This window comes from Nicotiana tomentosiformis, chromosome 6 (assembly GCF_000390325.3).
Source record: "Nicotiana tomentosiformis chromosome 6, ASM39032v3, whole genome shotgun sequence".
NCBI classification, from domain to species: domain Eukaryota; kingdom Viridiplantae; phylum Streptophyta; class Magnoliopsida; order Solanales; family Solanaceae; genus Nicotiana; species Nicotiana tomentosiformis.
Genome location: NC_090817.1, coordinates 77463233 through 77535321, shown reverse-complemented (window position 1 = coordinate 77535321; position 72089 = coordinate 77463233). Strand labels below are relative to the sequence as shown.

General features: G+C 38.5%; 2 protein-coding genes and 1 pseudogene across 2 annotated transcripts; 1 reads left to right on the top strand and 2 right to left on the bottom strand.

Annotated features, from left to right (window-relative positions):
- Positions 1-23353: 23353 nt before the first annotated feature.
- On the bottom strand, positions 23354-24886 carry LOC138894250 (uncharacterized). The gene is made up of 3 exons (XM_070178932.1): positions 24623-24886; positions 24414-24514; positions 23354-23864 (listed from the first exon to the last, which is right to left on the bottom strand). The coding sequence occupies exons 1-3, from the start codon at positions 24884-24886 to the stop codon at positions 23354-23356; spliced, it is 876 nt and encodes a 291-aa protein (XP_070035033.1).
- Positions 24887-60132: 35246 nt separating this feature from the next.
- Positions 60133-63480, top strand: LOC104096511 (uncharacterized; annotated as a pseudogene).
- Positions 63481-64289: 809 nt separating this feature from the next.
- LOC104096512 (ubiquitin-conjugating enzyme E2 2) lies at positions 64290-70312 on the bottom strand. Its single transcript, XM_009602895.4, has 6 exons — positions 70017-70312; positions 69261-69394; positions 69117-69142; positions 68559-68648; positions 68375-68463; positions 64290-64657 (listed from the first exon to the last, which is right to left on the bottom strand). The coding sequence occupies exons 1-6, from the start codon at positions 70176-70178 to the stop codon at positions 64529-64531; spliced, it is 630 nt and encodes a 209-aa protein (XP_009601190.2). The 5' UTR covers positions 70179-70312; the 3' UTR covers positions 64290-64528.
- Positions 70313-72089: the final 1777 nt, after the last annotated feature.

The following is a 72089-nucleotide window of genomic DNA, read 5'->3' as shown; positions in this document are numbered from 1 at the left end:
GTAAATTTTATCAGGTTCCGAGGTGCGGGCCCGAGTTGGGCTTTTGGCCAATTTTGGGCTTTTGATTCAAGATTTGATCTTTTTCTATCGGGATTGGTTCCTTTAGCATTGTTTGATGTATTTGAGTTGTTTTTGGTTAGTTTCGAGCCATTCGGAGGTCAGAACGCACTGGATGGCATTTTGGAGCATCGCTTGGCTTGCTTGGTGTTGGGATTAGCTTGTTCGAGGTAAGTAACTCTTCTAATATTAGTGCTGAGGGTATAAAAACCCGAAATACGTGTTATGTGATTGGTATTGAGGTGACGCATATGCTAGATGATGGGCGTGTGGGCATGCACCCTATGAATTGTGACTCTGTTATTTCCATGGCGCTGTATAGTGGCCCTACTTTGTTGATATCCATGTTTTCACCATGTGATAAAGTAGTTAAGCTGTCAATCATGCTAGATATCATGTTTAGGCATTATGCCGATACTGTTTGGACCCATAGTGGTCGTTTCTTGCCGTCATCTCACTGATTTCATTGATATATCGTACTCAGTCACATTCATGCATTCATATCATATCCCAATCTCAGTTATTGTTTATTGATACATCATATCATTGTTGTCGGGCTTGTTTCATGACATTGTGAGCCCGTGAGTGAGACTGGAGAGATTGATGACTGAGTGAGACTGGAGAGATTGATGACTGAGTGAGGCTGAGGGCCTGAGTGAGAGTGACATTTTGGGATCGGGCTGAACACCGCAACATATTATATTGATTATATTATTGGATCGGGTTGCACCCCGCAACAAGACTTCGGACTATATATATATATTATTGGATCGGGTTGCACGCTGCAACAAGCCTTCAGGCTATATATATATTATTGGATCGGGTTGCACGCCGCAACAAGCCTTCGACTATATATATATATATATATATTATTGGATCGGGTTGTACGCCATAACAATATTGGATCGGGCTGTAAGACGCAGCAATATAGCGCATGGGCTGAAGGAGCCCCTCCGGAGTCTGCACAACCCCCAGTGAGCGCAGTCGACTATATATATATATGTGGATCGGGTTGCACACCGCAACAGACCTTATGGTCATATATGGATCGGGCTGCACGCCGCAACGGGTATTGTACAACGCTGAGTGATTGAGTGTACTAAGCATAGTGAGAGAGAATACGAGACAGTGAGATTGAGTACTCTGAGAGTGTGAGTACATAAGTTCATCATCGAGATGCATTGCATTTGACATGCGTACTTGAGATACATGATTGAAGTGCATTTTCTTCTGCTACCCAGTTTTGGAAACATTTATGATTTTACCTGTATCTTGACATGTAGGCATAGAGAAGTACTTTCCTCATGCTATCTGAAAATGAAACATCTTACTATTTGTTGAAAGGAGTTTTGGGAAAAATCACAGTTTTCAAACTTACTCGTACTTTGGCTTTTTCGGTAAAAGATTTTGGATTTTCACTAAGATATTTGAAAAGAAATGCCTATTTTTTTCCGGAACTGTGAACAAACTGAGCCTTTTATTTCTGAGATATTCTTTTGTTACTTGTACTATGCTGTTATGAACTGTTGTGGAATATTGGTGTTGGACCCGACCTTTTTTGTTAGCTCGTCACTACTTTCAACCTAAGGTTAGGTTTGTTACTTATTGAGTACATGGGGTCGGTTGTACTCATACTACACTTCTGCACTTTGTGTGCAGATGTTGGTTACTGATGTTGCTGTATTCGATGGGAGCTGGATTGAAGATGTACATGCATCCCGGTTGTAGCTGCCTCTTGTTCGTGGTAGCTTTAGATCTATAAAATTTGCTTATGTACTTTTCAAACAGACTATGTATTTACTTCATTTTTGCTTTGTAAACTCTATTCTTAGAAGCTTATGATTTGTACTATCAGTTCTTGGGGAATATATAAGATTCAGATATTTCTTTACTTAATCGCTTTTTTAATTGTTATTGGAATTGGTTAGAGTTTAATTGGCTTACCCAGCGGATTGGGTTAGGTGGCATCACAACTAGTGGATTTGGGGTCGTGACACTGTTAGTAGAAACCAGAGTGTCCTAGTCCTTTTCTTAAAGAGTTTGAGCAAGCTGGTATGGTTGAAATTGCTTCCCCAGAACTTTGGTGTTTGGACTATATGGTCTGCTCCCACGTATTTCGGATGTTCAACCATATCCATTGGAATTGGAGGTGGTCGTTATTGTTAAAAAATGAATGTAATCGTAAAGAATGAATGTAGACAGATTGTTTGTACTATACATAGATAAAATAAGTATTGGGATTTGATAGCAGATCTTTAGGATTTTACATTTAATACTTTCCATTTTTAGGATCCTATGTACATGTATATATATGTATCACTTTATGGAATAATATACCAATTTGATTCTTTCATACCTTGTTTATAATGTGATATTAGAGCCACATATATGGCTTCGCCGGAGTTGATTTTGACTCGTTGAGTTGAGATCTATCTCGTCGGAGTTGACCACAACTTTTCGGCAAACACGTAGAGGCATATTTGTGGTCCATTATCTGTCCAATCGTATTCTCCAAGATCGCCATGATATTTCTGATCAATAATGGTTGTCCTCTTATCACAGAACATTATCTTCGTGAAGAATAGTCTCGGACTAGATTGTATTATAACTAATTTTTTATCAGGTTTGAGTTCTTTTACTATTGGTTTATTTTTGGGATTCTGAAGTATTTGTGGTATAATATACATACATTTTAGTTTGCTTATTTTATGAGTTGGTATTTGTTGCCTATTGAGAGAATCTATTTGCTTAAAGATGGGTGATAACAAGTCTGCGGTGGCTGACATTGTTCTTGCTATGTCCAAAATTACAAAATATAAATTAAAGAGTTCTAATTATTCAAAATGGAGTAAGACTATTAGGGTTTATTTGCGTAGTATTGAGAAACATGACTATTTAGTTCAAGACCCCCTATTGATGGAACTAAAACAATATGGATGTGTGATGACCCAATATGTCATCTTTAAATTTAATACTCATTTTTGTGTTCTGAGACCTCGAATAGCACCTTTCAGTATTTCTCAACTTGCGTGCGCAGTCCGTAAATTTTTCCGAAAAGTTTTTATGTGAAAATTTGATTAAAATGTGAAATGGAGCTTCAAAACTTATTTGAGTTGATTTCGGTCAACGTTTTGAGTAAACGGATCCGAATCAGTATTTTGATGGTTCCGGCAGATCCGTATCGTAATTTGAGATTTGGGCGTATGCCCGGAATTAAATTTGAAGGTCCCTAGCTTGAGTTATCGCCATTTATTGAAAATTGGAAGTTTGAAAGCTTAAAGATTCTAAAGTTTGACCGTGAATTTGATTTTATCGATATCGGACTCGTATTGAGATTTTGAGAGTTAGAATATCTCCGTTATGTCATTTATGACTTGTGCGCCAAATTTGAAATCATTCCGGATTCATTTAATACATTTCGGCACGAGTTTTGTAAAGTAAAAAGTTTGAAACTCATTAGTCAGAATCGAGATGTGAATTGTAATTTCGATGATATTTGACCTGATTTGAGACCCCGAGTAAGTTCGTATTATGTTACGGAACTTGTTGGAATATTCGGACGAGGTCCCGAGGTGCTCGGGTGAGTTTCAGACGTGTTTCAGACATGTTTCGTACCATTTTGGTAAAATTTGCAGGTCTGGTTCTGGTGTGTCGCACCTGCGCAATTTTGGCCGCAGGTGCGTGATCGCTTCTGTGGAGGCAGTGTCACTTATGCGACTTTGAGGCCAGGGGAGAAGCTTTGCTTCTGCAAAGCATGGGACGCAGGTGTGATGCCCGCTTCTGCGGTGCCATGATCACATATGCGATCTTTCTCCCTTCTGCGGCTTCCTTCGCGCTTCTGCGCAGTCGCTTATGTGACGTGAAGGTCCGCAGATCCGGTCCTCTGCTTGGCTGCCCTGTTCCGCAAATGCGGAAATGCTAGACAGAATAAATAAAATCGGGTGTTAGCCATTTTTACTCATTTTTGAGTTTTGAGTCTTGGATTTGGGCGATTCCAAAGGGGTTTTTCACTACTTCGACCTAAGTAAGTGTTCTATATCCGAAAGTGATTATATTTTGTAAATCCGTATTTATATTTATCGTTTATTTCGGATTTAGATGGATGAAATTGGAGTTTTTTGCAAAACTTTCTAAAAACGAAAATGTAGGATTTGAAAGACAGTCCGATGTCGGAATTCGATAATTTTAGTATGGTTGAACTCCTATCGGAACATGTGTTCATATTCTGTGATTTTTCGTCGGGTTCCGAAAAGTAGGCCCCACGTTGACTTTTGATTGACGTTTCCGAAAATGACTTAAATTAAGTCTCTTTTGAATTGTGAATAATTTCTAAAGCTCAAATTGAATTGTGGTAAATAATTTGCTAGGTTTGATTGGTTTGAAGAATAATTCGAAAGGAAAAGCCGTGGTCGAGTGATCACATGAAATTGCAAATCAAGGTAAGTGTCGTGGTTAACCTTGACTTGAGGGAATCGAACCCTTGAATTATTTGTTACATGAATTTCATGTGTAACGACGTATAGGCGAGGTGACGAGTGCCTATACGTTGTCAAATTGATTGATTGCCTATTTATATGAAAATCATAAATTATTTTAAATAATGAATTAATATTATATTAAATATTTCTCTCATATTTCTTGTCCAATATTATGTCTTGAATTCATACTATAATTGCTACATGCTTATTTGACTTATGTATCTTAATTGCTACTTGACAGTTAGCATATTAAATATTGAATTGCCTATTTTCTTCCTAATTTCCATAATTAATTGCTACTTGTCATTACTTGTTTCCTAAATAAATCATATTTTTTTTATGCCTTGTTGCCTAATAATTTCTTATTGAATGTGATATTTATTGAAGTATTTTTACATTTAAGAATAGTTAAATTATATTGTTGGAGCGGGTTGCACGCCGCAACAGATTTATTTTAAGTTTATATTGTTGGAGTGGGTTGCACGCCGCAACGGAATTTAATTGAAAGTTTATATTTAGCTGGTTGCACACCGCAACGGAATTAAATTGAAAGATTATATTTTTGTAATGGGTTGCACGCCACAACGGATTTTTTTCTAAGTTTATATTATTGGAGAGGGTTACACGCCGTAATTGTAATTAATTGAAGGTTTTTGACTATTGAATTGACTTCAATTATTGATATGATTTACCGGTCTTACTTTTTTTCCCGTTATTATTATTATTATTATTATTATTATTATTATTATTATTATTATTATTATTATTATTATTATTATTATTATTATTATTATTATTATTATTATTATTATTATTATTATTATTGCGTACAGGTTAATGTAAGCGACTTACCTTAGTCTCGCCACTACTTCGTCGAGGTTAGGCTCGGCACTTATAGAGTACATAGGGTCGGTGGTACTCATACTATACTCTGCACTTCTTATGCAGATACCGGAGTTGGTCCCAGTGGCGTACTATAGATTTGCTCGGATTCAGCTATCATAGGAGACTTGAGGTATAGCTGCACGACGTTCGCAATTCCGAAGTCCCCTTCTACTTTATCTTAGCTTTGTGCTTTCTTCAGACAACTTTATTTTTATTCAGACCCTTGTTTGTATTATTTTAGAAGCTCGGACACTTGTGACTCCAGTTCTGGGATGGTATCTAGACATCGTATTATTTTGGTTTGCACATTTAATTCAAATATTATTCCGGTTGTTGGTTTCTTTACTATTTAATTAAATTAAATTGTGAAAAATAGTTTAAATTATTCTAACGGTGAATTGCCTAGCGAGTGAAATGTTAGGCGCCAACACGATTCCGAAGGTGAAAATTTCGGTCGTGACAGGATGACACATGATGCATGATTATTTTTGCAAATTAAAATTCTACTAATAGTGAAGTTATTAGTTTGACTACTCATTGTGAGTTTGTCAAATAACTAATGGACTGTTTGGAGTTTTTATATTCTGACGAAGGGAATATGTCCAGAATTTATGATGTGTGCAAGAAGTTTTATCTTGTTGAAAAGGGGATAAGAATCTCACTGCTTATTTCATGAATTTTAAGAACACCTTTGAGGAATTAGATATGCTTCTACCATTCAGTACTGGTATTAAGGTGTGTCACACCTTATTTTCCCCGAGGGATGAGGGGATAACGAGTTTTTCCAATTAAAATAACATTATTCGAATGGGATTATTTATTTGATTAGAGTCGTCACTTGGAATATTTGTTATGGTGTCCCAAGTCACCGGTTTATTTTAAAATCCCAAATCAAAAAAATTGACTCTGTTTAAGTCTGTAAAAACCAGCAGATCGGGTAAGTAATTATGTTAACCTGGGAGAAGGTGTAAGGCACTACCGGATTCCGTAGTTTTAGTACGGTCGCTTTAATCATACCTGGCTTAATTAATTATTTAATTACGTATTTTTAAACCTACGTGCATTTTACCTTTTACCGCTTTTAAATTATGGCGTTGTGGATTTATCTTTGAAACGGATCACGTGTGCGTGAATCCATTTTATTTGGGGCGCTAAAATCATGTCACGCATATGTGTACACGATTAATCACGCTTTATTATTCTTAAGGATTGTTTGGCCAAAGTCGCGTGAACGCGTACCTTGATTTATTTTGGGTATCATAATTATGTCACGTGAACATGTACACAATCACGATAGTAAATTAAAAGCGTGCCTAAAGCAAACTATAATATTTTTAAAATAAGAAAGAAAAATTGATCACTTCACTAGATTTGGAGTTGGCATAAGGAGGCAACGTTATAGGATCTATTTGTAAAAAATGGAGTAAGCCTTAGCTAATAAGTGTCGAAGTATCCAAAGTTCCGGCAATTCATAAGGGGCGGCTATAATTACTAGAGAGTAAGGGATTAAAATTACTTTAACTTAATAATATGTTCAAAGCCTTAAAGTGATTCAACTGATTCTGGCCTACTGAAGCTAACATGTCTTTTAAAAAAAGTGACATTTTTATAACATGGACAGGACATGGGGCTAGCTTGTGGCTCTACTGGATGGTCTGGCTCTTTGTTGAGCCCAATCAATAAACATGAGTTTTTCAATATAATTAGCAAATATCAGGAATACCAGAATTCATTACAGACTTTCTTAAACATTAATACATGAATATTCAAGCTAAATTCTACAGTACTAAAAATAACAAAAGGAAATAGTTCAAATTCTCACTCGTACTAATAGACATTTCATGAACCAAACACCTTCTATTTTCTAGGCCTAAATAACATATAAGCTTTGAATCATTAAACCATAAACTCTTCATGCTTTTGACTTCAAATTGAAACCCATGATGCAACCTTCACCCTCATATGTGTAAAGAAACGACGACAATAGACATATTCAATTCGAAACTTCATAGCTAATATTAGTGCCTGACTAACAGTGGTTTTACAACAGGGTGAGTGAGCAATCAGTAGCAACTAGTCCGATTAGTGAGTAATCATAGCTAAACTATTCAGCTCAAACAAACAAATGTAATCAGCTACTCATCGAGAAACAAAGATGAAATAGATTTCACATTCAAACAGCAGGAACATATAAAAGTAGACATGGGCAGGGAATCAATATATGAAGTTTTCATTTCTATACTCTAACAAAAGTTTACAGATGGAACTTTACATACCTATAAGCAAGAAATAGTCAGCAAATGGCCAAATAAAGGCTAAAAACTAAAGATTAAGCTCAACAGACTCAGAGAGCAACAACAAGTAAACAAAAAACCAGCAATGAAATCCTAGAATGAAACTCTACCTCAATTCAAAATTATCTTGAGAAGACCAAAGTTGATGAAGAAAATCAGAACTTCTGAAACCTATGTGAGTGAGTGTATATCTATGAAGAATGCAGAATTCATGTGTGTTTTTCTTCTGAAAAAAAATGCAGAGATTTGTTGAGAGGAGAGTGAGCTAATGAAAATCAGTATTGTAATCTCTGTCCTGGTAAAACTTCAGAGGGGTCTCTTATATAGAATATGAGGGTGTACTCTATGAGAGAATGAGAGAGGGCCTAGGAGAATTCTGTCAGCCTCCTAAAAATTAGGGAAATAACATCTTTTCTTAACAAAAATGGACAGATGTCCAACTTTTCAGATATTCTTCCTATTTTTCAGCTTCTTTTCTAACAAAATTTGGTACCGCTATTTTTTTCAAATATTCTTTCCTTTCTTTTAAATCTCTTTTACTTCTGTATTTACCTCTTTTCAACCCCAAGTTTTATCTAATTTGCACTTTAATCTATTTTACTACCTTCTAACACTTTCTCAGCAGCTCAAACAAATGATTCCCTAATTTTCAACCTCATTTAACCCCCCTTAGACTTTTTTTAATTACAAACAACTAAACACAAAATATTTGACCAGATTGGAAATCAAAACAGAGCAAAAAATGTGCAAAAAATCAAACAATTTAACCAATATACCCTAATTCAAACATGGTGACTAACTAATTCAGGATCGACTAGCCTACAAGCTAACTATTATGCAATTAAAACTGTTAACCTAATCATGCAAAAATAATATGTGAAATATCTACTAAAATGCAAAAATAAGGATTCATTTGAAGTCAACCAAGAACAATTAATATGAAACAAAGAAAAGGTTGAAAGGTTACCGATCGATGCCATATAGACGCAGTGCAGAAGAAAATTGAGGATATACCAAACTCCGACAGGCAGAACAAATTCCGGTGGCCGTGAGATGAACTAATTAACATCAATCGATTTCTCTCATCAAGAGCAATCAATTGATGTAGGTTTCGAGTTCAAACGGGCTGAGATTGAGGAGAAATTAGAAAATGATAGATTTAGGATTTTTCGACCTTCTTAGATGTACAATTCGACCATTTTGATAGGGATTTTGAGGAAATTGAAGGTGAATTAGAGCTGAGGGGGTGCTGGAGATTGTTGGGTGGTGATTTGGAGTTATTTAGAGCTTTGCCGCCACCATAGGGCGATTTTCAATGGCGACAAAAGATTATGGTAAGAGGGAAAGGGTTTGAGAGGCCTGGGAGATGAGTTTGGGGGTATGGGGGGGTCTCTCTCTCAGACAGTTTTAAGGGACAAGGAGCTTAGTTCCGGTCCATTGGATATGTGGGAAATGAACGGTATAGATTGAAAGGGTCCAAAACGGTATCGTTCTAGTTTAATGAGGCTAGACCGTGTGAGACTGGGCTGGTAATGGATTAAAATTGGGCCTGAAAATCACAGCCCCTTTTTTCCGCTGTTTCCTTTCTCCCAAATTTAGCTACCTTACTTGAACTCTTAATTACTCTTATTTTGCATTATTAAACCACTTATCAACTAATTCAAATTGTGAATTAATTTATGCTAATTAATTTAAACATGCAAAGAAAATGACTAATGTAGTATTATTTTTGTGATTTTAGTGTTTTAAAAATGCAACTAAAATGCAATTAGACCTAAAATTGCAAAGAGTAAAATATAAAATATATTCATTATTTTCATGACTTGAAATGCTACTAAATATGCAAAAATGCAAATAAATGCAAAACCAAGTAAAAAAAAAATAAAGAAAATTATTAAAACTATTTTAGAGTATTTTTAGGAGTAATATTTCTATGTGGGGCAAAAATTAGGTGCTCACAGCTGCCCCTCTTTGCTCGAAAATATGAAGAGTTTTCGGAAAAAGATAAAGTGGGCAACTACGAGCAATGTTTGCCCGTTTGACAATCCATGGGAAGCATTTTGAAAATGTTTGACCGAATCTTTCTTCTGAGGTTGCCTACATATCCTTGGCTATAAATGAATTAGGTCAGTGTAGTTCTGGAAGTTTTGGTAGCTGGGACTACGGGGAAGCTGTGATTTCACTGTTGTTGCTGTTGTTACTGCTTGCTGAACTCCTTATTACACCAAAATCAAAATCAAAAGAAACTAACAAGCCTATCAGCTATGAGTTACAAGATTCCTATATATAAGTCTTCTAAAACTTGATATTGAGTCTTGACTGGTTCTTTATGCAGACTCTGATCTGAACCTTGATGCTTGCTAGCTGTAGGTGTTAGTTCATTCTTCTACGGCTTCTTCTAATCAAAAGGGAAATGCAAAGCTCGTGACTTCAGTCATGTCTTGAGCAGTCCACATTCTTTCACCTGCTTCTGTATTCACTTCTTTTCTTTTCTTTTTTTTATTATTTTGGGTTGAGATTTCTTGTTTTGGTCATCTTGAACCTTGTGTCTCAAGGTAAAACCTGCTCAGACACTAAAACAAATGAACGAATGAAATTTTTCTGCCTCAGTTTACACTAAAAAAATTTTGTGAGTTATTTGTAACAAGAAATCTATACTACTTCATTATTGAAAGCAATAAAAGGTCGGGATTTGTGTACCCTAGGAAAACATTATTCTTTGGGAATGGTGTACCCTGATTGTCTAAATGGCACCTCAACTAAGGATTGGTGTACCTTATGTTGGGAAAATGCGATGGGGAATAGTGTACCCTGATACTGGTAAGGAGACTAGGGAGTGGAGACCCTATGTCTAAAATAAAAATAAACTAGGGAGTGGAGACCCTATGTTGGAAAATAGACTAGGGAGTGGAGACCATATGTCTAAAATAAAATCAACTAGGGAGTGGAAACCCTATGTCTAAAAATAAAATAAAAAATCAACTAGGGAGTGGAGACCCTATGTCTAAAATAAAATCAACTAAGGAGTGGAGATCCTATGTTGGAAAAGAGACTAGGGAGTAGAGACCCTATGTCTAAAATATCATCAACTAGGGAGTGGACACCCTATGTTGAAAAAGAGACTAGGGAGTGGAGACCCTATGTCTAAAATATCATCAACTAGAGAGTGGAGCCCCTATGTTAGAAAAGAGATTGGGGAGTGCAGACCCTATGTCTCAATTATCATCAACTAGGGAGTGCAGACCCTATGTTGGAAAAGAGACTAGGGAGTGGACACCCTATATATAAAATAAAATCAATTAGGGAGTAGATACCCTATGTTGGAAAAGAGACTAGGGAGTGGAGATCCTATGTCTGAAATAAAATTAACTTGGGAGTGGAGACCTTATGTTGGAAAAAGAAACTAGGGAGTGGAGACATTATGTCTGAAATAAAATCAACTAAGGAGTTGAGACCATATGTCTAAAATAAAATCAGCTAGGGAATGGAGACCCTATGTTGGAAAAAAAAACTAGAAAGTGGAGACCCTATGTTGGAAAAAAAGAAAAAAAACTAGGGAGTGGAGACCCTATGTTGGAAAAGAGACTAAGGAGTAGAGACCCTATGTTTAAAATAAAATTAACTAGGAAGTGGAAACCCCATGTTGAAAAATAAACTAGGGAGTGGAGACCCTATGTTGAAAAATAAACTAGGGAGTGGAGACCCTATGTCTAAAATAAAATTAACTAGGGAGTGGAGACCCTATGTTAGAAAAACAAAATAGGGAGTGTAGACCCTATGTCTAAAATAAAATTAACTAGGAAGTGGAAACCCTATGTTGGAAAACGCAGCTAGGGAGTGGGAGACCCTATGCTACCATGATTTTGAAAATTATTTCTTTTTCTTTATTTTTTTATTTATTATTTAAATCAACTAGGGAGTGGAGACCCTATGTTGGAAAAACAAAATAGGGAGTATAGACCCTATGTCTAAAATAAAATTAACTAGGAAGTGGAGACCCTATGTTGGAAAACGCAGCTAGGGAGTGGGATACCCTATGCTACAATGATTTTGAAAATTATTTCTTTTTCTTTATTTTTTTTTATATTTTTTTAAGAGAATAAGTAAAATGCGGGAAAGAATTTGGAGAAGACTTTCCTTTTGGAGTTGTTGTTGTTGCAGAGCTATTTTAGTCTCCGCGTGGTTTCTTTTTGGTTGCGCCTGCTTCTTGCAAGGTTGCTTTTGGATTGCACTTGTTTTCTGTTTTTTCAAACAAAGAACAATTGTTAGTTTGAAACGGTGGTTGGTTTTGCGGCCTTGAGTGTTTAAGCCGCTTGAACTTGGCCCATCTTCTTTTGATGATGATTTCAGCCTACCACTAGTTATTTCCTGAATACCACTTGCACTTCTGGCCCCAGAGAGCCTTTGGCTTTTCAAACTTTTACATGACAGTTGGTCGCGTGAGACTTAACCTTTTAAACTATATTTTGCCCTTGTAGGCACTTTCAATTTGATTTCCTCCTTTCGAAAGTTTTGATTTCAAAGCATCAGCCACCATGGCCAGTCGGGGTTGATTTGATGCCCTTGCCAAGGCTGGGTGTCTCTTGAATATTAGCTTGTATCAAATAAAAGCCTTGTAAATCAGACTTGTCATCCCTTCTTCGCCTTAGTTTTGGAACAGAGTTAGACCGAAAGAGATTCAAAGAAAAACAAACAATGGAATGGAAAATGAATTTTGACAAGAGGTATCCCTTTTCGGGGAAAGGAAAGAAGGACTTATCTGGAGTACATGCAGACTTCAATGAACATGACATACCTTTTGGACTGGATTCCTGATCTGTGTAAACCGTCCGACTCTCAACAATTCATTACAATTTTTTCCTCGAAATCGAGAAACCTTGCCCAGGATTGTGTCGATGCCTATGGCTGTGAAGATCCTCTTTTCGATCAGTAGTGCCCTTTGCGGGTTTTCACCAGCTAACCTCTGTCATTTCTCTTCTCACCATCGCCTTATAGTTCCCTTTGTGAGTTTTCACTATCAAGACTCTCATTTTTATTTTCTCTGCTCGCCATCGCCCTATGGTGCAAGTGAGGGTTTTAACCAATAAGACTCTCTTATTTTATTTCTCTCATTTTGGTTGCATCAGATCCAAGTGACTGTATCCTCCAATTATTGAACATTCTTGTTGATTGATCGGAAGAACTTGAAAAGGATTTGGGTAAACAGGATTTAAATTGAATTATAACTTTGGAACCTTTCAGACGAAATCATCGCCGAACCATTGTAACATCTGCCCCAGTTTTAACTTTTGGAGGAATGTAAATTTTTATTTTGGTGTGGCTGAACCCCAGAGAGAGACTGTCTACGTATCCCTTCGGAATCAAGTCGAACATAGTTCAATGAACCTTTTTTTAAAAATAATAACTTTGCAACGATCCGACTTGTCGTTTTAAGAATTTACGCCCCGTTCGGTGACTTAAGGTCTCGATCAGCTTTGAATATGTATTATGACCCACGGGTATAGTCGAGTTTGATTTACTGAAGATTCGGAATTTAATTAAAAGAGCGATTCTTATTTAGAAGCTTAAATGGAAAGAGTTGACCGGAGAGTTGACTTTTGAGAAAATGACCCCGAAATAGAATTTTGAGGATGGCAATAGCTTCGTATGATGATTTCGTACTTAGGCGTATATTCAGATTTGGATTTGGAAGTCCGTAGGACAATTCGACGCATTTTGGCGAAAGTTGAAAAATAGAAGATTTTTGGAAAAATCCTACTGAAGGGTGAATTTTTTATAACGAAGTCGGATTTCGATTCCGGAAATGGGAATAGCTCCCTTACGTCAATTATGACTTGTGTGAAAAATTTGAAGTCATTCCGGATTGATTTGATACGATTCGGCACAAAACATAAAAGTTGAGAGATTTGTAAGTTAAGAAATTTAGGAGTTTGGCCATGGTCAATATCGGGTAAAGACGATCTCTTTTCAGTGTTTTAAGTGCGCAAACAAGTCCGTAGTGTATTTTATGATTGAAATTTATATATGGTTTGTGTCCGGGAGGTTTCGGATGAGTTTCGAGATGAGTTTTGAGCGAGTCCGGACATTTCGGCACTCTAATATTGTTCTGGCATTTTCGGGGATGCGGACCGCGCATTTTTGGGCGCTGAGGCGAAGGAGGGATGCGGACCATGAAAATTGGGGTGCTGCGGTGAAGGAGGGGCGCGGACAGCAGCAGAATTTCGCTGCCGCGCTCAAATTTTCGCAGATCGCGCAATTCTGTCCGCAGCAGCGCTCTAGGAAGTTCTGCAGTCCGTTGGTCTAATTTCGAAAGCCTATATCTTTTAATCTACAAGGAATTTTGAGATGATTCAAAAATAAAAGTTGTAGCTCTTCGTGTCTAGTTTTCGGAAAGTTAAAGAAGGCATCATTTGAATATTGGTAGAGAAAGTTATGGCCAAAATACTAGAGCCTAGCAGTGCAGCCACCAAAACTTTCGCGGCCGCGGTGGGAATTCCGCGGACCGCGATGAAGCATTCGCGGGGGCGGTGGAAATGCGCGGTTAGCATATTGATAATCCGAGAGGTGCACTATATATCCAAGGTTTAGGTTATTATTTTATTTTTGGACTTTGGGAGCTCGGTTGGAGACGATTTTTCGTGGGTTTTTCAAGAAATTCATCGAGGTAAGTGATTTTAACTCGGATTTGGTTAATATACATGAATATATCGCTGATTTCATCATTTAGTTAGTACTTTGAGATGAAAATTTGGGAAAAAATTGTAGAAACTTCATAAACCACAAATTTAAGATTTGAAGGTCCATTTGACATCGGAATTTGATAATTTTAGTATAGTTGAACTCGTATCGGAATGGGTGATCAGATTTCGTGAAAATTATGTCGGGTTTCGAGAGGCGGGCCCCGCGTTGACTTTTGTTGACATTTTATAATAAATTTTGAAGTCGACGTATTATTATCCGGAATTATTTTCGATGAATTTTAATGAAGTTATACAATTAATTTAGATAGATTTGAGCGGTTCGGAGGTCAATTGAAGCAAGAAGGCGATTTTGGAATATCGGCATAACTTCAAAAAGGTAAGTGTCTTGCTTAACCTCGAGTGGGGGAATTACCCCTTAGGCATTGAGTCTTATGTGCCATTTGTGATAGGTGAAAAGCCGTGTACGTGAGGTGACGAGTACGTACTCGGGCTTATACGTGCAAAAATTCATTGAATCAAAGTCTTAGGCATTATTGTGTAGTAAATTGAGAAATTGTGGAAAATTATTAAATTATTTGTTTGCCATGCCTAAATCCTTATTGTTGAATTTGTTTTTATATAATAATTTGATGTGATTGTTACTTGAAATATTTATGAAATTTCGTGAGTATTGTTGGTTTAATATTTGTTGTGAAATTAATTGATTTTGTTATATCTTTGGAATTTGGTTGTGGCCATTGGGCAAATTGTGATATGAATTGATTTTATTATGTTGCCATGTTAATTTTCCGTGTAAATTATTGTGTTGTGTGAGTTGTTATTTTGGGGAGATAAGGGTGGCATTTCACCGTTGATATTATGTGGGTATAAAGGTGGCATTTCACTGTTGTTATATTTGTTGGAATATTGTCTGGGCGGAGCGATAAGGATAGCTATAGGAGCGATAAGGGTGGCAATAGGAGCGATAAGGGTGGCTATTGATATTATCTGGACGGAGCGATAAGGGCGGCTATAGGAGTGATAAGGGTGGCAATAGGAGCGATAAAGGTGGCTATTGTCCGGGACGATATGTGATGTTGTGGAGTTGTGGTGTTGATAATTTTCATGTGAAGTTGTGATTTTCCTTGTGTTTATTTTTATACCTTGTGCAATTTGTCTTGTTGTTGGTAAATTGATAATAATCTGATTTATGATGAAATTGAGAGCATGTGGCCATTGCCAGGCGGATTATAAAATGAAATGTGGGCACGAGGTGTCGTGAATAAATAATGAGGATATTTGGCACATGAATTGTTCGTACAGTTGTGATACGAAATATGGGTACGAGGTGCTGTGATGAAATGATAATGATTATTGGCACGTGAATTGTCCGTGCAGTTGTGATATGAAATGAGGGCACGAGGTGCCGGAGAAATATGATGATTTAATTATGAGCACGAGGTGCCGTAGAAATATAAAAATGGGCTGAGACCCGTATTTACGAAAAATATGAAAATGGGCTGAGGCTCGTATTTTTATGATTATGAAATGAGGTGTCACATTGTGACTTCTTAATTGAAAGAATTATATTCAAAATATTTATTTGGAAGGATTTTTATTCAAAAAGAATTATATGAAAGAATTGTATTTGAAAGATATTTATTTGAGGAAATTATATTTGAAAAGATATATTGAAAGAATTATATTTGAAAAATAATTATTTGAGAAAAACTACATTTGAAAGAGAGTTATTTGGAAGAATTATATGTGAAGAATATTTATTTGAAAAGCTTGAATTAATTGGGCGTACATATGTTTATTAATTGTTGAGTGATATTTATGGTATTCTTGTTGTCTTGCTGCGCATATCACTGGTTGTTTTATCCTGCCCTTATTGCTATTTGTTTCCTAGTATTTTGTATATTATATTGCACAGGTTATTAGACTAGTGAGTGTCTTGACTGTACCTCGTGTCTAGTCCATTGAGGTTAGTCTTGATACTTACTGGGTACCGACCGTGGTGTACTCATACTACACTTCTGCACATTTTGTGCAAAACTAGGTATTGGAGATATCGGACTTGAGCAGAGTTAAAGCGTGATCGTAAGGATTCAAGGTAGAGCTGCTTGGCCGTCCCAGTCCCTTGGAGTCTTTTTATTTCATTGTACTATTAATTTGTAATCAAACAATATTGTATATTCGATCCTCGTGATCATTCCATGTATTCAGTTAGAGTTCATGAATCAGTACTACCTGTCTTGGGAGGTTGTATATTGTAATTATTTCCACAGTTAGTTTCAAAAAACAAATGGCTTCAAAAATTAATTGAAATCGGCTTATCTAGTCTTAGAGACTAGGTGACATCACGATGCCTGTGGTGGGATTTTGGGTCGTGACAAGTTGGTATCAGAGCTCTAGGTTCGTAGGTTTTACGAGTCACAAACGAGTCTAATAGAGTCTTGCGGATCGGTACGGAGACATCTGTACTTATTCTTCGAGAGGCAACAAGACTGTTAGGAAATTTCCATTTCTTTTATTCCTATCGTGCGGAATTTGTTGAATTTTGAATTTTGAATTTGAACCTTTGTATCTCCATTCTCTCACAGATGGTGAGGACACGTGCTACTAGGTTAGCTGAGCAGGCATCCGCACATACTGCTAGGGCTGTAAGAGGCCAGGGCTGAGGTAGAGGTCGAGGAAGGGCACGTGCTGCGACTGGACCACCTGTCAGAGCAACAGTTGAGGAGCCACCAGTAGCTCTAGTTGGGGGAAAGGTACCAAAAGCACCTGTTGTTACTCCCGGACTTTAGGAGACTTTGGCACAGTTCTTGAGTATGTTTGGTACATTAACCCATGCGGGATTGATTTCTATTGAACCAAATAATCCGTAGATTGGGGGAGTAGCTCCGACTCCTACCACAACTCCAGAGTAGCAGGTTCACGTTGGTCATGTTCCGGGTGTAGCACCGGTACAACATGTTATTCCGGTTCGGCCTGAGGTCGGGCTAGAGGCATCAGAAGAGGAACAAAAGAGACTTGAAATGTTTAAGAAATATGATCCATCTACTTTCAGTGGCATAACTACAGAGGATGCCCAAGGATTTCTGGAAAATTGTCACTGTATTCTCCGCACCATAAGTATTGTGGAGGTGAGCGGAGTTGACTTTACTTCATTTCAACTATCAGGCGCAGCGTATCGGTGGTGGCAAATCTATGAAGAAGGTAGACCAGCCGATGCAACACCACCAACTTGGGCTCAATTTTTGGAAATGTTCTTCAAAGAATTTGTTCCCTAGACTTTCCGAGATGCGTGGCGCACAAAGTTTGAACGGTTGCGTCAGGGCACTATGACAGTGTCAGAATATGCTATTAGGTTCAGTGAGTTAGCCCGTCATGCACCTATCTTAGTTCCTACAATCAGAGAACGGGTCCGAAGATTCATTGAGGGGCTCGATAATGATATTAAAATATGCATGGCTCGAGAATTGCAAACTGATACTCCATTTCAACAAGTAGTGGAGATTGCAAGGAAGATTGAGGGTGTTTTAGGCGAGGAAAGAGAGTCTAAGGAGGCCAAAAGGTCTCAAAGATCTGGAGGGTTCAATGGATTTTACTCTTCAGCTAGGACCCATTATAGCGGAGGCTCGAGCAGTCGGTCAACTCAGTCTGCACATCAGATTACTCGGAGTGCTCCAGTTTACAGTGCATCACCGATACGAGATTCTTACAGTGGTTATTCCAGTTATCCGGCACAGAGTCAGTACGAGCATCCGCGACCTCGGAGGGGTTGTTATGAGTGTGGTGATACTAGGCACATCATGAGAGATTGTCTCAGACTTGGGAGGGGTGGATTTCATCAGAGCACTCCAGCTACGAGCTTTATTCTAATTAATACTCCACGTGCACAGTCAGCTAGGGGTGGAGGACATGCGGGTAGTGGGCGCCTAAGAGGTGGAGGCCCGACCCGTTGATATAATCGCTATGTTTTGGCTGAGGCCGATACACCAGATGGTGTCGTTACAGGTACTATCCCGAATTGTTATAAAAGAATATTTTCCCTTAATTTGATTCGGATCTGAATATTGAGGTGAGTCCTCCTATTATGCTCCGCTTATGGGTGAGCTTCATAAATTTGTGACCCACTTATATGTTTATCCCTGTTGGGAGATTTGAAGGTGTGAGCCCGTGTTTGTCAGTTATTTTTGTACATCATTGAGGGCTATAAGTCCAAAAGTAGTTTTTATTATTCATTACAGTGGGTTTAATATGTTTCGTAATAATTGATTCCATTTTTTATGAATTATACGCCCTACCGGTATGAGGGTTCATTATATGTTGTGAAAATTATTTATGAAATATATTGAAAAGAAGAAAGAAAGGAAATTGAAAATTTCATTTGGCACAATGTGCAACATACTTGTGATTCGGAGTTGAGGACGAGATCCTCGCATTTTTACATGGTGTGAAATATTTAAACCGGGCTACAAGCCGCGGTGAAAGTTATGTAAGGACGAGGTCCTTGTGGTGAAATATGTATAAGTTTAAAATTCTCCCTTAGTGAAATTTAATTTGTACAATAATATTAATAGGGAGTCATGCTTGTTAGGCTTATTTGATAATTCTTCTATATTTTATGTTCATAATCAGCCATCTTCGTGCTGTAAACATTGAGTTTTAGCATATGAAACGAGTGCCTAGGTGGCGTTAAATGTGACTCATTTATCCGAGTAAGTAATCATGAGGTCTTCATGCCTCACATTCTGTTGTCAGTATTGTAAAAATTTGAAATGAGGTGGTGGTTAATATGAGATTAATTGATAATGCCAGAATTAATTGTGAACGGCTTTTAAGACCAGAGATGCGGTGATGAGCATACATATGATGTGCTTCATGTCCTGATATCATTGTGTTGTTGATATATACATTGTGGTGTTTTGTTGGGTTGTGGATGTATTGTTAGGAGTTGTTTTGGTGTTACTATGGCAGGTGGTTAGGCCCAATTACAGGGGAGACTCTATCGAAATTTCTAAAAAATTTGGGAGTTAGTAAAAATTTGGGAGTTAGAAACGGGGGATCAAACGTGAGTATATGTGTAAAAGTAAAATCATCAATTTGGTAACCTCCGAATAATTCTTAGAACGTTCGAGGACGAACGTTTGTCTAAGAGGTGGAGAATGTAATGACCTGACTTGTCGTTTTAAGAATTTACGCCCCGTTCGGTGACTTAAGGTCTCGATCAGCTTTGTAATATGTATTATGACCCGCGGGTGTGGTCGAATTTGATTTACTGAAGATTCGGAATTTAATTAAAAGAGCAATTCTTATTTAGAAGCTTAAATGGAAAGAGTTGACCGGAGAGTTGACTTTTGAGCAAACGACAATAGAATTTCGAGGATGGAAATAGCTTCGTATGATGATTTCGGATTTAGGCATATATTCGGATTTCGATTTGGAAGTCCGTAGGACAATTCGACGTATTTTGGCGAAAGTTAAAAAATAGAAGATTTTTGGAAAAATCCTACCGAAGGGTGAATTTTTGATAACGAGGTCGGATTTCGATTCCGGAAATGGGAATAGCTCCCTTACGTCAATTATGACTTGTGTGAAAAATTTGAAGTCATTCCGGATTGATTTGATATGTTTCGGCACAAAACATAGAAGTTGAGAGATTTGTAAGTTAAGAAATTTAGGAGTATGGCCATGGTCAATATCGGGTCAAGACGGCCTCTTTTCAGTGTTTTGAGTGCGCAAACAGGTCCGTAGCGTATTTTGTGATTGAAATGCATATATGGTTTGTGTCCGGGAGGTTCCGGATGAGTTTCGAGATGAGTTTTGAGCGAGTCCGGACATTTTGGCACTCTAATATTGTTCTGGCACTTTCGGGGACGCGGACCGCGCATTTTTGGGAGCTGAGGTGAAGGAGGGACGCGAACCACGAAAATTGTGGCGCTGAGGCGAAGGAGGGGCACGGCCGCGCTCAAATTTTCGCAGACCACGCAATTCTGTCCGCGGCCGCGCTCCACGAAGTTCTGCAGTCCTTTGGTCCGATTTCGGAAGCCTATATCTTTTTATCTACAACGAATTTTGAGATGATGAAGAAATGAAAGTTGTCGTCCTTCGGTCTAGTTTCCAGAAAGATAAAGAAGTCATCATTTGGACATCTGTAGAGAAAGTTATGGCCAAAATACTAAAGCCTGGCAGTGCAGCCACCAAAACTTTCGCGGCCGCGGTGGGAATTCCGCGGACCGCGGTGAGGCGTTCGCGGGGTGGTGGAAATGCGTGGTCAGCGTATTGAGAATCCGAGAGGTGCACTATATATCCAAGGTTTAGGTTATTATTTCATTTTTGGACTTTGGGAGCTCGGTTGGAGACGATTTTTCGTAGGTTTTTCAAGAAATTCATCGGGGTAAGTGATTTTAACTCGGATTTGGTTAATATACATGAAATATATCACTGATTTCATCATTTAGTTAGTACTTTGAGATGAAAATTTAGGGAAAAATTGTAAAAACCTCATAAACCACAAATTTAAGATTTGAAGGTCCATTTGACATCGGAATTTGATAATTTTAGTATAGTTGAACTCGTATCGGAATGGGTGATCAGATTTCGTGAAAATTATGTCGGGTTCCGAGAGGCGGGCCCCGCGTTGACTTTTGTTGTCTTTTTGCAATAAATTTTGAAATCGACGTATTATTACCCGGAATTATTTTCGATGAATTTTAATAAAGTTTTACAATTAATTTGGATAGATTTGAGCGGTCCGGAGGTCAATTGAAGCAAGAAGGCGATTTTGAAATATCGGCATAACTTCAAAAAGGTAAGTGTCTTGCTTAACCTCGAGTGGGGGAATTACCCCTTAGGCATTGAGTCTTATGTGCCATTTGTGAAAGGTGAAAAGCCGTGTACGCGAGGTGACGAGTACGTACTCGGGCTTATACGTGCAAAAATTCATTGAATCAAAGTCTTAGGCATTATTGTGTAGTAAATTGAGAAATTGTGAAAAATTATTAAATTATCTGTTTGTCATGCCTAAATCCTTATTGTTGAATTTGTTTTTATATGATAATTTGATATGATTGTTACTTGAAATATTTATGAAATTTTGTGAGTATTGTTGGTTTAATATTTATTGTGAAATTAATTAATTTTGTTATATCTTTGGAATTTGGTTGTGGCCATTGGGAAAATTGTGATATGAATTGATTTTATTATGTTGCCATGTTAATTTCCCGTGTAAATTGTTGTGTTGTGTGAGTTGTTATTTTGGGGAGATAAGGGTGGCATTTCACCGTTGATATTATGTGGGTATAAAGGTGGCATTTCACTGTTGTTATGTTTGTTGGAATATTGTCTGGGCGGAGCGATAAGGGTAGCTATAGGAGCGATAAGGGTGGCAATAGGAGCGATAAGGGTGGCTATTGATATTATCTGGACGGAGCGATAAGGGCGGCTATAGGAGTGATAAGGGTGGCAATAGGAGCGATAAAGGTGGCTATTATCCGGGACGATATGTGATGATGTGGGGTTGTGGTGTTAATAATTTTCATGTGAAGTTGTGATTTCTCTTGTGTTTATTTTTATACCTTGTGCAATTTGTCTTGTTGTTGGTAAATTGATAATAATCTGATTTATGATGAAATTGAGAGCATGTGGCCATTGCCAGGCGGATTATAAAATGAAATATAGGCACGAGGTGCCGTGAGTAAATAATAAGGATATTTGGCACTTGAATTGTCCGTGCAGTTGTGATATAAAATATGGGCACGAGGTGCTGTGATGAAATAATAATGATAATTGGCATGTGAATTATCCGTGCAGTTGTGATATGAAATGAGGGCACGAGGTGTCGGAAAAATATGATGATTTAATTATGGGCACGAGGTGCCGTGGAAATATGAAAATGGGCTGAGACCCGTGTTTACGAAAAATATGAAAATGGGCTGAGACCCGTATTTTTATGATTAGGAAATGAGGTGTCACATGGTGACTTCTTAATTGAAAGAATTATATTCAAAATATTTATTTGGAAGGATTTTTATTCAAAAAGAATTATATGAAAGAATTGTTTTTGAAAGATATTTATTTGAGAAAATTATATTTGAAAAGATTTATTAAAAGAATTATATTTGAAAAATAATTATTTGAGAAAAACTACATTTGAAAGAGAGTTATTTGGAAGAATTATATGTGAAGGATATTTATTTGAAAAGCTTGAATTAATTGGGCGTACATGTATTTATTAATTGTTGAGTGATATTTATGGTATTCTTGTTGTCTTGCTGCGCATACCACATGTTGTTTTATCTTACCCTTATTGCTATCTGTTTTCTAGTATTTTGTATATTATATTGTACAGGTTATTAGACTAGTGAGTGTCTTGACTGTACCTCGTCTCTACTCCATTGAGTTTAGTCTTGATACTTACTGGACACCGACCGTGGTGTACTCATACTACACTTCTGCACATTTTTGTGCAGAGCCAGGTATTGGAGATATCGGACTTGAGCAGAGTTAAAGCGCGATCGTAAGGATTCAAGGTAGAGCTGCTTGGTCGTCGCAGTCCCTTGGATTCTTTTCATTTCATTGTACTGTTAATTTGTAATCAAACAATATTGTATATTCGGTCCTCGTGATCATTCCATGTATTCAGTTAGAGTTCGTGACTCAGTACTACCAGTCTTGGGAGGTTGTATATTGTAATTATTTCCGCAGTTAGTTTCAAAACAAAATGGCTTCAAAAGGTAATTGAAATCGGCTTACCTAGTCTTAGAGACTAGGTGCCATCACGACGCTTGTGGTGGAATTTTGGGTCGTAACAAACTTCTAGGTTCCAAAGAGGGTAATCAAAGAAAGGGAACCGGCTCAACGGGTTTGCAAAGGGTTGATCGTATTTGGGTAGCGAAAAAGAAAGTATTCGTCATCCCAATCAGAGCATGTTAAAGCAGTGAAAAAGGGGTCAAATGTAATACCTTTTGACCGCATCTGCATTGACAGATGTCTCGGGGTCATTTCTTTTGATGTCTCCCAAATACAGTGCTCCCTTCAGAAACATTCTTCTTATAATGTATGGACCTTTCCAATTTGGAGCAAATTTTCCTTTGGCTTCTTTATGATGCGGGAGAATACGTCTCAGAACGAGTTGCCCCACTTCGAATTTTCTGGGCCACACTTTCTTGTTGCAGGCACGGGCTATTCTTTGTTGGTACAACTGCCAGTGGCAAACTGCAGCCATCCACTTTTCATCAATCATAGTCAATTGCTCCAACCAGGTTTTGACCCATTCATCATCCTCGATCTTGGCTTCAACAATAATCCGAAGAGAGGGAATTTCATCTTCTGCTGGTATAACAGCTTCAGTTCCATAAACCAATAAGCAGGGGGTGGCCCCAACAGATGTGCACATTTTCCTGAGATTCCTGAACCTTGAACCATTTTCCTGAGGATCTTCTTGATGTTCTTGTTCGCCGCTTCAACAACGCCATTAGCTTTGGGCCGATAAGGGGTAGAATTAATGATGCATAATTTTAAATTGTTCGCATACCTCCCTTATCAAGTGGCTATTCAGATTTGCAGCATTGTCTGTAATGATAGTTGTAGGAATACCAAAACGACAAATAATGTTGGAATGCTCGAAGTCCACCACTGCTTTCTTAGTGACGGCTTTGAAAGTGACTGTTTCGACCCACTTAGTGAAATAATCAATGGCTACCAAGATAAATATGTGCCCATTTGAATCTTTCGGCTCGATTGGCCCAATAACATCCATGCCCCAGGCAACGAATGGCCAAGGTGCTGACATAGGGTGTAACTCTGAAGGCGGTGCATGAATTAGGTCACCGTATATCTGGCACTGATGGAATTTTTGGACGAAACTAAAACAATATTTTTCCATAGTCATCCAGAAATAACCTGCCCGAAGGATTTCCTTTGCAAGGACATACCCGTTCATGTGAGGCCCACATACTCCTAAGTGCACTTCATTCATGATCCTTTTAGCTTCTCGAGAATCTACTCACCTCAAGAGATTCAGATCCGGGGTTCTTTTGTATAGGACTTCTCCACTCAAAAAGAAACTACTTGCAAGCCTTCTGATAGTTCTCTTTTGATCTCCATTGGCCTGTTTGGGATATTCTTTTGTTTTCAAATTTTTTTTGATATCATGATACCATGGCTAGACGTTTGTCTCCATTTCAATCGCGTTACAATAACCATGTCTTTCTTAAACCTGGATTTCCAGCAGGTCAATATGAACATTACCCGGGTATAGCAGCATTGAGGCCAAAGTAGCTAGTGCATCAGCTACCTCATTGTGGAATCGAGGAATATACCTGAACTCGACGGACTTGAACCCTTTGTTGAGATCTTCCCCATGTTGCCTGTATGAGATGAGTTTGATATCTCGAGTTTCCCACTCACCAGGGGCTTGCCGAATGATCAAATCAGAATCCCCCATGATTAATAATTCATCTACATCCAGATCAACTGCCATATTCATGCCCATAATGCAAGCTTCATATTCGGCGATGTTGTTTGTACAGAAGAACCGAATTCGGGCTGTGGCCGGATAGTGTTAACCTGTGAGCAAAATCAGAATTGCTCCGATCCCGACACCTTTTGCATTTACAACCCCATCAAAGAACATTTTGCAGGCATTGGTGTTCTCTGGAACTACTTCAATTGTCGTCTGGAAAATAAGTGCTTAACGGTTGGTATTCATCATCGACTGGGTTCTCAGCTAGATGATCTGCCAAGTCTTGGGCTTTCATCGCCGTGTGAGTGACATAGACAATATTAAACTCGGTGAGCAGGATTTGCCATTTTGCTAACCTTCCCGTGGGTATCGGCTTCTAGAATATATACTTCAAAGGATCCATCCTGGTTATGAGATATGTTGTGTAGGCCAGCAAGTAGTGTCTGAGCTTTAGGGCGACCAAGTTAGGGCGCAACAATTTCTTTCCAACAAAGTGTACTTGTCTTCATAAATGGTGAACTTCTTGCTCAGATAATATATGGCGTGTTCTCTCTTCCCGGTCACATCGTGTTTCCCCAGGACACAGCCGAAAGAATTTTCCAAGATTGTTAGATATAAGAACAAAGGTCTTCTCGGCTCGAGTGGAACTAACACTGGCGAATTTGACAGATATTCTTTGATTTTATCAACAGATTCTTGATACTCATCTGTCTATTTGATTGTCACATCTTTCTTTAATAGTTTGAATATGGGCTCACAAGTGGTAGTAAGCTGAGCGATGAATCTGCTGATGTAATTCAACCTCCCTAGCAGACTCATGACCTCTTTCTTGGTCCTTGGAGGAGGCAAATCCCGAATAGACTTTATTTTTGTTGGATCTAATTCGATACCCCTCCGACTGACTATAAACCCTGGAAGTTTCCCAGATGGAACTCCGAATGCACATTTAGCTGGGTTCAATTTCAAATCATATATGCGCAGCCGCTCAAAGAACTTCCTCAGATCTCGCACATGGTCTTCTTGCATTCTGGATTTAATGATCATATCATCCACATATATCTCAATATCCCGGTGCATCATGTCATGGAAGATGGCAGTCATAGCTCTTATGTAGGTTGCTCCGGTATTTTTCAAACCAAATAGCATGGCCATGTAACAGTAAGTGACCCAAGGTGTGGTGAAAGCAGTCTTTTCTACATCTTCTTCATCCATCAGAACCTGATGATACCCAGCATAACAATCCACGAAAGACTGTATCTCATGTTTAGCACAGTTGTCAACAAGAATGTGGATGTTTGGCAGTGGAAAGTTGTCCTTGGGACTTGCCTTGTTCAAATTCGGGTAATCAACACACACCCGGGTTTTTCCATCTTTCTTTGGAACTAGAACCACATTATCCAGCCACGTGGTGTATCGGACCACTCGAATCACACCAGCTTTCAGTTGTTTCATGACTTCTTCCTTGATTTTATCGCTAATGTCGGTTTTGAACTTTCTTTGCTTCTGTTGGACGGGTGGATAACCAGGATAGTTAGGCAATTTATATACCACCAAATCAACGCTTAGTCCTGGCATGTCATCATAAGGCCATGCAAACACGTTTTTGAATTCAAACAAAAGTTAGATCAAGGCATCTCAAGTATTTCATCAGCATGAATGATTATCATGGTTTCTCGGATCTCTTCTGAACTACCCAAATTAACTGGATCGGTTTCAATTAAGTTTGGCATAGGCTTATTCTCAAATTGTTCCAATTCTCGATTTATTTTCCTAAAAGCCTCATCTTCATCATATTTTGGCTCTTGATTCATTATTTCAAAGTTAGACAACATTTTAGGATTTGGGCATGAAGTCCGTAAGTAGGTCATATTATTTAAGTCCGCATTATAAGAACTAAAAAGAAAAAGATGAGAAAAATAGCAAAATCAGAACAAAAGAAAAGAGACATTTATGGATGATGAAATATTGATTAAATTTCATTGAATTGAAGATATGCGGGTTTACATCAGAATTAAAAGACAATAAAGTAAAATATTCGAGTTACACCCTGAAATAACTCGTAATGTAGAAGAGATGGCAAGACTGAACTACCGAGACTCCCGCTTGACGGGGAATGGGGTAGCCTCCCAATTCTGAAGCTTCAAGTTTGGCCCTATATACTTCACCTCACTGCTCGTGCCTTCCCCTGGCTGGACTATGTTGGACTCATACAATATTTTTTTCAAGGCTTCGCAAATATCATTGACTTCTTCAGCCGTGAAAGCCTCCTCTTCTTCTTCCACATACTTTGGTTTGACAAATGATTGGGCGAGATGTGGAATGGGCTGGGACAAGACCCACCCATTTTATTTCTGCTTGTTAGCCCATGTTCTGTCAGCCTCTGTAGCTCGAAAGCCCACACCAAAACACTTCTCATTGGCGATTGGGGTAATAGGCTCAGTGATGCCTTGTAGAGATACCTCGAGCCCCTTTTCCGGGCTTGTACCCATTTCGAATTATTTGGGTGGCGACCATGACCGAAGCATTAGACAAGCAAGGTTGAGGTAATGGGGCCCCTTCTTCAAATTGGTCGGTGACCACAATTTCAAAAGCTTGGTATACAATATGCTTGCTGCCTTCCCTAGCTTCAAGATATGGGACTGAAGGTTCCCGGTATATGGATTGATTATCTTCTTCATGGACAACAATCTCTTGATTTTCATATTCAAACTTGTCCATTTGGTGAAGAGTGGAGGGAACAGCTACGGCAGCATGAATCCATGGTCTACCCAGCAGGAAATTGTATGAGGTTTCCATATCCAAAACCTGGAAGGTCACCTCAAAATCCACGGGGCCAATGGTCAGAATCAGATCAATTTCTCCTATTGTGTCTATCTTGACACCATCAAAAGCTCGTACGCAGACGTCGTTAGCTCGGATTCTTTCTGTTCCAATCTCCATTCTCTAGAGTGTTGAGAGAGGGCAAATATCGACCCCGGACCTGCCATCTAACTTCATTCTTTTCACATAATAACCCTCACATTTGACACTCAAGTAGAGGGCTTTGTTGTGGGTGGCTCCCTCTGAGGGAAAATCATTGTGGCTGAAGGAAATCCTATTGACCTCAAAGAACCTTTCGGCCATTCTTTCCAATTGTTCAACAGAAGTATCAATCGGGATGTATGCTTTATTCAGTGTTTTTAGGAGCACTTTCTGGTGTTCATCCTAACTCAGCAGCAGAGATAAGAGTGAGACCTAGGAAGGAGTCTTCCGGAGTTGGTCAACTATTGAATATTCTGAAGTTTTCATCTTTCTAAAAAATGCTTCTGCATCCTCATTGCTTACAGGCTTCTTGGATAGCATCTGTTTATCCCTGTTCAGTTTGGACTTTTTTAGCTCTTCTGGGGTATGGTACTTCCCAGACTGATTCATCTCGTTCAATTCTCCCATAACCTCTTTCCCTTTGTATGTAACCACGGTTCTGTTGTAGTTCTAGGGCATTGTAGTGGGATATTTCATAGGACTCTGTAGTGCGAGGCTGATAACCACAGGCTCAGTCAGCCTTGGTGAAATTATCGGCCCCTGTGTCACATAGGTCCCCTTTGGCACATACAATCTTGACACACTCAATGCCGCCTTCCTTTTCTCGAATTTCTTGGGAGTGTTAAGGATAAGTTGTTCTTTTCTCGGGGTCTTAGGAACATAGAGAACCACGTTCTTAGCAGGTGCCGCCCCAGTCTTTGTTTCAACAGCTTGAGGAACCGGAGCAACTTTCTTTTATGTTTCGGCCGGTTTCACCTCCGATTTAGGTCTTGCCTCTAAATTAGTGATGGCAACAATGGCCTTCAATGCTGGATCAAACTCTTTGTCATCACAAATAATTACAATGACCGGCCCATTATTGTGGGTCGGTAATGGATTGTTGGTCACATTAGGGATCTCCTCGTCCCTCAGCACGATTCATTTTTCTTCGACCAGGTTTTCGACCGCCCTTTTGAGGGCCCAACAATCTTCTATGTCATGGCCTTCCATTCTTGAATGGTATGCACACCTGATACCGGCCCTGTATAATGGAGACTCGGGATTTTTCCGATTGGGAGGCACCGGTTGCAATAGACCTAGTTGGATTAATTTCTAAAGTAGATTGGAGTAAGATTCACCAATAGGGGTGAAATTGCTTCTCCTAGGAGGCTCACGAGGGAGTGGATTATATTGGTGTGTGTTTTGTGGTGGACGGGGATTATATTTAGCTTGGTAGGGATGGTTATTTCTAGGAGGTAGAGCTCGGGTTTGGTTGTAATACTGCCGAGGCCGTGTGTAAGGTTGGGCATTCATCATCGCATAGTGGGGCGGTGCCACAGCATAAGTTGCATCTTGATGTGGGTAATAGTGTTGTGGGGTTCTTTGTGGCATATAAGAATGGTCAAATGCTCGGCGAGATCCTCTTGAACCCGAAGCCATCATGGCTCCCTCTTCTCTCTTTTTGCGATTAGCCAAACCCCCTAAGCCATTATGGATGGCTTGTGATGTAGCTTTCAAAGCGGTTTGACTCAATATCCGGCCAGTTTTCAGACTGTTCTCTACCATCTCCCCGATCTTGATGCCTCAGCAAATGTCTTGCCCATAGCGGACATCATATTCTAGAAGTAATCAGCCTCTTGGGCTTGCAGGAAGACTGTAACCATTTCTTGTTCGTCAATGGGTGGTTTTACTCTGGCGGCCTGTTCGCGCCATTTGATAGCATACTCGCGGAAATTTTCTGCGATTTTTTTCTTCAAATTTGACAAGGAATTTCTGTTGGGAGCGATGTCCACATTATACTGAATTGTCTGACAAAATCTCGGGCCAAATTATCCCATATGTGCCAGTGGGAAATTTCTTGATCCATGTACCACTCCGAGGCAATTCCTGTTAAACTTTCTCCGAAGTAGTCCATCAGAAGCTCTTCCTTTCCACCAGCCCCTCTCAGTTGATTGCAGTATCTCTTTAAAAGGGCGATTGGGTCCCCGTGCCTATCATACTTCTCTAACTTTGGCATTTTGAAACCATTAGGTAAATGAACATTGGGGAACATGCACAAATCTGAATAGGAAACACTTTTTTGGCCACTCAGGCTTTGCATCTTTTTCAAGCTCTGTTCCAAGCTTCTCATCTTCTGAGCTCTTTCTTCCTGCTCGAGGTTTCTAACTGTTCTTTCTTGCTCAATCAGAGATTCATATTATGGCTTCTGGCGTACTAGTCCAGAGTAACATGAGTCATATTAGGTTAAAATTGCGTACCTTGGAAGGTGAATATTGAGGGTTCAAAGCATGGCCTAGGCACAGTTGGTTGTGCCATGGTGAAGATCAATGGTGCAGAGAATAACGTTGAAGATGCTCCGAAAAAGAGTGCCTGGGGGCGGACCACTTAAGGCATACCGGTAAAGTTGGATGATATAGAAGGGTACCCAAATGGGATAAATGGGTTAGTCATAGGGATGGTGGTTCCACTCGTCCTTGGGACCAGCTTGGGGAACCTAGGAACTGTGCTTGGCGGTTCCCTACCGTTGGACCAGGCGTCCCACATTTCCAGCATGCGGAGACGCAGCATCTTGTTTTCTTCGACAGTTGCCGTCCAGGTTGTGAAATAGCCAGTTGAGGGTTATCCTCAGTATTAATGATGCGGAGATTGCTTTGTGAGGCCATTGGAACCCTTCCTTTGGATCTTGTAAAATAGGGGTGAGAAGCCAGATTACCGACAAAACTAACCACCTGAACAAAACCTAGCTATATTTGCATACACAATACCTTTGTCAGTTTTGAGACATTTAACAGATAAGGAATCGCACATTGGGGATGCAATGCACCTGAACAGTTAAATGCTTCTACAATATTTTTGCAATGGTTGCGTGTTACATCCCGGCTTTCACTATCTCTTTTTTACTCTGTAATTCTTTTCTTTCCTTTCCACTCTCTTTTTATCTTTTGTTTTGTCATTCCTAGTTTTCTCTTTTGTTGTTTTTTTACCACACATTTCTTCTTTTTCTTTCACTTATTGTCTCTCAATTTTCTTTTTTTTGGTTGATTTTCACTATGATTAATTATGGCTATGATTGAATCTATGGGGATTGCCTACGTATCATGACGCCGCATGAATCAGATTATTTCGTAGTTCAGAGAAATAAATACAAAATAAAAGCAAAGAATTCTTTTGGGGGTTTTCAATATTTCGTTAATAAAAATCTTTTTGGTTTATTCCATTACAAAGACTCGAAGATATTGATAACTGAAATGGAAAACATACAAACTCAAAATAAAACAACAAACAGACTCGAGAAAAAGTAAAATACAGGCTCAAAGAGTGAAAAATCAAGAACATAGATGAGCCTCAAATGTTATTCCGGGAGCCCGAGTGGCTTTAGCTGGTTTCGGTGCAGGCCTTCTTGTAAGCTCTTCCTGAACGAGCTCGAGGTCGGCCATGACCTGGAGAGCGAAAGATAGTACCGAAGTAAAGAACATAGCTCGAGTCATATTTTCACACTCATGGCATTTCATTGCCACGTAGTCAGCTATTTCCTTAATTCTGAGCTTGATAGAGCCTTTCTCTTGGAGAAATCGCCCGATCTGTTGTTCCCGAACTTCCACTATTTGCATAGCCTCATTGTTTTGGTTTTGCAAGATCAGTACGCTTTCTTCCAATTTGTTGATCAAGGCATAACAATGATCCCTCTATGCCCTGAAGTCTTTCACTTGTTGACCCATTTTGTTTTCAACAACGGCCAACTCTTTCCTTAAGATCGCGACTTCTCTGTCATAAATTTGCTTTACCTGGCGGGCTATCCTTGTCTGTTCTTTTGCATTTTTCCCTAGTTGGATTATCCTTGCATGGGCTTTTACCAAATCTTTCTCAGCCTTTGTCAGGTCGGCCGCATAGTCATGCACTTTCCATCTCAAGTTGCTCATGATTGTTTCATCTCTCTTACTCCTCACAAGCGTTTCAGAGGCTATCCTCATTTTTCGGAGTTGGGCTCGAAGCGCCTCGTTCTCATGGGTCAGACTTCTCTTTTCACCTTCAGCCTCTTGCGCCTGTAAGTCATTCTCAAACTTGAGGTTTCTCAACTTTTCTTCTAAGGCATGAATGGTTGCTTAATATCCCTTCTCCTTTTCTCCCCAGACCAACCGCTCTCGGATTTTATCATAAAAAGCCTGAACATGAGGCCTTTTGGCGGGCCTTTCGGGCTCGGGCTCATCATCAATGCGAGACCTTTTCTCGAACCACATAGCATAGCATGTGTCTACTTCACCTCTTGCGGGATCTGGCACCTGGGTATCATCTTTCAAATAGCGGCAGCCATTCCAAACTTGTTAGATTAAAGTCTCGGGTAATAGAGCTTCTAGGTGTAGCTCAATGACTTGGACACCCAAATCTTCATCCTCGGGCACCACTTGATACCTTCCCAGCTGTCTTAGAACTCTTTGCGGTGCATACGGCTGGACACTTCTTAATCCCATCAGCAATAGATATATTTTCAAAGCTGACATGTGTATCACTTCCCTCGCTGGAAGCTATCCCAAAGTCCATTCAATTTGACTTGTGTTTAAAGATCTTAGATGGGATATCCATGCTTTAACCCCTTCTGGAGAATTGTAATCCTTCACCCCTTCTGGAGAATTGTAATCCTTCACCCTTTCCTCGTAACTTTCGATGAAGTTGTTCTTGCTTGGGCCATAACTCATGAATTTGGGGTGATGACGGAGATGCTCAATCAACCATATTTGCAACAAAATATTGCACCATTCAAAGAACTTTGCCCCGGATTTACACAACGTCAATTCTCGATAAATGTCTGACAGTATAATAGGAGCAAACGTGTGATTCACTTTGGTAGTAAGGACTTGTGTAATTCTGGCCATGCGGATATCAATTGTCCGCTCTTTATTTGGGAAGACCATAATTCTCAAAAACGCCACTATGAAAGCAAAGCGACAATGAATTTACCATGTGTCCTTATTCTGCTTATTGTTTAGGCCCTTTTCATGCATTTCGAAACCATTTGAGTGCCCAAACCTGGAGTATAAGAAATAGAAAGAACAACATCCTCTGTTTATATTGTTTTTCCTGATTTGTTTAATGATATTCAGAAGATCAAAGAATCGGTGCACAGAGAGAGTCCTTGGGAATATAAGTTGCTGATTTCTCAAGTCCTGGCCGAAACCAGAATATCCAGCTATTTCTTTTAAAGTGGGAGTAAGCTCAAAGTCCGAGAAGCGGAAGACATTGTGAACGGGATCCAGAAGGTCATTAGGGCCTCAATCAAATCATCCCACAGTTTAACTTTCATAATATCTGTAAGGGCGCCCAAATACTCCGTTACCCAATCCTGGCCATCTTTCCCTAAGTTATACCACCACATCTGAAGCTGTAATGGAGCCTGCTCTACAACCGTTAATGGCGGGTTTTAGACAGTGCTCATTTTGTACCTGTGGAAGGTTAGGGTTAGGGTTGACACTAGTTCAACAGACAAACCAATGGACTCTTTTTGCAAATCAACCTTTCAATTTTCTAAGAAAAAAACCCAACGGATGGTGGCTATTTATGCAATATAAGCCCTAAAGCAAGGATGGTTATTTTGCAATAATGGCCCCTTCACACTTTCAAGGAAGGTTTTGATGCCGGGGAAGGGCATTTATGCCTTATTGACAGACATGTCCGTTCTTGTGAGAAAAGCCCTTCGACAATTTTGAAAATGTTCTAAGGCTATTCCGATGGATTCAGCACGGGACGCAACCGAAGCTGGGTCGACTTACTCATTTGACCAAAACACTGGACACATTTTATTATTTTTGTTATTTTTTACAAAAATGAGGCCGAGCCCTATGGAGGTTGCCTACGTATCTCACATCCGGTGAGAATCAGACATGTGTAGTTCGGTCAGTTTTGACACAACAGGAAAATATGCTTTTTGAAGATATTGACTCATTCTTTTTCCATTTTTTTTCAAAATTTCGGCAGAGTTTCAGGATTTTTTAAATAGCTGGATTTTTCAGAACCGAGGTGAATTTTTTATTTCCTACCTCACTCTTGGTTTTTTTTTATTTTCTTCCCCTATTCTAGAAGCCGATCAACATGCAAGCCGAAACAAATAAATACACAAATAGCACGTAAGATGCATCAGGATGGTTTTTTATTTTTTGGTACATCTGTCCTAAACGGACCCAACCCATGTGTTGAGTCCCCAAAATCAAATGCACGTGATGCAAACAAACGTTCCTACTAGGGATCCGACATGAGGCTATGTTATTCTAGGTTTAAAATCCTGGGGATGTGTTCTAGACATGGCTTACCCCAGCAGATAGCTTGAGCCGAGTTGGGGGCAATGTACCAGGATCACGAAAGTCTACCCGGTCTAGTTGTTTATCCAGCCTTGTTCTATTTGGTACAACCTCTAACAGAAAAGTGGGCCATGCGTACGTGTGCACCATATTTTTAGAAGACTCAGAAGGGAGGCGTAAGAAGATACTTTAATCCAGTTCAAATAATATCAAAGCGGTAAATGAGCGACAATTAGCACATTAGGCCCACAAACACAGAATTATCAACAATCGAGAAAGCCAAGTATAGATCACATTACAAGCTCGAATTCTGAACCCCGAACCAGAAGTTCTGGGTTCGTTTTCCCAGCAGAGTCACCAGAGCTGTCACACCTCCTTTTTCCCGAGGGATGAGGGGATAAAGGGTTTTTTCAATTAAAGTGAAATTATTCGAAATGAGATTATTTATTTGATTAGAGTCGCCACTTAGAATAATTTTTATGGTGTCCCAAGTCACCGGTTTATTTTAAAATCCCAAATCAAGGAAATTGACTCTGTTTAAGTCCGTGAAAACCAGAAGACCGGGTAAGAAATTTTGTTAAACCGGAGGAAGGGGTGAGGCACTCTCGAATTTCGTGATTTTAATACGGCCGCTTTAATCATACATGGCTTAATTAATTATTTAATTACGTATTTTTAAACCTACATGCATTTTACCTTTTACCATTTTTAAATTATGGCGTTATAGATTTATCTTTGAAACGGATCACGTATGCGTGAATCCATTTTATTTGGGGTGCTAAAATCATGTCACGCGTACGTGTACACGATTAATCACGCTTTATTATTCTTAAGGATTGTCTGGCCAAAGTCACGCGAACGCGTACCTTGATTTATTTTGGGAATCATAATTATGTCACGGGAACATGTAAACAATCACAATAGTAAATTAAAAGTGTGCCTAAAGAAAACTACGGTATTTTTAAAACAAGAAAGAAAAATTGATCACTTCACTAGATTTGGAGTTAGCATAAAGAGGCAACATTATAGGATTTATTTGTGAAAAATGGAGTAAGCCTTAGCTAATAAGTGGTGAAGCTTGTATACTACAAGTATCCAAAGTTTCGGCAATTCATAAAGGGGCAGCTACAAATACTAGAGAGTAAGGGATTGAAATTACTTTGACTTAATAACATGTTCAAAGCCTTAAAGTGATTCAACCGATTCTGGCCTACTGAAGCTAACGTGTCTTTTTAAAAAGGTGACATTTTTATAAAATGGATAGGACATGGGCTAGCTTGTGGCTCTATTGGATGGGCTGACTCTTTGTTGAGCCCAATCAATCAACATGGGTTTTTTAATATAATTAGCAAATATCACGAATAACAAAATTAATTACAGACTTTCTTAAACATTAATACATGAATTTTCAAGCTAAATCCTACAGTACTGAAAAGAACAAAAGAAAATAGTTCAAATTCTCACTCGTACTAATAGACATTTCATGAACTAAAAATATTTTATTTTCTAAGCCTAAATAATATTACAACATATAAGCTTCGAATCATTAAACCATAAACTTTACATGCTTTTGACTTCAAATTGAAACCCATGATGCAACTGTCACCCTCATATGTGTAAAGAAACGATGGCAGTAGGCATATTCAATTCGAAACTTTATAGCTAACATTAGTGCCTGACTAACAGTGATTTTACAACATGGTGAGTGAGTAATTAGTATCAACTAGTCCAATTAGTGAGTAATCATAGCTTAACTATTCAGCTCAAACAAACAAATGTAATCAGCTACTCATCGAGAAACAAAGATGAAACAGATTTCACATTCAAACAACAGGAACATATAGAAGTAGACATGGTCAGGGAATCAATATATCAAGTTTTCATTTCTATACTCTAACAAAAGTTTACAGATGGAACTTTACATACCTATAAGCAAGAAATAGTCAACAAATGGCCAAATAAAGGCTAAAAACTAGAGATTAAGCTCAGCAGACTCAGAAAGCAACAGCAAGTAAACAGAAAATCAGCAATGAAATCCCAGAATGAAACTCGACATCAGTTCAAAATTATCTTGAGAAGACCAAAGTTGATGAAGAATATCAAAACTTCTTGAAACTACGTGAGTGAGTGTATATCTATGAAGAATGCAGAATTCATGTGTGTTTTTCTTCTGAAAAATAATGCAGAGATCTGTTGAGAGGAGAGTGGGCTAATGAAAATCAGTATTGTGATATCTGTCCTGGTAAAAATGCATGGGGTCTCTTAAAAAGAATATGAGGGTGTACTCTATGAGAGAATGAGAGAGGGCCTAGGAGAATTCTGTCAGCCTCCTAAAAATTAGGAAAATATCATCTTTTCTTAACAAAAATAGACAGTTGTCCAACTTTTCAAATATTCTTCCTATTTTTCAGCTTCTTTTCTAACAAAATTTGGTACCGCTGTTATTTTCAAATATTCTTTCCTTTCTTTTAAATCCCTTTTACTTTTATATTTACCTCTTCTCAACCCCAAGTTTTAACTAATTTGCATTTTAATCCCTTCTAACACTTTCTCAGCAGCTCAAACAAAAGATTTCCTAATTTTCTATCACATTTAACCCCCCCTTAGACTTTTGTTAATTACAAACAACTAAACACAATAGATTCGACCAGGAAATCAAAACAGAGCAAATAATGTGCAAAATATCAAAATATTTAACCAATAAACCCTAATTCAAACATGGTGACTAACTAATTCAGGATCGACTAGCCTACAAGCTAACTATTATGCAATTAAAACTGTCAACCTAATCATGCAAAAAATAATATGCGAAATATCTACTAAAATATAAAAATAGGGATTCATTTGAAGTCAACCAAGAACAATTAATCTGAAACAAAGAAAAGGTTGAAAGGTTACCGATCGATGCCATATAGATGCAGGTCAGAAGAAAACTGAGGATATACCAAACTCCGACAGGCAGAATAAATTTCGGCGGCCGTGAGATGAACTAATACTAACATCAATCATTTGATCTCATCAAGAGCAATTAATTGATGTAGGTTTCGAGTTCAAATGGGCCGAGATTGAGAAGAAATTAGAAAATGACAGATTTAGGGTTTTTCGACCTTCTTAGATCTACGATTCGACCAATTTGATGGGGCTTTTAGGGAAATTGAAAGTGGATTAGAGTTGAGGGGGTGCTGGAGGTTGTAGGGTGGTGATTTGGAGTCATTTGGAGTTGTACCGCCGCCATAGGGCGATTTTGCAGACGATTAGGGTAAGAGGGAAAGGGTTTGAGAGGCCTGGGAGATGAGTATGGGGGGTCTCTATCTCAGACAGTTTTAAGGGACAAGGAGCTTAGTTCCTGTCTGTTGGATATGTGGGAAATGAACGGTTAAGATTGAAAGGGTCTAAAACGGTGTCGTTAGTAATGGATTGAAATTGGGCCTGAAAATCGCAGCCCCTTTTTTCTGTTGTTTCCTTTTTCCTTAATTTAGCCACCTTACTTGAATTCTTAATTACTCTTATTTTGCATTACGAAATCACTTATCAACTAATTTAAATTGTGAATTAATTTAAGCTAATTAATTTAAACATGCAAAGAAAATGACTAATGTAGTATTATTTTTTATGATTTTGGCATTTCAAAGATGCAACTAAAATGCAATTAGACCTAAATATTCAAAGAGTAAAATATAAAATATTTTCGTTATTTTCATGACTTGAAATGCTATTAAATATGCAAAAATGCAAATAAATGCCAAACCAAGTAAAAATAAAATAAAGAAAATTCCTAAAACTTCGTAAAGGCAATTAAAATTATTTTAGAGTATTTTTAGGAGTATTTTTCTATGTGAGGCAAAAATTAGGTGCTCCCAAGGTGCAACGGACTTAGAGAGAACAGATGGCTACAATAATATTTTAGCTGGCCTCCATTCTGAATTTGTGACAGCTAAATCTTAAATCATGTCTAACTCTGAAATTACATCTCTTAAGGATGTCTTTAATAGGGTAATACTCAGGGATAATATGTCATCCATTCAACAGAATGTCCTTGTTTCTAAAGGAGGAGGAAATGATTTAGGAAGAAGATCATATTTCAAGGGTGAAACAAATAAAACTATGGAATCCAGTGAAAATGTGTGTCTTTATTTTCATAAGTCATGCCACTGTAAGTGTAACAGTAAGAAATTACAAAATCATAATTAAAATGATACTCGAGCAAAGGCTAATGTTGCAACTGCTCCTATCCATCTTCTGATAGAACAGTTCTTGTCTCGGCTGAGGAATTTGCTAAATTTTCTCAATTTTAGGAATCATTAAGGAATCCATTTCAGTTGTTGGTGCTGAATTAGGTAAAGTTGTGTCTTTTATCTGCCTTAAACAAATGGGTGGTTGATTTTGGTAGCACAAATCATATGACATATAATCCTAGTACTTTTGCCAGATTTCGTCCTCAAAAACTACCATCTCTTGTAACCATGGTCGATGGATCAACCTACAATCCTATGGCATCTGGAACAGTTAAATCAACCCCCTATTATCCTGTCATCTGTATTAAGTCTACCAAAATTTGCCTTTAATTTAATTACTGTAAGTAGACTTACTAAAGATCTAATTTTTTTTTCCTTATTCTCCCTGATCATTGTTTGTTTCAGGACTTGTGACGAAGCAGATTATTGGTAAATGACATGTATCTAATAATTTCTATATCCTTGATAAATAGGTGCCTCGGCATAGGCCAATGCTCTAGTGCCATATCTCCATTTAAAGAACATTATCGATTATAATATCCTTCTCTGCCTATTTTGAAGAAGCTCTGTCCTCATTTCCATAGTGTTGGTTTGTTGGAGTCTGAGTCATAGGAGTTCGCAAAATATCATCATAGCTCATTAGGTCCTATAGTTAATAAACGAGAAGAATCTCCTTTTGAGTTAGTTTATTCTAATATATGGGGACCATGTCCAGTTGTGTCCAAATATGGGGTTAAGTATTTTGTTACTTTTGTCGAATATTTTTATTGGATGACTCGAATTTATTTTATGAAAAATCGAAATGAAATGTTTTGTCACTTTTATGCTTTTTATACTGAAACTAAGACTCAATTTCATACTACTATATGCATAATAAGGAGTGATAATGCTAAAGAGTATATGTCAGTATTAATCAGTATTACATGAGACAACATGGGATTATTCACCAGTCATCTTGTGTTGATACACCTTCTCAAAATGGATTTGCTGAGCGAAAAAGTAGGTATCTACTTGAGATAGAGCGGTCACTTTTGTTCCAGATGAAGGTCCCTAAATAATTTTGGGCAAATGCAGTCTCTACAACTTATTTAATAATTAATCATATGCCACCTACAATGCTTAATGATGGCATACACTATAGTGTTCTTTTCCCGAATAAGCCATTGTTCCCTGTAGAACAGAAGGTGTTTAGAAGCACATATTATGTTCCAGATGTTCGTCCATCCATTACCAAGTTGGATCCCAAGGCCTTGAAATGTATTTTCTTGGGATATCTCGACTTCATAAGGGATATTGTTGCTACTCTGCTGACCTTGGAAAATATCTAGTGTCAATTAATGTAGCATTCTCGGAGACTGCACCACTTCTCTATGCGCCTCCTATTTCTAAAAGTTAAGGGAGGGGGGAGAGATGATGTGTTAGTCTATCAAGTCACCAATGCTTTGATAGAACAATCAGATGATGTTTTTCCTACATTCCCCAGTTCTTTTATTGAGCATCAAACGAGCATTGTGCCTTCTGAAGTTGATCTATCTACGCCGACAACACCGCCAATTGTTCAAGTATACTCTAGGAGATGAGAGACCAATGATACATGTCCTATGCCAGTTGCTTCGTCATCGAATCCTCCTCCGTCTAATCCTTCAAAAGATCTTGAGCTTCCTATTGCCATTCGCAAAGGTAAACATCATTACAAATTCACATGTTCCATTGCTAATTTTATTTTTTGTGAACACCTAACTTCCGCACCTAGTTCTTTGATTGCCTCTTTATACTCCATCTCCATCCCTAAAACAGTCAAATAGGCCTTGAATCACCCTAGATGGTATGATGTAATGTTGGAGGAGAACATGCTTTAGATAAAAATCATACTTGGGACCTAGTGAATTTACCCAAAAGAAAGAAATCAGTAGGATGCAAGTGGTTCTTTGCAGTTAAATTTAATCCAGATGGTTATGTGGCAAGACTTAAAGCCAGACTTATTGCTACAGGGTATTCACAGACGGACATGGTGGATTATTCAGACACTTTCTCTCTGATTGCTAAACTCACTTTTTTTTGCTTATTTATTTCTCTAGTTACTTATGAGAATTGGCCTTTGCATCATTTTTGGATATCAAAAATACATTCCTTCATGATAATCTCTATGAAAAAGTGTACATGAAACAACCACATAGTTTTACTGCTTAGAGGGGAATATGAAAGAGTATGTTATTTAAAGAAATCCTTCTATGGCTTAAAATAGAGTCATTGTTCCTCTATTTATTACTTATTCTATGTTCATTTGTGGTTATGTGACTTGCCGGGGTGGTTAGTTTAGTTCCGGGGATGTTTCGAAATGAATTGGGATACTTAGTCCCAAGGTTGGAGGCTTAAATTGAAAGAGTTGACTGGATGTTGACTTATATGTAAATGACTCAGGAATAGAGTTTTGATGGTTTCGATATCTTTGTATGGTAATTTTGGACTTAGGATTATGTCCGGATATTGATTTCGAGGTCCATAGGTCGTTTTGGCTTGAATTGGCAAAAGTTAAAAAGTTGAGAAGTTTGACTAAGAGTTGACTTTGTTGATACCGGACTTGAATTTTGGTTGCGAAAGTTGGAGTAGGTCCGTGTGTTATTTACTTATTGTGATTTGAGGTTAATCGGAATTGATTTGATAGGTTTCGGCATTGATTTTAGAAGTTGGAAATTTATTAGTTTCAATAGGTTTGAATTGAATGCAATTTGTATTTTTGATATTTTTTAACGTAATTTGAGGCTTCGACTAAGCTCATATAATGATTTAGGATGTGTTGGTATGTTTGGATGGTGTTCCGGCAGCCTCGGGAGTGATTCAGATTCAAATCGGATTGAGAATTTGACTTAAGGAATTTCTGGTATATTCAGTTCTGGTGCAACCGCACCTGCGAGGCTTTGGCAGCAGGTGCGGAACCGCAGAAGCAGCCATGGGGTCGCAGAAGTGGCCCTGAGTTGAGTTAGGTGGTTACACAGGTGCGAGGAAAATTCTGCACCTGCGAGTTCGTAGGTACGGGCAGCTGGTTGTATAAGCGGATGTTGACCTTGGAGGCTTTTGTCGCAGAAATGGAGATGACTCCACAGAAAAGGACCAACAGAAGTGGGGAAAGGGCCGCAGAAGCAACTGGTCGGGACATAAGTGGGCTTCGCAGAAGCGGTGTATTTTCCGCAAAAGCAAAACCGCAAGTGCGGCTTATGTGTCCGCATGTGCGAGATGCCTGGATAGAATGATATAATCGAGGGTTTGAGTCCTTTCCTCATTTTTGGACTTGTGGAACTCGGCTAGGGGCGATCTTTGAGAGGGATTTCACCATAATTCAAGAGGTAAGCAACTTTTGATTACTTTCGTCCATTAATATTGAATACCCATTGATTTTTACACCTAGATTATATGTATTTGAGGTGAAATTTTGGAGATTTGTGGTTTATGTATTGGAGAGTAAGATTCGGAGATTTGAGGTTTGATTTGTGGTCGGAATTGGATGATTTTGGTATGGTTCAATTTGTTATTGAATAAGTGTTCCGAATTTGTAAATTTTATCAGATTCCGAGGCGTGGTCTCGGGGTTGACTTTTTAAGTTGACTTTTTTGAATTTGGTTAAAGAACTTAGCTTTATCATATGGAATCGATTCATATAGATTGTATTGATTATATTAAGTTGTTTGTGATTCGAGTCGTTCAGATGCTGATTCGCGAGGCAAGGGTTTGTTGGAGCATTGAGTTGTGCACTTTGAGCTAAGTAACACTTCTAAACTTGGTACTGAAAGTATGAATCCCTGGAATACGTGGTATATTATTGGTATTGGGGTGACGCACATGCTAGATGACATGCGTGTGGGCTTGCACCATGGTAATTATGACTCGGTTGATTCTGTGGTGTTGTGTAGTTATCTAGTCTTATTTTATCCGTGTAATTCCTACGTGTTAGAGTAATGGAGCTGTAATTTATGTTAGAAATTATGTTTAGGCTTTGTGTTTATTCTGTTGGAACCCACCGAGTTTATTTCTTATGTTGAGTTATTTTCTTAACTGCAATTATGCACTCAGCAATATTTATTCATTTGCATATCATATCTTAGTCTCTGTTTTCATTCACTATTACATCATGTTATCATTATTTGGGCTGAGTAGTATGATACTTGTGAGCCCATGAGACTGGATGGATTGATGACTGAATTGGGCCTGAGACCCGTATTTGTGAGTGTTATTGTGGATTGGGTTGCGCGCCACAGCAGACCTTATTAGCTTATTTATTATTGTGGATCGGGCTACACGTCGTAGCAGGCCTTATAGGATTTATATTAGCGCTTTGGCAGGATCCTCCCATCCGGAGTCTGACATACCAGCAGTGATCGAATGCAAAATGATTTATATACACGTTCTTTGGTGAGAGGCATTGATGCCAGGCATCCGTACAGTACTGAGTGATTGTGTGTAATGAGTGAGAATTTGAGATAGATAGATTGAGAACTCTGAGAGTGTGAGTACCTGGAAACATCACCGTAATACCTTACTTATGACAGGCATATTTGACATGTAGGCATAGAGATGTAACATTCCTCATGCTAGTTGTACTTGGTATATTTTATCAGTGTTAGGCTTAAATTGTTGAACTTAAAAGCATGCCTAAATTTTTGTACTGTGAACGAGCTGAATATGGAAGTTTCTCTAAGTTATTATTGTCATTCTATTTGTTATATTTGTGTTGTCATTATTTTGATTCTGAATGTATCCTTCTTAGCTCGTCACTACTTTCAGCCCAAGATTACTCTTGTTACTTATTGAGTATATTGGGTCGATTGTACATACTACACTCTGTACTTCGTGTGCAGATCCAGGTGCATATGGACGCGGTGATTGCTAAAGTGGTGCTAGTACCTGTTCGAAGACTTTGAGGTAGATGTTATGACCCCCACAGACCTTGACTCTCCTTCCTTTCATTTCTATTCAATGTTGTTCTATTTTGTAAGATAGTTGTACTAGAGTTTCATACTATGTTGACACTTAGTAGCTCATGTACTCGGTGACACCAGGATTTTGGGATAGTTGCAGTAGAGTTACAGTCATTTTTATTAGATATTTATGAGATTTTCCACTATTGAGCTTATTAAATCATGTTTTAATTCAAATGCGTAGTTATTATGTGATTGTCGGCTTTTCTAGTAATGTGTTAGGCGCCATCACGATAGGTTGAGATTTTGGGTCGTGACACACAGACTACGTGTGAGATTACATGGATACATCACCATCTCACTGAACTTGGGATAAAGCATACTACACCAACAAAACTTTAGTATGATAATCAAGCTTCTCTTCATATCGCCTCAACTCTGGTGTATTATGAAAGAAAAAACATATTGAAATCGACTGTTACTTTATTTGTGAGACGATTCAAGAAACTTAATTTTCACTAGTTACGTGAAGACATGAGAGCAATTAGCTTATTTGTTCACAGAGGCGTTAAATGGAACTCAACTTAATTAAAGAATGAATGAAGTCATAAAGGATGAATGTAGACAAATTGCTTGTACTATACATAGATAGATCAAGTATGGGGATTTGATAGCAGATCTTTAGCATTTTCTTTTTATTTCTTTCCGTAGTTAGGATCATTATATATATATATATATATATATATATATATATATATATGTGTGTGTGTGTGTGTGTGTGTCACTTCATGGAATAATATACCAATTTGATATTTTCATTTATTGTAGTTATCTGTCCAACAACTACAAGACGTGATAACAAATACTATAAAGCCTCAATATGGCAGATCATCGCAAAACTCATTATACTACGCCAAATTGTATACCAAGCGAATTGATTGTTACCTATGCCAACTAGCTATCAACCACCAAAGCTGCAACAATTTGATGGAAAGCAAAATTTAAAATAAAACATTGCCTATTTTGTAGAAATTTGTAGCAGTGTTGATACACACTGTAACCTCCTATTAAAGCAATTTGATCGTTTGTTAAAAGAAAATGCTTTGGATTGGCTCACAAACTTGGAGCTTGGGTCAATTGATTGTTGGGAGCAACTTCAAAGTGAATTCTTCAATCATTTTTACATCACTCGCCGTACAATGAGCATGATAGAGTTGACCAATACCAGACAAGGTAAAGATGAACCATAGTAGATTACATCAACCATTAGTGAGCTTTGATCTTGGACTGCAAAGATCGACTCTCAGAAATTTCTGCTATCGAGATTTGTATGTAAAGCCACGAACTTTTGAAGAATTGGTGACACGCGCACATGACATGGACTTAAGCATTGCAAGCCATGGAAAGACTTTGTCTGTCTTCGATCCAAAGAAGGAAGAGAAGGAATTTAAGCAACCACCAAGATATCAAACTAAAAAGCCATGATGGTGAGAGCAACTTCTGCAAAAGTGTTCACAAAGCAGAAGTTGAAACAAAAAATTGCAAGTCAACATCCACAAGAAAAGACGATTCATCCAACCTTAAAGGAATTGGACGCAAAGGTTTATCCTTTCCTCGACTTTGAGGTCCCTGCAATTGTTGAGGAGTTGCTTGCCAAGGAGGCCAATGAGCTTCCTATGTTAAAATGATCCAAAGAAGCTAACATAGTTGATGATCCTAAATATTGCAAATTCAACTGCATTGTCAGTTGCCAACAGATAAATGCTTCACCTTAAAAGAGAAAATCATGATATTAGTTAGAGATAGAGAAATCATCATCTAATGACACAGTAGATATGAATCATGTTAGTGTAAAACTTGACCATAAAAGGGTTCAACATTAGAAGCTCTACAAACTAGGCCCTTTATTCCGCCTCCAAAGACCAAAAAAGAAAAAAAAAAACAATCATGTCTTAGTTTGGGAGCTTTGAGCCAATTGAAGTGCATGCCTTGAAAGAGACTTCTGAAGGCAAATTTGAGGGAAGTGACAATTCTAGAGCAAAGGGCGATGACTTTTGGATTTTGGTTGCTCGCAAAAGTCAAAAGTATGGAAGAGCTTAAATTATCAATTTGCAAAACCTATCATAAGATCAAGTGAAAATCATCTTCAACCACGAAGAATAATAAAATTTAATACCAAGACGAAGTAAAACAATGCTTCATCACAAATAGTGCGAAGTACAACTACAATATTGGAGTTTTTTATAAAACTGCTCCTTGATGCACTTAGCTTAAACTGCAAGTTGCTACGCTTCTCAACGCTCAGGCTTAAACTGCATGTTCCATGACACAAGAGCTTAAATTACATGTTGATATGCTCTTTGGGCATGAGCTTAAACGACATGTTGGAAACACTCCTTGTTTGTACGAGTGTAAACTGCATATAAAAAAAAGAACTTATACTTTTTTTGAACTATATAATGACTTGATCCTTGGGTACGAAGGCAACTTAGAGTTTATTCTAAGTTCGGTCAGTTAAATAGTAAAAATTGATTCCTTTTCACGACAGCCAGAATGTTGGCTCCATGTACGCGCCATTCACTTAATTCTTCACCAATTTAAAAGAAGAAGTTGCTCCACATCAAAGCTTATATAAAGGATGAGGCACCATGTTTTGTTTCATCCAGCTGTATAAAATATGCTTCATGTGCTTGCTTCTTCCAACAAAGGTTGAAGGACGAGATGCTCTCCTCTATAATCCAAAATATGGAGCACTATATCATGTCGTGAGAAGGATGTTTTATGTACTCGTACGCCAAATTAAAGGAAGATTTGGTTTCATGCCAAAAGATTGAAGGTTGAGACACTCCACATAATTCGCTGCTACAAGCTTGAAAGATGAGATGCGCCACATGCTCATGCGCCAAGGATGGAACGTTGTTACTCCAACAACAAGCCTCTTCCTTGACAAACCGCAAGGATGAGATGCACCACGTGCTCACTTGCCAAGGATAGAACATAGTCACTCCAACTCCAAGTCTCTTTATCGACAAGCCGCAAGGATGAGATGCGCCACGTGCTCACTTGCCAATGATAAAATGTAGTCACTCCAACTCTAAGCCTCTTCCTCGACAAGACACAAGGATTAGATACGCCACGTGCTCACTTGCCAAGGATAGAATATGGTCACTCCAACTCTAAGCCTCTTCCTCGCCAAGCCGCAAGGATAGGATGCGTCACATGCTTTCTCGCCAAGGGTGAAAAGGAGTCGCTCTAAATGTCCCCTTCTCTAAGATGAAAAGGTTGGGATACGCCACGAGATTCTCTCTCCAAGCCGCAATAAATAGACGAGTGGTTGGTTTCCAATCATATGGATCTCTAGTTAATCTTCTTAGGGATATCAAGACCGCTAATACTTTCTCAAAAATCAGCAAAAGAGAGAAGATTTTAGAGCCCTGGTGACACCGGCACGAAGGTTTTAGTTCTATTTACTTGAGTGGTGCCAACGGCATGGAGGTTTAACTCAGCAGTAAGTACCGGCGTTAACGACATGATGCTTCAATAAGGATGGTGAACATTGTGGCATGCACTTCTCCGCCAATATTGATGGATCGTATGTTCCATGCACCTCTTCACCTACAAAAGAGAGTGTTGATCATCCACTTCTTCGCTTGATGTGGATTGGATAACTCGCCATGTATATCTTCGCCAAACCTGTAAAAAAGGGAGAAGTATATTCTGCCCGAATAATCCTTCCGATTTTAGGACTCGATTCAAAAATTATTGTGATGGGATTAAAATGATGGAGCTTTGATATTTGTATATGTTGCATATCTCAGAGTATTCTTTCTAACAGTGTAAATGGTTTGTGATTTCGACTCTCCTATCTCGAGATATAAATCTTTCGTCGAGAGTGTACAAAGTTGTAAGATCAGCGCGTGCCAGACGTATAGATCAACTTCAAAAATTAATTCCAGCTAATACAGAAGTTATTTCGCTTTGATTTTTAGATGTTGCGCTCCTATGAATCTAAGTTTCGATAGAAACAAGCGGCTCATGAATTGAAGTCTCCTGCAACAAGATATGAATTATTTTTGCAGGCATGCAAAGTTGGCTGACTGGTACTGTAATTAAAAAAAGACAATACTGAATTTTTTTGAGGAAAAAATAAGCGAAGAAAGAAGTAAAAGCATCAATTGAAAAGACCGAAGTTGCATTGTGAGAACGCAATAAGCAATTGATACGCAGTTGCATCGTCCTTAAAGAGCAGTGTGTAATAAAGTAGTAAAGAAATTAAAGCCTGCAATAGCAAAAGACGGAATCTTGAAGTAGATGTTCTACATTGCAGATGTACAAGCAGCGGTTTCAACATCCAAATTCTAAAGGGACCCTACGTTCACGGCTGTCACATGTCAAGGTAAAGGCTACAAAGGTCCCTGATATAGATTGTTTAAAGCGGTAGAACTTCCCCCGTGGAAAAAAATCCTTAAAGTAAGAAAGGAAATTTTTGTTTGACTTGAAAGTTTTAAATTGTAAAAATTCATTAGAAGCTAACTTTTGAGACGTGTTTGAATTCAAGTTAAACTGGTAGAAGGAAAGGCTTCATGCATGAGTGTCACGTGGCTTTGGCATAAGATTTTATCTACGATGGAATTGTCTTACAATGTTCAATGTGGCCATGCTTTGGTGAACATTATTTTACTACGAAGGTTACAAATTAAATAAAGTATTGCTTAAGTACAATATACTTGGCATCACAAGTGTTTCCCAATTCAATTAAAATAAGTTTTATTTGGTGAATTTCACGTGTCGCTAGGGATATTGTTTACCCGTAAAATGGTACAATTGAATTTATACATAATTTATAGACAAGTGAATTAATTTGATCCTAAAATAATAGATGAATTAGACAAAAATATAAGACTTAGCCTTGAAATTGAAATGAAATAGCAGATATCTTGATCCGAGCGCAGAGTTACCGGGGGGCAGTGAGAGCAGTATAAATAAGCAAGAAAGTAAAATATTATTGAGCTTTTTTAGAATATAATACATGCTTGTCAGAAAATTCGTGTCCTTTACAATAATAATAGAGTTCACTATTTATAGTTACACCTAGGGAATAAGGTCCTAATATCAAGCCCCTCTTTAATGATAATTATGAGGGACATTGAAGAATGTGTAACGGCACGTAGTGAATGTCATATTCCTTATAACGGGCCCGCATACTTAATGCTGTAGAATATTCCTCATTAAATGCTACCGGGTGGCAGGCATTTATTTCATCTTTATGATTATCATTCTCTCCGGTAACAGACGATATCGTTGCCTCCGGATTCAGCTATATTCTGTCTTCGGCTCCACGTGTCACTTTCTCATGCGATCATTTAATATAAACATATTTTACCCTATATAGATAGTTATCCTACTTTCCGGTGGCATAACATTGTGTCACCGGGAAGTTGGTAGAAGTACTTTTTTGGCGGAAAACTCTCTAACCCCCTCTGAAAAGTTTTTGACCGTTGATTAGACGCATGTCTCTCCGTATTTAATGCCCCGAACACGCGTCATCCCATGATTTAGCATCACTTTTATCGGTTATCGAGGTAATTATGGCCACGATTTTAGCCGCATATACCTTTACTTATATGCATCAAACTTCTTCATTTATACTTCATAATTCTCTATACTTTCTCAAACTCTCTTTACTCAACTCGTACTTTGTATTCAACCTTTCTTTAACCTTCTTCTTGAGAGAAAAACCTTCCCTTATTTCTAATAAAAATGGCCTCTTCTTTCAGAAACCCTAGTTCTTCAAAGAACAAAGGCAAGGGTGATGATATTGCTCCTCCTACGGTGAGCTCCATCAACCCAAAGAGTCTTGTCACTACCAAAGACTTTGAAGAGAAGTATCCTTCCGCTCACCCTCGTACGTGGGCCATTAGCGTATATACTTATTCCATTCGTCCTTCCAGTATTCCTGTTGTGAAGGAAGACTGCTATTGTCAAGACTTAGTCATTATCGCTCCTGACCTGGCGGAGCAGATAACCTTACCCAAGAAGGGTTTTACATATTTTTACATGTATCCCTTCACTTTGGGACCGTTCTCTTTGAGTGAAGAGCTTGACTCCGTCATCGTAGAGTTCTACATCCGCTACCAGGTGTGCTTGGCAAAAGTAAGTCCTTCTATGGGGAGGACAGTCGCTTGTCTTCACCGTCTGTGCCAGGAGATGGGAGAAGAGCTAACCCTAGCTCTATTGTGAAAAATACCAACTCCCGCTTCTGGATCCCAGTCGTCATGCCCGGTACCGTGAGACTCGGTACCGAGTCCCTGCCATCTTCGGTTGAATAGCAACCAATAACCAGCACTGCGCTTGTCACAGCCACTAGCTTCATCTCCTTCTTCACCATTAACTTCATCTCCTTCTTTACCAATACTTCCTTCGCCACCAGTAACTGCTACATTATTTTCACCGGCCGCAACTGGCCGAGAAGAGGATGTCCCTCTCCCCCAGTCTCCAGTTCATGGGAGCTTGGGGCAAAATTATGTTGCCCTCTCAGAATATACGCAAAGGAGGAGGAGTGTTGCTCTCTCGGTCTTTACCGGATGCCACCTGCTGTCCCGGCTGGTGGAACTTGCAAACTATCTAAAGCCTTTGGCTTCAGAAAAAAGATAGGGAAAAAATACAAGCTCTCTCGGGAGAGTGTTTGTTAAACAATGCTATGCACAACGCATTAGTGGTATATTCTTCATTTTTTTTCGTTATCTCTTCTATCTTTGATATAGTAGGATTTTGAATTTGCACTTTTCGTTTTGCAGGCCAACTTTCTTGCTTTCGAGGGCCTCCAAATGATTCGGGATAAGGAGGAACTTACCTTCGAGCGGGATCAACTTTTGGTCGAGCGGAACCAAGCTACTGCTCGCCTCTTAAAATTGGAAGCTAGAGCTGTTGAGGCCATTATGTTGGAGGCTCGGTTGTAGTAAAGCGAGCAAGAATTAGAGACCCTCAGCCAAGAGGTCGCCCCGTTGAGGGTTCAATTTAAAGAAGTTAGGGCCAAATGGGTTGAAGTCCATAATTTTGTTCTTGTTGCATCTGATCACGAGGCTGCCTCCGTTGAAAGATTGAATAATTTGGAGACGGCTTTGAACTGCAAAACTGAAGAGCTTGCTACTACCGGGGTAAAGTATGCCCAGTTGGAGGAGAAGCATAAAAAGACCATTGAGCATAATTGACTTTTCAGCTCTATTATCTGTGATCTCGATGTCAGCCTCCGGTCCGTTAGATCCGCACGGGAAAATCTTTCTACCGAGGTTGACCAGCTTAAAGAAGAACTCAACCTCCGAGCGGCTTCATTCATTGTTGAAAAAACATATGCTATATACAACATGAGGAGAAAAAACTTGGAAGAGGCTAAAGCGGGTGTCATTGATTTTGGTGCCGAAATCGCTAAAGCCCGTGAGCTGGAGTTAGCTGCTAAAAGGGATCTTCCGGCTAGGCTTGATGCTACTGATTCTTCTGGTTCCGGTTATGAGTTCTCGAGAACTAGAGAGGAACCGGAAGGCGATGATGCTGAAGGACAAAATGACGAAGGCCAAGATATCGAACCGGCGGCGGATCTACCCACTTCTCCTAGGGGCGCAAATGCTTCTCTTCCTCCGGGTTCCAGAGATGCAGCAACTTAGTTTTTGATTTCTTTTCAAACTTTTGTACTTGTTCCATTTGGAACATTTATTGTAAATAAAAACACTTTTTCGTTCAAGTATCGTATAAGTTTCTCTTTCTACGTACTTTTGTTTAATCTTTCGCGCAAGTTTGCTTTTGCGTCTTTTTTTGTTTAAGTGTTTGCACAAGTTTTATTGTTTGTGTCTAATCATGAAAGGCTTCAGGTGTATTTTCCCCCGAAAGAATTTGGATTCTGGGCATAAGTTCTTCCGAAATCAACCCTTTAACGTGAGGGTTTTCATAAGAGAGGACCCTCTTATGTTTACGGTGCTCTTGAAGAGGACGTCTCATATTCATTACGGCACTAGCATTTGAATTACTTGTTTAACTTTTAAATGATAAAATCAATTCATTATTCAGACAAGAAACAAGATAGAAATAAAAGGATTAGTTTATTCCTTCCATTTTCAAAAGTACATAAGCATTCGTTGTGCTAAAAAGAAATTGCCATTTCTTGTGGCTAACTTGTACAACTTATTTCTACGGGGTTGTCCATGCAGTCCCCGACCCCGATGATACGACTATGCTTCCGGGCTTCGTATTCCGGTCGAAGTGACAATTGTTGTTAACATATACTCATATCATCCCCCCTCCCCCCAGTGTTTGAATGCGAAGAATGCAAATTTGAACACTGGAAGTTTTGCACCTTCGAGGATTCCACTAGTGAATTTCTATATAATCTTCAGTTCGGTAACAAAATTCACTTCCCCTTAGGAATTATGCTATCGAGCCAAAGATTATCTAACAATCCCCCAGTGTCTTGCACTTGTGAATGATCGGGTAATCTCTGTTTGACAACAAAACTTAACTTCCAGGTAGGAACTTTGCTATCGAGCAAAAGACTATCTAACTGCTCTGTAATGGTTCTTCGCTTGTGTGCCTTGTCATTAAAAAGGTCTTATTGCTGTTGTTGAAACTTCTACCGTAGTATGCTTTCCGTTTCTGTCTCATTAAAAACATTGCCAGAAAAAATCCAATTGGGACAAAAACCGGACAAAGGGAAAAAGAGTATAGCACAAACTTTCAGTATAGGTGATGTTCATCAGCAATAGTATCTCTTGAGGTGAGCCACGTTCCAGTTGCTTGGAAACTTTTCTCCATCTTGATTCTCTAACTCTATGATCCTTTCCCGGTGACAGCTGAAACCCGGTAGGAGCCTTCCCATATTGGACCTAACTTCCCTGCATTGAGCTCCCGGGTTTTCTGTCTCACTTTCCTTAAACCCAAATCTCCCACTTTGAAATAACGGGGGTTGGCTCTTCTATTGTAATATCTTTCTATTATCTACTTTTGGGCTTCCATCCTTATATACGCCAAGTCCCTACGTCCGTCGAGCAGCTCCAAATTGACCAACATTATTTCATTGTTTGTTTCTTCATTCTCCCGGAAATATCTCAAGATAGGCTCCCCTACTTCTACCGGGATCAGGGCTTCTGCTCCGTTCACGAGGGAGAAAGGAATCTCTCCTGTGCTCGATTTGGACGTTGTTCGGTACGCCCATAATACACCTGGCAATTCTTCGGGCCATTTGCCTTTAGCTGCTTCTAATCTCTTTTTGAGGTTTTGTATAATCACTTTGTTTGTTGATTCTGCTTGGCCGTTTGCGCTCGGATGATAGGGTGAAGAAGTGATCCTTTTGATTTTCAAGTCTTTAAGGAACTTTGTGACCTTTGCGCCAATAAATTGTGGCATGTTGTCACAGGCTATCTCTTTTGGCATCCCAAATTTGCAAATTATGTTTTCCCACAAGAAATCTATCACTTCACGTTCACAGATCTTCTGATACGGACCTACTTTAACCCACTTAGAAAAATAGTCAGTCAAAATCAAAAGAAATATTACCTTACCAGGGGTCGGTGGTAGTGGTTCGATGATATCCATCCCCCACTTTATGAACGGCCATGGTGACAAAACGGAGTGCAATGGCTCTGTCGGTTGATGTACCAACGGTGTGTAGCATTGACATTTATCACATTTTTGAACATAAGCTTTGACGTCTTGTTTCATCCGGGGCCAATAGTATCATGCCCTTATTAATTTTAGTACTAAGGAATCTACGCCCGAGTGATTCCCCCAGATCCCTTCGTGGACTTCTCGCATAACATAATTAGCTTCGTAGGCTCCCAAATATCGGGACAGCGTGGCCTTGGAAAGATTTTTTTTATAGTTGACCTCTTTTGAAACTATATTGTGCTGCCTTAGTGCGTAGCGCCCGAGATGCCTTTGGATCTTCAGGCAACTTTCCGTGCTCGAGATAATCAATGATCTCATTCCTCCAGTCCCAAACCAAATTAGCCGTGTTTACCTCATAATAGCTATCTGTGTCCAGAATCGAGTGCATAAGTTGTACGATCGTACTAGAGTCTGACCCTTTCATTTCCGTAGACGAGCCAAGATTAACTAGTCCGTCTGCTTGACCACTCCCGAAACCGAGCAAGCAGATCCCGAACCTTCACTACGTATTGTTTCATGTGTTCCTCCTTGGCTTCGAAGATCTCGTAGACCTTATTTACCACCAACTGGGAGTCGCATTTGATTTCTATGACCTCGGAGTCCAGCCCCTGGGAAAATTTGAGCCCTGCAATCAAAGCTTCATGCTCCGCTTCATTGTTAGTCAGAGGAACCATTCTTATGGCCTACCTTAGGGTTTCTCCCAAAGGCGTGGTTAGTACTATGTCGAGCCCGGACCCCTTTACATTGGAAGCTCCGTCCGTGAATAGGGTCCAAACTCATGATGTCGATTCTGACACCATCACTGCTTCTTTGGTTGCCAAAGGTAACAATCCCAGACTGAAATCTGCCAAAACTTGTGACTTAATCGCAGTCACAGGTTTATATTCTATGTCAAAATCACTCATTTCGACGGCCCACTTAGCTAGCCTACCTGAAAGTTCTGGTTTATGAAGGATATTCCGCATGGGAGAGGTAGTCATCACAGCTATCGGGTGACATTAGAAATAAGGCCTTAGCTTTCGAGCGGCGACTACGAGGGCTAAGGCAAACTTCTCCAGATGCGGGTAGCGAGTTTCTACTCCCGTTAAAATTCTGCTAACATAATACATAGGAGATTGCATACCTTCGTCCTCACTGACTAAAACAGCACTTACTGCTACCTCCGAGACTGCTAAGTAGATTAATAATTTTTCGCCTTCCTCCAGTTTTGATAGTAACAGAGAACTTGATAAATACCTTTTCAAATCCCACAAACTTGTTGATACTCAGGCGTCCATTCGAAGTTGTTCTTCTTTTTGAGCAGCAACAAGAAATGATGGCATTTCTCTGAAGACCGGGAAATGAATCTTCTCAAAGCGACCAATATCCCTGTTAGCCTTTGGACCTATTTTACGCTTGATAGCTGATCCGAGATATCTTCGATGACTTTGATTTTATCGGGGTTAACCTCAATCCCCCTTTGTGACACGAGGAATCTCAGGAACTGGCCGAAGCTGACCCCGAACGCACACTTCTCGGGGTTAAGCTTCATGTTATGCTTCCTTAGGATGTCAAAAGTTTTTTGCAAGTGTTTAAGATGATCACCTGCGTTCAAAGACTTAACAAGCATATCGTCTATGTAAACTTCCATGGTTTTCCCTATTTTCTTTTCAAACATTTTGTTCATGAGCCGTTGATAAGTGGCTCCGGCTTCCTTTAGCCCGAAGGGCATCACATTATAGCAATATATGCCGAAGTTCATTATGAACAAAGTTTTTTTCTGATCCTCCGGGTTCATCTTAATTTGGTTGTACCCGAATTAAGTATCGAGGAAACTCATAAACTCGTGCCCGGCTATTGCATCAATCATTTGATCAATGTTTGGCAGTGGGAACGAGTCTTTCGGGCACGGCTTATTTAAATCCTTATAGTCTACGCACATGCAAAATTTATTATTCTTCTTTGGAACTACTACTACATTAGCTAGCCGGTCAGGATACTTTACCTCTCGGATTGAACCGATATCAAGTAGGTAAGTTACCTCTTCTTTGACGAATTTATTTCTGGCCTCGGCAATATGACATTTTTTCTGTCTTACTGGAGAAATGCTAGGATCCAAACTTAGCTTATGTACGGCTACCGACGGGATACCTGTCATATCCGCATGCGACCACGCAAAACAATTGACATTAAACTTAAGAAATTCAATAAATCCAGACCTGAGTTCGGGGTGCGGTCCTGTCCCCAAGTGAAATTTTCTCTCCAAGAACTTTTTGAATAATGCGACTTGCTCAAGTTCTTCCGCTGTGGACTTTGTTGCATCTGTCTCTTCTGGTACCTGGAAATACCTTGGCACCTAATAGGATTCGGATGCCTTTTCCCCCTAATTGACTTCGCTTGACTCAGGAACAGGCACCGACTCTTGTAATTGCTATGTCGCATGCTCCTTCCCTTTGCTACTGGAGACTGAGATTGCATTCATCTCCCTTGTTGTCGGTTGGTCACCTCTTATTTGTTTAATTCCCTCAGGAGTTGGGAATTTCAGCAGCTGGTGATATGTCGATGGCACAGCCTTCATCTCGTGCAACCACGGTCTACCCAGGATAATATTGTAGCCTAATATCGCCATCCACCACCTCGAAAAGGGCCATCTTCATCACCCCTTCAGCATTCATGGGAAGCAGGATCTCTCCTCGGGTTGTCATGCCTGCTAGGTTGAACCCGGCGAGGAGTTTTGTGGACAGAAAGATGCTTTTGGTGAGCTAGGGTTGCTCCAATACCCTTCATTGTATAATATTGGCCGAGCTTCCTGGATCCACCAGAACACACTTAATTTTAAAATCTAAGACGTTTAAAGAGAGATTACTAATGCATCGTTGTGTGGTAGCAGCAATCCATCTACATCTTCCTCCGTGAAAGTAATGTCGTCTTCAGTGACTTCTCAGAGTCTCTTGATGTAGGTTACCGACACCTTCATCTTTTTTGCCACTGAGAATGTGACCCCGCTAATCTCGTTCCCCCTGAAAATCATGTTGATTTAGGCGCGGGAGATCTTCTCCTGCTTTTGAAGGTTCAACATTATCACGATTGCAACCATAGTTATTTGTAGCCCGGTCACTTAAAATTCCTTGAGCTGGCCATTTTTCAGCAATGTCGCCACCTCCTCATACAGATGCCGGTAGTCTCCAGTCCGATGAACGTTTTTCTCGTGATATTTGCACCACAAATTAGGATCCCTCTGGCTAGGATCAGATCTCATTGGCTTCAGGAACCGTGCTTCTTTAATGTTCCTCATAGCCGACACTAGCTCCACTACGTTGACGTTAAAGTTGTATTCGAAAAGCTTGGGGTAGGAAGAATCTCGAGAACCTGACATTTTCTTATTCTGTAATGACCTGTTGATTCGGTTGCGATCAACTCTCCTATCGGTAGCGAACCTATCTGCTAATCGAAAACCTCTGCCACATCATTCGAACATTCATAGGTCAAAAACTGACTCCTCGAAGACCGTCGATCTGTGTCGAAATCGTCTTTTGATTTCTCTTTATTCTTCTCCAGGTCCCGACCCTTAACTGACGCCGGAAAACCAAGCTGATCATCCTCAATCCTTATATTTGACTCGTACCAATTGTGAACATTCGCCCAAATTATTGCCTGAAACTCGAGCGAACTTTATTTCAACTTCGGGGAAGCATCGGAACTTCTCGAATTCAGGCCTTTGGTGAATGCTTCAGCCGCCCATTCGTCTGGAACGACCGATGGCAACATCCTTTCCTTCTGGAACCTGGTTACAAACTTTTGCAACAACTCGGACTCTCCTTGTGCAATCCTGAATATATCGGCCTTTCGGGCATGTACCTTTCTGGCCCCGGCATGGGCCTTGACGAAAGAGTCCGCGAGCATCTCAAAGGAGTCTATGGAATGCTCGAGCAAAAGCGAATACTATGTCAGGGCTCCCTTCGTAAGAGTTTCCCTGAATTTCTTCAGCAAAACTGACTCAATCTTATGGGGAGCTAAATCGTTCCCCTTCACCGTCGTTGTATAGGCGGTGATATGCTCTTGAGGATCTGAAGTCCCATCATATTTCGGCACGTCTGGCATTTTAAACCGTTTCGGGATCAATTCTGGTGTCATGCTTGATTTGTACGGCAATTGCGTGTACTTTTTTGAGTCCGGCCATTTCAGCATTGGTGGTGCGCCCGGAATCTGATCCATACAGGTGTTCACTTCCCTCATAAATCGCATGAGTTTGATTTTGATGGGATCACTCTCGTTGTTATGATCGGATCCGCTCCCCCGGCCCCATCGAAGCCGACCTCGCCCCTCGGGGCGTTGTTGTCGACCATTTGTGTTGTTTGATTTGCGGGAACACCGGGAGGAACTAGACCTCATCCATTCGCGTTATTTGGAAGCACTCGATAATGTCTGTTTCAGTTCTATCATAACCTTATCCTGTCATGTGAGATGGCCTAAAATGGCATCTTGGTTCTCCTGCAAGACCCTTACTGCTTCGACAAAGTGCTCTTCTTCAGCATCATCAGGAGTCGCCTCTCGAAAATGTCGCGGGTACCGTCTGTCATGGACCGGCGTGGCCTCATTCCGCTCACTGCGGGTATCACTGATTAAATCCTCATGCTGAGGCTGATTTCCTTAGGCCTCAAGGTTGTGTGTGTTGTTAACACCATTATATGTCATTTTCTATGATTTTTTGCTAAGAACAAATAATCAAACACGTTAGTAAAAGAGGCAAGGACCAACTTAATTACACAGTTGTCTAAGCCCCACGGTGGGAGCCAAACCGTTTACTCGTAAAATAGTATAGTTGAATTTATAAGCGGATTATAGATAAGTGAATTAATCTGATCCTAAAATAATAGATGAATTAGACAAAAATATAAGACTTAGCCTTGAAATTGAAATGAAACAACAGATATCTTGATCCCGGGCACAGAGTTACTGGGGACAGTGAGAGCAGTATAAATAAGCAAGAAAGTAAAATATTATTGAGCTTTTGATAGAATATAGTGTATGCTTGTCAGAAAATTTGTGTCATTTACAATGTTAATAGAGCTCACTATTTATAGTTGAACCTAGGGAACAAGGTCCTAGGATCAAGCCCCTCTTTAATGACAATTATGAGGACCATTGAAGAATGTGTAATGACAAGGGGTGAATGCCATATTCCTTGTAATGGGCCGCGTACTTAATGTTGTAGAATATTCCTCATTAAATGCTACCGGGTGACAAGCATGTATTTTATCTTTATGAATATCATTTTCTCCGGTAACAAACGGGATCGTTGCCTCCGGATCCAGCTACCTTCTGTCTTCGGCTTCACGTATCACTTTCTCACGCAATCATTTAATATAAATATATTTTACCTTATACAAATATGTCATTGATTAATCTCCAAAGTAGAAAATGAAAGCAAAGTCAGAAGGCCTTGTTTGGTGGATTTGATTACCTACTTCACCCCAAAAAATTAAGTTCTTTATTTACGGGCAGAAAAAAAAAGTGTTCTTCTCATAGATACTTCAAGTCTCATCTTCACGTATACAGCATTCGTAGACGTACCCAAGTCAACATTTTTGGTCAATAAATATGAATTTATTAAAGTCAAAATCAAATGACTTAATTTAAGTCCAGTTATATTTTGGGCTAGATATTTAATGGTGTGCCTTTACAAGACGAGCGTTATCCACGTTCTTCAAGCCCAAAGGTCCACTAAAGTTAGTTGGATGTTACTCTACCTAAATCCTATCCCGTACCTATATAAAAGGGTCACATACTCCCTTTTGAAGGCATCTCCTGGTGGAAAGAAAGAGCAAAAGGTGTTCCGTATCTTCCTGTAGAAATCCAGAGCAAGAAGGAGAGTTTGCGAGAAGTCTTTCCCTCAAGAATGATCCGAAGTGCTGCCAAAAGTTACTGACCATTCAACACATCAACATAAGTACATTTTTCGTTCGAGAACATGCTTCATCAACCCTCAAATCAAGGTGAACAAATCGGAGATTTGAACCATGGGATATAGACAGAGTTGTACTTATAAATAAAAATTAATAAAATAATTGTTCTCACATTCATTTTGTTGTTATTTATTTTTTGCATGCAAGATTTGTGACGAACAAACCTGTCATCATACTAACATAAGAAACGAAAAAAAGATGATTGACCTTGCAAACCAGTGCATAAGTGCTCCTCTCGTTCACTATACTCCATTTAGAGATGTACCTTCTCAAAGTGGAAACTGGTAAGGAATTAATGAGGGTATAATTAATGTAGGCACGAATTAAATGAGAATGGCATGTTTTCTTCCAGGCAAGAATACAAGTGGGCTAATGGGTGCTCCCTGTTCTGTCAGTATCTCAATTTATTAATTCATCTCAGGAAAAAAAAAAACATTAAAAGACGCATAAATTTGACTAAAGATCTATAATATTAGAATGTACCTACACTTAAATTCGTTTATGTTCGTAGTCCTTAGTCTCCTGCTGTCTAAAACAGTAAAAGACTATCAGTTGAGAGGGAAGATAGGTGCATATGTATAACATGCAATTTCTAAAACAATTAAATTGGAGTGTTATAGATTATTATTCTTGTCACTAATACAAGGTATGTTTTCAACGTCTTCTCCTCTCATCACGACACGTCGGTTACTTTTATTTCTCATTGAGCATTTCTACGTCAATATAACCACTTTAATTTTCATAATAACTAGTCATTTTAGCTATTCAAAAAAAAATGGAAAATATAAGAACAAAAAATATATATAACTTGGGGTGAAGGAATAGTACAATACACATTTAAACCACAACTTTTGCTTAAAATTAAAGTTCAAATTGTGTCTTCAAATTCACAAACAGACGTCGATTTGCAAGTTGAAACACCATTACTTGCAAGTTAAATTCTCAAACAAATGCACCCAAAAATCATTGTTCCGTCAAAAAGAAAACAAGCATAAAGCAACATGGAATAATATGTCCATGAGAATAAAGCATTGTTTAATTGACTATGAGAATAAAAAGTATTTTAAAAAATCATGGTTAAGTGATAAAGGCTTAAGTGTGAGTCGAATCTGCCAACTCAGCCCGTCAAATAACATATCTGCATTAACGGTAAGGTATTGTTCAAAATTTGAAAACCAAAATTGCAGACCTGTATTGGGCCCAACCCAAGGAACCGTTCTAATATTCCCGACTTTTGATTTGATTTTAAAGCAGTTGTCACATTTCCCGCTCTGTATATAAGCAACAATTTCTTCACTTTCATTTCATCCAATCTTCACATATCATTTGTTTCTATCTTCTAAAAACCCTAGAATTCATCATGGAAGATCAATACTCTGTTTCTGGTATCACTCTCTTAAATTCTCTGTGTTTACGTATCGGTAGAATTTGATTTTATGCATCTGTATGTGTTTTGAATTTTTTTTGTGCAGCCAATGCTAGGCGATCAACGTCGAAACTTCTGCGATATCCGTTGCGATCGGCATCTAAATCAAAGGAGGAGAAACCGCCTCTGACTGATTCCTCCAACTCTTCAGCTAATTCTGCAAGGTCTTTCTCTCTTTCTCTCCCTCAATCTATATATATTCATGTAATTGAATGCAGATATATAGTTGCATCTATACGTTGATGAATTTTGATTTGAAATTGCGATGTGCAAGGGCAATAGAATGCAGATATATAGTTGAGTGGATTTTTTTCTTGGTGTTTTACCAATTCTGTCGGGTTTAACAATTAGGATATCACTTATTATCTGCTACTGTCTCTATCTGGAAATAGAAAAAAGCTCAATGAAATTGCATATATGATCTTCTGCCATGTCAAATGAGATGAAATCTTATTTGATCCAATGATAGTTTGTTGACTGATTTGCCTGTAACATGATGTCGGAGGCGTATCGGAGGTTCAATGTTCCGAATTCTTCGAAAATATGGGTTCTGAACTAAAAATTTAGAATACTTTCAGCAGTTTTCACGTATATCCATCACTATATGTCCTCCCTGGATGATACAGTGAAGAGTTTTCAACCGTGATCACCTGTTTTTTGAATTTCCCTTTTATAATGCTGCTGAAACTTGCTACGAAGACTTATTCCTAAATAGTATGTGGCTTTAAACAATCAGCAGATGCTTAGAAATGTTGATGTACCTAAGATAACATCAGTAGGTTATTGAAAATTTAGTTTTTATGTATAAACTGAAAGAAAGCAGAAATATGGTACTGTCTTCTTACCTATCACTTGGCTGTTGTGCTGTTTTAACTCAGCATTCACTTTTAAAGTGCGGCAGTTTCTGTGTGAACTGCATACAGTTTATAATGTAGAATCAAAGAACTCCTCCAATAAAATTAATTCTGATTCCAGAGAGAAAATATTGGTTTCTCCTTGCAGAATATTCTACTGATATCTAACGTCAGTGTTATCCTGCATCATGATGTGTACAAGCTTGGAGAAGAATTATTAACTTTAATGTTAAAAGACACAGTTTTTACTAGCAAAAGAATGGTGATTTTTCTTTTCTTTTGTGTTCTCCGCCTTCAATAAATTCTAAAGAAAGAACTAATGAGAGCTAAATCAGACAAAGGTTGTCAAAGATGCAACTCTTCCAAGTATTCCTAATTCTTATTTTAGCGTCTAAGCCTAACTATGTGTTTCACTGATGTTTGTACTTACATTAGTAGCTGTTTCATTTGTATTCCAGGGGAAGAGTTGCATCAAGTGTTAGTAAGAGTGTTGCTGCTCTTCATCTCTCTGGTAAGGAAAAATCTGCAAAGCCTCCAAGAAGGCTGTCTGTTCCTTCCAAGCCAATTGCCTGCCCGGCTTCTAGACCACTTGGCACTATAACTCCCATTTCTGAGACTAGAGCAAAGAGATCTACTAGTAACCAAGGAAAATCCGATACACCACTTTCAAATGCTTCAAAGTCCTCAACTACAAGGAAATATGACCTTATATCCTCAGCTTCCTATTGGCTATCACAGATTAAGCTTTCTGAATCTGCTGCTAAGCATGCAATTTCCCTTGGCTTTTTCAAACTTGCTTTGGAGGCTGGCTCTGAGGTATGATACTATATCTTCTTCCACATGACTAAGTTACTTCATTGAAGATATCATGAGCTAATGGACATTCTTGTGTCACCTTTGTTGATCCGCCTTTCAACCATAATACGATCTTTGAAGACTTGTTATTGACTAGTGCTACAGACTTCGCTATTCCATTAATCTCGTCCACATTTCCTTGCTTTAGCAGAAACTATATCTTAAAATCAAGTAGTTGATTTCAGTTAAAAAGCTCATTGTTCACCTTCCTTGCATTGCAATGTGGGCACATACAAAAGTTCGGTTTTCAGCAACAATTTGGCTATTGTAGTTGGGTAATTGAGCCATATGATTGAAAATATTTGCCTCTTTTTCTGCTTCAATTTCAGCCTTTTCAACGTTTGAGAGATGAGCTGAAATCTTATGTGCAACGACACAGCCTTGTGGAACTTGAGGAGCCAGTGAAACAATTGTTTGATAGCTATAACATTCTAACAAAATTCTCAGCAGTTGCAAGTCTCTGAGACTTGCTCTCATGCGCCTAAAGAAGAGACATGTTCATCTAATGATGACATACATAGCTCTTCTTCTGTTGCCAACACTCAGAGAAAGCTATCCAGAGTCTTGAATAAAGATTCAACTAAAACTGAACAAGTTAAAGAACCAATCAAGGAGAAAACTTCAAAGATTGGAAGCACACCTACGACCCGGAAATCTGTAAACAAAATTGCTGCAACTGCTACATCTACACAAAAAGCTGGAAGTCGTACCACAAAAGAGAAACTTCAAAAACTTGTTAAGCCAGAACCAAATAAGGATAAGGTGAAAAGACAGGGAAGGAGATCTGCTCAAGGAGAAGGTAGTTATGAGTATACATTGTTTGGTTAAAAATCATTCAGCTGTTTGAGCTAGAAGTTTGTTAATTTTTTCTTTTACAGGGCCTGATAATGCCTGCACTTCAGAGAAAGTCCTCGAAGAAGATAAAGAAAATCTGGTACGGACAAAATATGATTTAACTTCATTTTGATCGAGCTAGAGAAGCTTTTTTCATGGATTGATTAATCCTAGTTGCTTCACTTCTATCTTTTTATTGCATTTAATTGTACTGACTGGTATAAAACACTTGTGCAGGATGCTCCACAAACAGAAGTGATTAGCACCTGAAATTTGTAGCAGGAAGCTTTTCTTTTAGTATATCATGTCAGATGCCAAAATTCAAGTGTCTGGATCTGAAGTCTGCATTCCAAAATATTGTATTTGGTGTGTTTGTTTGTTTCTTTTACTTTTCTTTTCTTTCTTTTTTAAGTTTACCAAAGTCATTATACAGCTGTCTAGTTTCGCATTGGAATCCATGCTAGTCGTACAGTGTTCTTTTTATTCAACAGCTTCTATGCTCTTGCAGTTGAATACTACTTGGAAGTAGTTAACCTATTACCTGCGGTGTAGACATTATGATTGTCATCTGAATCACAGTATATTGAATTAGCTTTTGATTCAAGATGTGAAACTCTGGGGCATTGGCATCTTTAACTCCTATTGTTTGAATCTTTTCTTCCAAATAGAGTGGTTTTCATCTTTGTAATGTTAGCAACAACTAAGGCAATTTGTGTCTGGTTCTGAATCATGCTACCCAAAGCCCCTCGACTGTAGTGATATTGCCTCGTTACAAGCATAAATCTTTCGCTGCTATATTTGATAGATCAAATATCACATCTTCGACAAGTGAATAGGATTCATCTCTGCTCCTATTGTGAAGTGCATACTTCGCTTTTCTATGATCTCCTACCAAGAAAAATGAAATGGACGTGTTTACCCATATAAAAACTGAGAATACCGTGATCATTACATGTTTAATTAAAGCTTTCTGAGAAGAAGGTATAGTGCTGGTATAAAAATTTAATACTATCTTACTTTGTTTGGTTAGCAAATCCGGTATAAGTTATCCCGGGATTATAGGGTGGGGTAATTAGTGTCGGGATAACTTATGCCTTGTTAGAAATTATGCAATTGTCATTTTTAATACTAACATACCAAACAGTGGATAAAAAATAATACCAGGATAACTAATCTCAACATAAGCCGTATTCAAACCAAACGAACCCTTTAAAGTATAATCAATAGCTCATAAGTTGAACAACTTTATAAAGATTACTATAAGCAATGTGGAAGTTGATAGCTGGGTTAATTACCAACAAAATGTCGTCTCCTTCACTCTATGATGATCACCAGTGCAGCTTGATTCAAGTCTAAACGGCTTGAAACTATTCAAATTTAAGGGATAACAAAATAAGATATGAAAACCAATTCCCTTCGTACAGAAAGTTACTTGCATTTTTAAACCAGAACGAACATTCACATATTTTACAGGAGCTTGTCAATGCAATGCAAGCAAACGATAAGGCAAACAGCACCAAGCCAGAATACTAGGGCCAAAACAAATGTGTTCCAATAAAACTTCAAATAAGAGGTTTCAATCCGTAAATTGTAACATAGATGAGCCATGGTGCTCCTGATTTGCGGTCAGCAATGACGTATTTCTTCCTTGGAATCAGTCTGCAGTCCAGCTCTGCTCCACAACTTCTCTAACTCTGCGGTTGTAATCCCTTTTATTCTCACTGAACATCCGAGCTGCTTCCGAATTTGCAGGTGAATTGGGGTTAGGATCACACAGCAATGACTGCAACAATAAGAGTGTCAGTCATTCGCAAACAAGAAACCCATGGTTTAATTTTTTAATTTTTTGTAACTCTTCTATTTTTCAAATTTCTTTTATTTGTGGCCAAGTACGAGAGAGCCATAGTTTTAATCAAGCTTTTAATATTCCACTGTATGTATGTCCCCAGTAGGATATACTAAACGGCTTAGCTTAACTCTCTTGACTCACTTTTTACGGATTATCATCTTGCCCTCTCACCAACTTTGCTCTCTGAAATGACCATCCTATGTGTATAATCCAGCACCACTACCACCCTGTCTCCTCTCCATCTACCCAGCAAAGGATAGTCCAAATTAATGAACAAATTTCAAGCAAGATCCTTATAAGCAAATTGAGGTCTACCAACAGCACTATTTCCCTGCTGCAGTACAGCAGAGTTAAAATGCTTAAAACTAAGGAGTGCAAAACCTTAAGTGCGTACTCTTCACTTAAGGTTAGGAAGCAATAATTGTTTGACACAGAGCTTCCATCAAGAATCTGGCAAAGTAGGAGGACAATATGCCTAGAGTCTTAAGGGTATGCGTATCATCCACGTAATAAAAATTTCTACTTCTGCTTGGGGATCTATGCCTTGAACTGCGACTCCAAGTAATCTCAGAGAGACATATGCACACACAAATACATTAAGATAGGGATCTAATATCATTTTTACTCGGCCAAGATAAACCTTTACCCTTGTCAACATCCAAATACACACAAGAAATTGGTCACCTCATTAATGGATGTACTTTTCATGCAATATATTCAAGCACCAACATCGTACACGATTCTAAGTTTTTTCTCTTCTTTTTTTGGGTGGGTCTTGAGTAGCGAGAGGAATTCATGTAAAGTTAAACACCAGTAGTTATGGATTGAGTAAACATCTTCATGCAGAATATTACTTGCACCTGATAATAAGTTGTACGAAATTCACTTGCGATCATAGCTGTGAATGACACAAAATATGAGCGTAATATCGAGTTAAGGTTAAACAAACATACAGTTTCGCTCCATGATCCAGCAGCTGTGGCAATCGACAATTAAGCGTGAAGTACACAATCTCTAATTACCATGTACTCTCAATACCGGGAGAACTAATAGAGATGAGTTATCACACCCCGTTAACTACGTATTAAAGGAAGGAAAATATGCTTAGGGTTTTTCTTACAATAACTAAAGAAGGGAAGTTGGTCTGTGTTTATAGAGAAACTTCAGGCCTATAATTAATTGGGTCTCACTTATCTACACACACAACTCAATTAGATGATTAGGCTTTATATATCTTATTTACGACTTGGGTCAAGCCACTACCCTTTTCTGTCAACAAACCAATCAATGTACAGTCCAATTCCAACATTCTCCACTTGGACATCGTTATTGAAAGTAAGAACAATATTTGGAAAAATTTAGATTTATGAAAAATCATTTTAGAAAAGAAACAAGACTTTATAGCGACCATGTTGCTAATATAATCGGGGATAGAATGGCTCTAATAATTCAAGTTCCAATTGAAAACACTAACAGTGAACCATAGAAGACACTATTTCAAGGTATGAATACTATATATGATCACAAACATTGCAATTTCCATCAACATGAATGGATCAGGCATGTTTACTAAGTATATTATCCTTTCTAATCAAGACGAATAGAACAGCTCCTGGAAAGCTTTTATTCTCCAAGTGACATAGAAAACATATCAGCTCTAAGAGATTTCTCTTATGCCTAGATAATCAAGGTAACAAGCCACAAAACCCAACATTACCATGAGTTTAACAATAGTTAATCGGAGACAATAATGAAGCATTACTCTCAGTATATACATGACAAGCATCAATTAACACAAGATTGAATATCAGGAAGGTGATATGCATTAAACAACAACTGCAAGTCATATTCCAATGACACTTCCCGAACAGGCAATTCAAGATTTAAACTTGATGGGTTCAACTTTTAAGGTTCTTAGCATTGAACTCATTACAACAACAACAACAACAACAACAACAACAACAACAACCCAGTATAATCTCACTAGTGGGGTCTGGGGAGGGTAGGTTGTTTCCGATAGACCCTCGGCTCTCTCCCTCCAAAAACTCCCCACCTTGCTCTTGGGGTGATTCGAACTCACAACCTCTTGGTTGGAAGTGGAGGATGCCCACCACTAGAGCAACCCACTCTTGTCTTAGCATTGAACTCATTGTACTTCTAAAAACCATGGATTCAGAATTTAATATTCGTTAAAAAATTTAGTAGTTTTTCATATAAATCTATGCTCCGTATAACAAATATTTGGTTCAATGGAAGCCGTAGATTACAACTCCATCTGCCACTACTTTCCACTAACCAAAGACATCAAAAGACTCATATTCTTAAGCATGTTATTTAAAAACTATTATTCCCTCCGTTCCATTTGTATGCGAATGTGGTTGACTGGAATTTTTGAAATTATATAAAACTTTTGACATGTGAGCCAAATATGTGCAAAGTAGCAAAAGTATTCTTTTAGACAAGTGGTGGTGAGAGTTCCAAATGCCTTTTCATTTTCTCTTTCCTGAAGGAATGAACAATGTATATCAAATGAGCACCAATAAGTCATGTCATCAGGGGAAAAACGGGAATGCTACGATTAAATAGTCTCCAAAAAGAAAAGGATGCCATTCTGTCAGCGCTCTGTGCTACTCTTCAACGTCCCCTTTGGTTTTAAATGCCTATTTATAATCACTAAGGTAAAATTTAAAAGATAAATCAACAAACTCCCATACTCCATGGAGCACTTCTGACCCTCCATCTCTTCATATAATTTTTCAGCTCATAGAGAGACTCGTAAACTCCAATGTAGACTATGAAACAAGACTCTCATTCTATCTCCTCAATGCAAACTATTATTATTATTATTATTATTATTAAATTTTTTTTATATTAATTTATTATAAACTCGGTACCAAGCTGGTACTAAAAGGAAGAAAAGAAAAAGAAATCCTCAACGCCAGTTTTCAATACATGGAGAGCCTAAACTCCATATTGATAACACATGGAGCAGAAAAAGTACTTGACCATGTGATAATGGATATTTGGACTAATTATTTTGTCTGATTGAGCCTTTGGACAGTGGCCCACTAGAAAGGAATTTTGGCATTGGACAAAAGAAAAAGTTAGGTAAATAATTGTACATTGGCCTGATAGATTTTATATATATACATAGAGAGAGAGACACACATTCACACATTGGCTTCTGTTACAAGTGTTTTTCTATTATCAAATTTTCCAGAAACTTTCTTTGACTAGACAGTGTTGTAGACATTTCTAGACAATCTAGAACTATAAAACCTGCAGTTCTAGGTAAATATGCTTGAGAAACAATCTATGTGATTTTTTTACCAATTGCTTCATCACCATATATAAACAACAGATCAGAGGGAAAATGAGCAATATGGAATGTAAATGTAGCTATGTAGCTCAAAAGTAAAACAAAGGGAAATCAAGCTGTCACAAGGATGATGTCTCTGACTCTATAGAATCAAGCTACTGCTTGCAACTCATAATTCTCATAACATAGCGATGGTTTCAACCATCGGCTTTAACAGTAAAGCTCAGGGCAAAACAACTGTATCCTTATGCAACAAGACTTCTTGTTTGTTTTTTCCTAGACATGGCTAACTGAAAAAATGTGACATCTAAAAATCAATTACCGCCCTATACCTGAATGGATGTAAGTATAGCTGCAACATCATATATTGGACTCCATTGATTTTGAAGAATATCCAAACATATACTTCCATCTGCATAAACTGGAAAAAACCAAAAGGTAAATTCCAGACTTAAAATTGACTTTCCCTATTCTCTGATTTAACAAATAAAAATTAAATCTTCCACTCCAACTTACTGTTAGGATGAAACATGCGAGAAACAAACCGCACGGTTGGTGGCTTATTGGGGTAATCCTCAGAGAATTGAAGTGTCAGCTTGAACGTACCTGATGCTCTCAAATGGTACAGTTACAATCAAACTAGCTAATTCATGTCAGAACAAAGAGAATTTTGATAAATAAATACAATTCATATTATGTCGGAAAGATGGAAAAAGTAACAAAAGCTACCGGAAAGCATAGAGTAATACACGACAAAATAAAAGCAAATGGAAAAGACATGAGTGGGAATGCTTGGAGCCTTGGACTGGGAGAACAAAGAAAGGATTCAAGCATTTACAACACTAGAATACGTATCACCTCCTTTGATGATTGATGCCATTTCATCAGAATTTTTCTTTCCGTCATTGTGTCCGGGGAAGGGACAAGGATTAAGAAAAGGAAACGGCTGAGATGATTAAAAAAACATTGAATTGTATAGACAACTAAGCATTAAACAGTAGACGTGCGCCAACTACTACGCTTTAACATTCTTCTTCCATTCTGCACTAACAACCGAATGCAAGGATAACTCACCACCATCCCAAGGAGTGTCATCAGGACTGCAGGTTACACCAAAACGAAAAGAAACCAGAAAGTAGATTATTCAAACCATACGAAAACAACTTCCCCAAACCGACATCAAACACATCTTTGACACATTTTAATTATATGACTCACCCAAATATCACGGCATTCCAAAGCATAATGTTGTTGTCTTGAGGTGCACCACTAATACCAGCAGGAGGGTCCTGCTGCAACCTCTTGAAATCTCTCATCAACCTCTTTCTAGCCGGAGTCGACATTGTAACCACCTACAAATTCACAAGGTAAAATTAACAAAGTAAAAGAAGAAAGAGGAGTATCATTTAGGTAAGATACCAACCAAAGAGAACTACTATTGAGCTTTCTCTATTTTGTTAAAGTGAGTGACCATATCTCATCTAAAAGCTTAAGCTAATGTAGAGAGCACATACTTAATTATGCCTTAAACACGCCCTATCATGTGTGGGCCTAATTCTTTTTCATAGGCCGAAATGTTTTGATAGTGTGGCCGTAGGATTCGAACCAAAGCTCGATACCATCTCATCCAAAAACTTAAGCCGTTAGAGAGATCACACTTTTATTCACTTAATTATGACTTCAACATAGTTTTCCCTTTTCTCCTAAGTTAAAACATTCATTATTAAACACCACCGTTGGGGTCAAAAGTATGTAAAGGCTATTTATATGACTTAACACGAATTCATCCTCAAGTATCTATCGAATTCTCAGTTTGCGTAACTCATTGATCCAATTCTACTCAGCTCAATTATAGTTAAAGAGCTCATAATTCCAGCAAAATAAATTACAACAACCAATTGTAGCGCACAAGAATTAGGGCTAGGTACAATTTCACTTATACAACAGTATTTACTGAGAAATCTATGGGCATACCAATACGAAAGAAACAAGGCGGTGAGCTAGGGTTTTGGTTTGATCTGCGTTGAACTCCTGCTTCGTGTTCTCGGAGGTGCCCCCTGGAGTTCGCAAACCGAAGAGGAGAGAGAAAAGAGAAAGAGAAAGGAATATATTATTGAGAAGATGTAGGTGCGCCATGAGCCTTGTGTCGGGCCCACTTTAGCCGGTCAGCGGGTCCCACCAGGGAATCTCACTATAGTGCAAAAATTCATGAATCATCCCACTTGGCTTTGCATGTTAACCACAGTATCCTCTTTCAGATATTTCAGTTTAGTTCCAATTTTTGGGCCACAAGCGGTGATTTGGAAATGATCCCTCAATCTTAGCAGGCGTTTGGACAAAAGAATTGTAAAATTCGTAAAACTGATTTTTTTGGTCCAAAAAAATTTCAAGTGAAAATTGTATTTGAAATTTACCCGTTTGGACATAAAATATGATGGAAGATTTTTTCAAAAATATTTTAATTTTTTTCCGAAATCAGCGTTTGGTCATAAAATTTATAATTTTTACTTGAAAATACATTTTGAAAATTTTTGAAAATTTGAAAAAACTGCAAAAAAATATTTTTCAAAATTTTCACTCACAAAACTTCAAAAATAACCCAAACTGAAATTTATGTCCAAACACAACTCTAAATTTCAAATACCATTTTCACTTGAAAAATATTTTCACCATTTTTTCGAATTTTACAATTCCTATGTCCAAACGCCTACTTAGAATTGTATTTGGACATAAATTTCAGTTTTGGTTGTTTTTGAAGTTTCGTAAGTAATTTGAGTGAAAATTTTGAAAAACAGCTTTTTGGAGTTTTTAAAATTTTCGAAAATTTCTAAAATGCATCTTCAAGTGAAAATTGAAAATTTTATGAACAAACGCTGATTTCGAAAAAAAGTGAATTTTTTTTAAAAAAATCTTCCATCAAATTTTATGTCCAAACGGGCTCTATAATTACAAAATTGGAATATCATATGGTTATTACCAAAACAAAAGTTTTTAGGTCGCGGCTTATTTTTAAAATTAAGAATTCTATTGATTTTTGTATACGGGTAAAATCGAGCTCAATGTTCGATCGGGCATCTGAAACGGTAGGCCAGAATCGGCACATCTGTAATCAGGTAAAAATCGAAGTTCAAAGTTTCGATCTGACTTCCAGCATGGTCAGCAAAGATCGGAATATGATATTTGAGATCGGACCCAAAGCATTGTCAAAACTAGCCATCGAGACCATCGGATTTAGCCTCGAATCAACCGAAGGCGTAACCGGTCCCGTTTCTAGCGGTCTCGAAAAAAGCTTTGCCAACTCATCCAACAAGGGTCCGTAATTCTCGCCATTAACCACTCATTATGGCAGAAATCATGGAACGGTTCAAAAGGGGAATCAACGGTCAGCAAATCAAGGACTTTTGCCTTTTATGGAACAATAAAATAATACCTTAAAAGGTAGATCTCTCCTAATATATAAAGGGGACTTGATAATTCATTAAACATATTGTAACATATACTGATAAGCAATACATTCTCTAAGTTCTTACTCTTTGATATTTTGGTGTCAAATAAAGTGCATTCAATTCAAGGGTGGCCTGCTTTCCTAAGCCGAAATCATCCAACTCACGTGGTTTAGGGTTAATCTATAGGTATTTTTTTCAATTGCAATCTAATTTATCGCTTTGTATCAAGTTAATCCATATATCCTTATAGCCACTAACAAATTCAATTGTTATCCGATTTTGAGGGTAAACAGTTTGGCGCCCACCGTGGGGCTAAGGATAATAGTCGTTATTTGATACAAATCTTCATAACACACACTACTTTACATTTGCTCTTTGAAATATCTTTGATTTAAGGCTAAAAATGTCAAACTGTCAATTAGCACCCCTACATATCGACAACGAGTCCGGTCATCAGGGTGAGAATAACAACATAGCGTCCGGTAACGTAGGTCTACCCACTGGTCCCGTAGGAATTTCGATCGCAGATCCGATTGATGTTAATTCACATGTGGCTATCGACGCCAACTTGCCTACCGACCCCAAAAATAGTATCAGTAGT

Bases quoted from the DNA above. Each gene is read 5' to 3' on its own strand.
- LOC138894250 (XM_070178932.1), bottom strand. From the start codon at position 24,886: ATGGCAGTTGATCTGGATGTAGATGAATTATTAATCATGGGGGATTCT. The intron at 24,515-24,622 runs GTTTAAGAAAGA...TATCCCAAACAG, and splicing joins TTGACCTGCTGGAAATCCAG to GCCAATGGAGATCAAAAGAG. The intron at 23,865-24,413 runs GTGAGTAGATTC...GCGTTGTTGAAG, and splicing joins CCGGATCTGAATCTCTTGAG to CGGCGAACAAGAACATCAAG.
- LOC104096512 (XM_009602895.4), bottom strand. From the start codon at position 70,178: ATGGCGCACCTACATCTTCTCAATAATATATTCCTTTCTCTTTCTCTT. The intron at 68,649-69,116 runs GTGAGTTATCCT...TGAGAGCATCAG, and splicing joins TGACACTCCTTGGGATGGTG to GTACGTTCAAGCTGACACTT. The intron at 64,658-68,374 runs GTATAGGGCGGT...TTATTGTTGCAG, and splicing joins CTATACTTACATCCATTCAG to TCATTGCTGTGTGATCCTAA.